The sequence below is a fragment of the Agelaius phoeniceus genome, chromosome 4 (genome assembly GCF_051311805.1).
Source record: "Agelaius phoeniceus isolate bAgePho1 chromosome 4, bAgePho1.hap1, whole genome shotgun sequence".
NCBI lineage: Eukaryota > Metazoa > Chordata > Aves > Passeriformes > Icteridae > Agelaius > Agelaius phoeniceus.
Genome location: NC_135268.1, coordinates 33,326,254 through 33,398,342, shown reverse-complemented (window position 1 = coordinate 33,398,342; position 72,089 = coordinate 33,326,254). Strand labels below are relative to the sequence as shown.

At 37.4% G+C, this 72,089-nt stretch overlaps 2 long non-coding RNA genes across 2 annotated transcripts; one reads left to right on the top strand and one right to left on the bottom strand.

The window, feature by feature from the left end:
• Window positions 1-24,456: 24,456 nt before the first annotated feature.
• LOC143693835 (uncharacterized) lies at window positions 24,457-47,067 on the bottom strand. The gene is made up of 3 exons (XR_013181816.1): window positions 46,990-47,067; window positions 39,535-39,604; window positions 24,457-26,675 (listed from the first exon to the last, which is right to left on the bottom strand). It is a non-coding gene; the product is annotated as an uncharacterized LOC143693835 (long non-coding RNA).
• LOC143693834 (uncharacterized) lies at window positions 29,422-35,613 on the top strand. Its single transcript, XR_013181815.1, has 3 exons — window positions 29,422-29,934; window positions 30,012-30,093; window positions 32,571-35,613. It is a non-coding gene; the product is annotated as an uncharacterized LOC143693834 (long non-coding RNA).
• Window positions 47,068-72,089: the final 25,022 nt, after the last annotated feature.

The following is a 72,089-nucleotide window of genomic DNA, read 5'->3' as shown; positions in this document are numbered from 1 at the left end:
GAAAATAATAAAAAACCCCTGACACTGAAAGTCAGAGCTTCTTGGGTCATGGCACACTTACCACATTAGCTTGGTATGTGACAGAAACTCGTCCCTGGTCCCACTTTCTGTCACCACCTAACCCAAGCTGAGGCAGGAGCCAGCACTGGCCTCTTCCAAGTACCAAAGCTATGGCTGGCAGCTAATTCACATTATTTCCAGGCTCCATCAGACCTGGCTTTTGGTGCATGTCTAGCTGGAGGCAGGCAGCTCCCATGGCACACATGCCCAATGCCAACCCCCTGCCTTCTTCTAGCACAGGGTCCTCCAGCAGGAAACTTGTGTTTATGGCAAGAATTTTGGTAGAGAAGGACATGGAGCTGTGACAGCAATGAGTGAATGTTTATTACGAATTTCAGTATTGGACCCTATCTCTAGATTGCACAGCAGAGGAGGGGAAAATAGACACCATTTTCCTTCCTGCACAATGGCACGGTTAGGCACAGAGTCAGAAGGGGCTTAAATGCTCCTGCAGCTGTGGACACTGTTTCTGTCAATGGCTGTAGATCATGTAAGCAAAAGGTAAACCCTAAATTTTCATAAAACAGATCTAAATCTGTTACAGAGATGATAGATGAACTATGTATATATTTACCTCTAACTACTGTGCTTGTATAATATCAACATTCTGGATTTTACACATCAATATTTTTCATTATTTAATGTTAAAAGATTACCTCAAGTTTGGTAGTAAAAGAAAAGCTGGTTGTTATCAGAGACATGCAAGAGATGTACTGAGCATGGAGTCGGATGTGTTTTGAGCCTTAGGGAGAGCACCAACATAAATTACACAAGCAGGGGTTAGGATGAGGAGGACAGGAGCACACAAGTTAAGTGAATTGCAAATATGTGACCAATCTTAAACCAGCAACATTTCACCCTGAGCTGAAATAATCATGTGAAATTTTAGTACCATGTTTTCTCATACTAAAAAGGTGATGCTTTGTGTAAGCAGCTGTGAATGTCTGAAATCCCTTCTAAGCCATGAGAAATAATTAGATCAGTTGACTCAGATACAACAGTGCTATTATTCACTGACTGGGCTTACTTGTGACACTGGAAAGGTCTGAATTTTTATAGGTTTATGAGGCTGAAAATGAGACTGTCTTAGAAGATGCCACAGCCCTGAAAATGACAAGTAATGGGTCAGAATCTGCTGATAAAATGTAATCTGAGGATTTGATGATCAACTAGCGCCCACATCCTATTCCTTTACGATTTTTTTCCTGCCTGCTTCCATCTGGCCTGAATGCAGCTCAGCAGGGAGCCCTAAATCCTGCTGGTTTTGTGTTTATAGCAGCATAACCCTTGATTCAGAGCCTTTGATAGCTCCCCTCTGGCTGCCACACACCACACATGTGCAGGAGATACACACCAGCTGTGAAGTCAAGCTGGCAGGGACTAAAGGCTAATGAGACTTTGTGTAGCTCCCAGTTCTCTCATCAGAGAAGTGCTCCAGCAGCTCCTGCCAGGTTCAGCTGTGTCTTGCTGTGAAACAACCCTTTTATGCACTCCCCTTCCCCTCCAGTGTCCTCTGCCTCCTTTCCTGTGCCCAGCTAGTCCAGACAAGTGGCTGAAGGGTTTGGTGCACTTGAATAGGGTGGGCTTTTTGGGAAAAACTGTGGTGTGGATGTGGCCTCTGCTTCAAGAAGCCTGTAAATCACTGGTGTTGGGAAAACAGAAGGGCATACAAGATCATTTTAGATACAACTGGTTTCTATCTTTTCCCCTAAGTATCAAGTACAGGCAAGTAAACTTACAGGATTGCATTAGGTGGATATATTTTAAGGTAGTTTTAAAGGGAACATATTTAAAATAATTTAAATTTAAATTAAATTTTAATTAAAATTTAATAAAAATTCTTTTACCATTCTGAAAATGGTAGCAACTACCTCTAATTGCTTAGGATGCTTGGTTGAAAAACATAACTATCTTCTAAAGAAGTTTGTAAAGAATTATCATGATAGGACTGAGTTTGGCAGACATATACTATATTTCTATATAATCTCAGCTCAGAAATCTATTTCACATTTTGCATGTGTTGTTTATGGCTGATAGATATTTTTTCACTTTCTCTGATATGAATTATCTCCCTTATATTGAATAAATGGGCTTTGTGGTAAATCTGATATGTAGCATTGTAGCAACTTCACATTTATCTAATGAAAGCATTTTTTTGTGATTCATTGCAAGGTGCTCTGAGAAACTGGAATAAAAAGCTTTTCTTGTCTGTAAGGACAATTGTATAATTATAGATGTATAAATTTCAACCCATAGATGTAGGTGGTTGCTGGTGATACCTGCCTGTTCATCATGTGTTTTGTACCCATGCAATGCAAATGAGAGCTGAGGACTAAAGAACAGAAAATAATGAAGTGTCTGTTGCACATGCCAAAGAAAACTACAGGAACACCAGTAACAGCAGGATGAGGTGGAAGAGGCAGAAGTGACATACAAGAGCCAAGTGTTGTCACTGTTATCAGTTGCTTTGATTAAAGACCTCTTTGTCAAGGCCAATCATTTACTGGATGTTCAAACAAGTGGCTGGCAGAGAATGCTTCAGGAGAACAGCAGCAATGAGGTTTTGAAGATAAATGTCCATTTTACCTATCCTTCCACAGCTGCTGGAAAATGAATGTCAGTGCTAATGAAGAAAAGGTCTCTTGGGATAACAGGAAGCTGCAGAGTTAGAAATGTGGGGTTTGTTTACTCTCTGTAGAGAAAAGATCTCAATGCTTTTTCTGTCACTGCAGTTTTTAAGATACTTGGATTTATAAGTCCCTAAGTTCTGAATACCACATACCTCAAATAACTCCCAATCATTATGAGAAAAATTGTCACAAAGAAAAGAGCTGGAATGTATTTGCTCATGATTTATTTCACTATATGCTCAAGACCTCAGTCTAATTCAATTTTTTTTACTAGGTAGGTTTTCATAACCTCCTGCAATGGTTCTTACAGAGTTTAGTCCATTGTCTTAGAAGTGAAATGACTGATGGAAATGTATCATAAAAAAGTCACTTAAAGCAACAATGACAAGCTCAAGAAAGCAATAATTATCACTTATCAACATTGAATGAAGATTAAAAAGATAACTTCAAAATAGAAATTACTTAATGAATTATATTCTTGGTGTAAGACTGGATGTTTGGGAAATATTTTTCATGTTTGTTTTTGGTTTTTTTTTTTTTTGATTAGCTGTGGATACAAACTTTTTTTAAAAAAGGAGGAGCCTAAAATAAACTTCAAAAAATAGAGGGGCCTAAATTAGCATCCTAAATGGTTTTCAGACACCTAGCTCCATGGCTTCTGTCTCCTTTTACCAAAGGATTCTACAGCTCCCACTGACCCTCTTTGATTTGTTCCCTGGAATTTAAAAGTTTCTCTATTTTTCAATGCTTCAAAAATATGACTTCTTAAATTAGAATACTAAATATAGAGTTATGAGTTCAGTCATAATTGGACATTAAATGCTAACAAAAGAGGAAGGCTGGCTCAACTTCATATCCACACCCAGAAGAAAACATTATATACTAATTATTACAGAGCATTTGAAACTATATTGAGAGGAATTTATAATTTTTTTATATCAAGTGTTCATATACTCTTAATCCTTTACAACTATGAAGACACAGGATTTCCTAGTAAATGTTGGAAATGTGCAGAAGTCATAAGGAATCTTCATAACTTCAGAACTTTTTCAAAAGTATGGTGAAAAAGTCATGGTATCAAGTGAACTTTTCCAGAATTAAAATGTCTTCTGCTCAAACTATGAACTGGGTGGCTGCACAGAAAACATAAAACCTTTGTTAGTTGCTGTAATTAAAATAGCTGGAGTATTACAATTGAAGCATTTGTGTTTAGCAGTCTTTTTCAAAGCTGTTAACTAAAAGCTCGCTACAGTCTTCTGGCATACACAGAAATGAGACTATTATGTCAGTATGTCAACTTCCCTTGCAATTCTAGATCCTTCCATGGAAAATGCTAGTACTTGCTGAATTCCTCAGCTAATTACAAATAAGAATTCTACTTTCTAAATACTTATTTTTAATTTTGCTGCTGTAAACAAAGGTAGTCTTTTCAAGTGTTATGTTCTACAGAAGACGTTTTGAAATGTAACTCTATTGAACTGCATTAAAAACTTGCATTTGATTAAGAAAAATTATAAAGTGAGATCAATTGAAGGATCTGCTGTGGGACTGGGAGGTAGATGCTGGAGATGGGGTTCTGTCTGCCAGACTGCTCTGGGTACAGTGGGAACAGCCCTAGGCAGAGAAGTACTAGGACAAAGTGAGAAGAACCACCTATAACCTTAAAATCTATAACCACCTGTGGAGAAAGCTCAGTTTCCCCCCATTTCCTCAGTTTGACAGGGTTTTCCAAAACATTAGGGCATTTAGTACCCCTTGCCTTTGTTATGAGATGACATTTCTCCCCCATCCAGTTCTTCTTATAACTGAACAAAGTAGCTACTTCCCCTGCTCTGCTCCTATGAATAGCAAGTTATTTTTGTTAGCCTGAGCTAACAAAAGTGGAAATAGCATATAATGTTAGTAAATATTTTTAGAGCAGGTCAAGTGAGGATCCAGTGACTTTATAAACATTTTTTAGTGGTTTCTTGTCTAGATCCACTTCTTGCAGTATGTTTCCTATTTTTCTTACTTTCTAAAACCCACTTAGACGTTCTGTTATCTTCCTGATGTAACCTCCAGGTAATCTGCAAGAGGAACAGCAAAATAATGGCATTTTTGAGGAATGACTTAAGAGTACCAATTTCAAATTGAAAAAAAAAAATCTTTTGTTTCCTAGGTTTTGACCATAACAAAGAATTCAGTGTGTGAGATAAAAATGTATAATAATGCTCTCAGAGGGCAACTGAATGTCATCCTTCATTGGCCTTTATCAGGCTTTATCATTGCACTGGTTGCAGCATGTGAAAGGAATGAAGTGCACAAAGCACACTTCAGAGTATCAATTTTATCTATGAGAAAATGAAGATTGAGAGAGGAGTAGCAATTTGCCTAGTAAGTTAAATCTAAATTGAATTGGGTAAGGCAATTTGACATCTGTTCAAGTGAGCCTGGAAGTGAACAAGCCGACCATTTCTCATCCTTCTCTCTCCCCATCATGCAAGTACAGTACTCAGCTGCAGATAACTGGCTAAATAAAGCACTTTTTTTTTTTGTTTTTATGCATTTCATTTGCTACATGTGCTACCTTGCTAAATTTAGCATAATGATTTTGAAGATCACTTCGACCTAACCAAGGAGTATCTAGACTTCCCTAACAACCAGAACACATACTAAGGTTGGATTACTTTCTTTTTTTTCTTTTTTTCTTTTTTTTTTGGCCTAAATTTTGCTTAAATTTCCACAATTAAAGATAGACCAAGTCAGGAAAAACCCAGAAAATTCAAGGCATTGAATTATTATCTCTGACATAAAAATTAGAAATAATTTTGTTGAATTGGTTGTAGTTATGTCATTTACATAATGTCTCAGATTCTGTAGAAGTGGAAAATTTGGAATAGGATTTGTCAGCATATATGTCTTCTCATGAAGGTTTAAAACTCACCTCTTTGACAGGGGTAAATATAAGGAGTGGGCCTTTTTCCCTGATAGTCACATAAGAATGTGCCAAAATAGAAGGATAGAAAAGACAATTCCTGTGTAGGGAAAAATAAACACCAGAAAAATAATTTGAGCAAATTAATATTAATGTCATTTTCAGATCTGTGTTGCATGAAAATGAAATTTTTAAAACATCTATCAAAGGTTCACCTTGAAAATACAGATCAGAGATAAATATTATTACTCTGCTCTGTTCTCCTTTCATTGCCACTTTTCTTGTGAATGAGCCCATCAGATTGTCTCCTTGGTTTTGATTTTTTTATTAGTTTAATATTTGCTTGAATAGGTGCTCAGTTCTCTGATCTGTTTTTATTGGACTCACAAGAAAGCTTCAGAGCTCCTGCCAGAAGATGATTACATGGAGAAATGGAAACATGTTTCTGCTTTATTTGTGCTCCCTCCATTTGATTATCTGGGACCCTGTATCTAAAGAATAAGTGATATAGAGTGGTATAATGCCATTTAAAATAAAAAATGGTGGCCAGTATTCATATTCACTATTGGAAGTATGAAACTGTTTCATTGTGGGCTGAAAAAAAATCCCTTATCTACTACCCTTAACTGTACCATTATGGGCCACAGTGCATCTTGCTATTAAAACCGTGTGGTTCAGTCACAGCCATGAAAAGTTTGTAGTAGAATCCCTTTTGCTCTTGTTGCCTCTGTCATTTCTTAGCTATTCACCTTCCACACCAGTGACTTGTCCCTGCTCCATAATGCTCCTGTTCTTCTCATCCAGGAAAGCTGCTGAGCATGGGAGATTCTTTTGAGATGGTCTCTGTACAGCTGCAGACCCCCTATGAGAGCTGGAAGGATTCCTCCTGTATTAAACTCCCTGGAGTTCAGGTCTCATGCAGCATAGGACTCTGGTCTAGTCACTGCTGTGTGTCACCATCCTCACCACAAGATTAAGGCTTTTGTGACTTCAGCTTTCAGCTTATTTTTCAACTTTTATTAAGGTTTGGTAGCCATTTCTTGCCCTCTATATTTCTACCTTCAAATTGCTGATTTAAGGAAAAACATAGAAATCTACAGCATTTGAAAATAACTGCTATGTGTGCTGCTAATCATACCAGGGTCAGACTGGGGTAAGTACTCAGTATATTGAATAATTCTGGAAAGGTGTCAAAAATATCATATAAAATATCTGCACATCTCTGACCCTGACACTGTTATTGCAGATAAAGTTTTGGGACTGAAAATTCATTACAGCCATGCTGAATAATCTTGCTAGAGGGCTGCCTTAGGCCAGTTCCTTCTTGATCTTTTCTGATGTGTATATTAACAGAACTTTCTATTTTCTACACTGTCAGGGATTATTTGTAAGACTTTTGCAGGTTCAAACCTACAGGTACAAACTTAATTCCTCCACTCAGGGTTGAGTCAATCATACAAATGCAAGGCTTGTCATCAGAGCAAACATAAGACAGAAAAGTTTTATTAGTTTCCTGATCTAACACATTTAAGTTCCAGTTGGTGAATAAGTTCAGCTTTGAGTGATGTTCCTGAAGTGTATCTCTATATGAAGATGCCAAATTGGGAGCCTCTGAGATATTTAGCTAGTTTAGCAACCATTTCATAAATGTCAAAGGGGGAAGGCAGCAACCCAGTCAGCAGGGCAGAGAGCCAAGAAGGCAGAACAGAAAACAATGCAAAACTTGTGACTTGTAACTTGTAACCCCTGAGTACCCTCTCCAGATAGACATTTTCCCCTTTCAAATGTCTGCATCAAATCTAGGAATTCTTTTGGTGTTTTGTGTTCTACCAAAATGTATAATGGCTTGTGGTGTTGACAACTCCAGTCAAAGCTGCATTTAAAAGAAAAATATGACAACTCTTCATGCACAGGTCACATTCTGTGTGTAAAGTATGGAGCATTAAGTAAAGTTCAAAATACAAATGTGTTTCACAAGTCAAACTTCTCCTCTGTGTGGCTGGACACATCTGTTATGAATAAGAAGCTTCATAAATTATTGAAGATGGGAAAAAACCCCTGAGCATTCTCAGTTCTCTCAGAAAATGCATTTAGTCTCTTTGCATTCAGTTAATGATATAAATTTTCAAAATTCTATGTCTTTATTGCTTCACTGATACATACAAAAAGGTACAGTGTTATGTGGTGTTTATGGCTGTCAAATATCTGTAACTCTTGACATTTGAAATTGATAGAAAAATTTGAACAAGAGGGAGTGATAATAATGAGACAAAATACTACAGAATTGACATAGGGGAGTGTTTCTGGCTGTCAATTTCTTATGCCTTTTATTTTTAAGAAGTGGAAAAAAAATTTGCCAACAAAAAGCCTGTCAACAGAAGGAGTTGGATAAGTCAGACAAATGGTGAGGGCCACAGAGGATACACAAAATTTCCTCTTCTTGCTTTTGCTTTGAGCTATTCTGCAGAAGGTGGCCTGGCCTGTGAAAAAGCTCTGGCCTTTCTGCAGGGCATTGGGCAGTATATCCATTCAGGCTGCTGACAGCACTTCTGGGGCTTCACAAGTCATGTGTCCATTTGGTGAAAACAAGCTTATCTAAAAATGGGAATTTTGTCTTCCTGCTTTTTCATTAATTCATTCAATAAGTGTTAGAGAAATCATCCATCTCTTTCTAAAAGAAATGCATTTCATTCACTCGTCCCATAATTGGGCAGAAAATAAAGCCATGATATTTTTGGTTATGACATGCTGTAGAATTAAAAAAACAATAACTCTACCTTGTAAGAGCCTGTTTATCCTGATATATTATGGATGTTCTAAAATATTACTGCAATAAAAATCCTGGATGGGATTCCTTGCTGAAACTGGTCTCTAAACATGAATTGATCATTTCTTTTTGTATGTAGCTCATTTAAAGAAACAGCGGACAAAGAGGGAAATATTTGGAAAAGTTCATTACACCAAATAGTGGCCTAAGAGATACTGGTACATTTTATTATAACAATTCTGTGCATACATCCCACAGATTAGGCTTCAGAAGTTGCTAGCAATCATGTTTTTTTAGGCATTGAAACATCAAGGTAGAGACATTACCTGGATGCATTTCTCCAGGCTCAACTGTTCATATGCTGTGCAGGACTCCAGTCTCATAAGACCTAAAAGTCTTATTGGTCCCATCAGTGCTGTCAAGAGATTTGGAAAAACAAAGTCTCAGAGCTTGGTGACAGTGGAAGTTCTCTAGCTGCTGACAGTAAACTGTCAACACTGAACACCATTCAAAAGATGTAAAGATTGGAAAATACTTTACAACAGCTTCAAAAGAAAACTTTTTTGGGCATTCTTTTTATAGACACGTGAAAATACAGAAAATTGCAAGGTGGCCTCTAAAGAAATAATCAAAGCATACCAGTGTTGTCTACAGGTAATATAAAGGAAATTTTGCAGTACATGTTTTTGTTTCCCAAAATTCCTTAAATGACTTGATACATCTTGTTTCAGACTGAGACTTATGTATGCCAATAATGTGCAAGTTTACCTCAGTTGAAGAAACAAAAATTGGCAGCTAAAGGTGTTTTGCTCTGTAGCCACAGGTGCCTCTAATCAAAGATATATCAAAATGTTTTTCAGCTTCCTGAGTGCACAAAAGAGAATGGAAACATCTATTATTCTGAAGACAGCAGTGAAGGTACGGTAGCAGCATTTGATAAATTTAGGAAGAGAACTACAACTCATTGTTTGAATTTTCAAGTGGATTGACACCAATTATTTTACAAAGCAATGGAAAATTAAAATGACTGCCTGTCCCTAATAATGAGCTGAATTTTGAATTTCCCATGTTGAGTAATACAACAATAAGATATTAAGGATTATGAACTAAATTTTCCACCTCAAAGAGATACAGAATGCTGGCACTGTGATTGTATTAAATTTGAACTCAGATACTGAGTATTTGTAGACTTTTTCCCATTACAGATTTTTACATCAAAAATCATTCTTGTGAAAACTGTACTTAGAAAGAGCCAACTGATTTTTGACATTTTGATCATGATAGAAAAAAGAGTTTCTAGATCTTGAACATAAGAATACAGAGATTACTATTAACTTTAGTAAAATACAAGCCATGTGGTTTCCATTATTAGAGTGAAAGAGCCATTAATCTTAAATTTATGTTCTGCAGTGTTTGCAAAATAGATAAGAAGGGAGCTTTATCATATCTCTTCATAGGAATTTGGTGAGGTTACATTCCTCAGCAGTGTCTGGGAACTGGCAGAAATCAGGCACGTGGTCAGTGTCAGGTCTGATGTTAATCAGGACTTTGATCAAAGTGCTGTTACTGCAGAGCAGAACTCTGTCAGTTCTAGACCAGTAGGACTGCTTGGAAAGTGAGCAGGAAGCAACTGTCACAAAACCAATAATTAATCACAACTTGCAAGGATTTTTTTTTTTTTTTGAGGCATATCCAAACAGTTAGTAAATTAATTTGGACCACTTATTGTTGGTAACTACTGCCCTAATTATGAGCACCACTGCAGCATTTCCTAGCTGTGTGTGGCTGGCAAGGTGAGGAAGAGGAAGGAGGCATGGTCCCGTACAAACATCCATACAAAAATCAGAGCCACACATGCACACACATTTGGCTTTTCCATTTCATTACTACTGTTCCATGATCACTGGTCATTTAAGAGACACTGGGAAAACACTATGAAAGCAGTTCAGTCTATAGAAATAGATACCTGTGAAAGACAATATAGAAATTTAATATGAAATTGAACATCCACATAACAGAACTGCTTAAGAGTTTACCTGTTTTGGGAAGAAGAATTTTTAAAAAGGTAAGTTTTCTTTAGGAAAAGTACACAGACAAACAAAAGGTGTATTTTTATCTCTTTGTTATTTATAGCCACTCTCGTCAGGAGTATTCAAAATAATACAAATGTTCTTTTCCCTTCAACTAGCACATAAGAGCTTCAAGAAATTTCCTCCATTTACCATTGTCAGGCTCAGTGGGAGTCTGAGTTGCTGAGCAACCATTTTTCTCATTTGATGTAATTTATCTTTTGACTAATAGAAAGCACTACTGATGGATTGACCAGAGAAGAAAAAGCAAAAGAACAGAAACTACTAGATACTGAATTGAGCATCTGTAACATGAACCAATTCTGACATATAAGTAATGAAATTAATAAGTAAAAATAACCCCATCTTATGAATTTTATCTTTAAAGCTTACCTGCATTTGAAAACAGTGCCTTGTGCCTTGTCAGGTCAGAACACTGCCTGGCAAACAAACAATAATGAGGAAAATCATATAGGCATTTACATATGTTGAACTTGCATACAAGTTGTTAGTAAATGTTGAATATTATTGATATTTACAAATTATATTACAAATGCCTTTAGAGGCCTCTTCAACACCTGCTAAGGCACCCTTGAGGAGAGGAATGGGGAAAACTGTAATGCTGTGTGATCACTGCTATGGATGAATTCCAGGTATTTACAGGGGCAAGGTGAGCATTTGGCCAGAGAAATTAGCTGTTGTGCTCCTCCTGACTGCTCTGCTTTCTTGAAGCAAAGGGAAATCATGAGGCTGGAGGATCCTGGATTTTGCAGTGTTTGCATTTTGATAGATAACCTTCTCATCCAAGGAATTCACAAAAGCAATGACTTCGCAAAAAGGGAACAACTATTTTGATAGAGTGCTGCTCTGGGAAAAACTATACCAAGAATGAAATACTAAAAATGAATGGATTAAGATTGCTTTTTTTTTTTTTATAAATCCAGCATATGTGCCCTGTTGAGCTGAATCCAGAGCTGAATCCAGAATCTGAACCCTGCCTCCCAGAGACACATAAATTTATACAGCTGCCAACAGTTTGCTATATTTCTGTCAGCCAGTTCCCAGGGTGTGGCACAGCCTTGATACAGAGCACAGAGTTCGTATCTGAGCTCTGGGGGCTGATGTAACCCCTTTGGGCATGCAAAAGGGAGAGAAGATTTAGTTTTGCAAGATCCCAAGACTATCTATGTTTAGTTGCTGATTCATGGTTGTTGTCACACAATCATTGACTGTGAGTGATGACTGGGAAGGCAAATTTGGAAATAAAAATTTACTTGTGGAAACACAGAATCGGCTTCTAAAGAAGGTATTCTGGTGTGGTGGTGGCAATTTAATCTTCCATTGTACTCAGTGGTGGCCAGAATGACAAGACACAAACTGTCACATATGGAAGGCAATTTACAAACTAATTGTGGTAATTCCTAGATTGGTGTAGTGGCTTGATAAATGCTTCTGTCCTTTACTGTTCATACTGTGTGTGTATGTACAGAAATTGTTAATAGTTGCTGATCAGCCATCTGAAATGTTCTGGATTTGTAATAGGGTTGTCATTCAATCTAAATTAGTTTAATTTGTATTTCTGGTGGCAATCCATCAATTTGCATTAATTTCCTCTGAGGGCAAGGGAATTTTCAATCAGTTTCAGTTTTTAAAAATTTTCTTCTTGCTAGCACATACAAGAACTTCAGGTGGTTTGGTTTTGTTTCTTTTTTAAAATACAAACCATTTTGGATAAAAATTTTGCATGTAGAGAATTTTGGTTTCTGGTGAGTGTAAATTACCAGAATAAGAGACCCATCTCTTAGTAAGCAGGACTGTTCTATGAACTCTGTTATCTAGGATTTTTTACTGTGAACAGAGACTGAGACTAAGAAATCATCAAATATTTTTTTCTCTGAAAAATGGATTAAGATATTTGATTATTTTGTTATCCATATTTATCTGATGAATTTGGCTATTAAAAGCCAGGCTTCAGGACAGACATGAATGTTGCTGAAAAAGATGAAAAATATTTTTTCATATGTGTGTTGCACGATATCTTTAGCAGTTGTTACTTGGATAACTTGTGCTAAGTCACTTGGATAACTTGTGCTTTATTTATTATCACCGAGGATTTAATTTTGAAACTGTTGTATGGAATTTGAGCAGCATGGATTCAATTTTAATTTTTACTTGCCAAGGTAGTAAGCAGGAATAGAAATCAGCTTGTCATATAAAACCAGAAACTGTGGGCAAATCCACTTAGTCAAGAAATAGTAATTATTAAGAAAGCAAAGACTTTACTCCTGTCACCTGGGGTGACACTTAGAGAGCCATTTTTTTTCGTGGAGTTCAGTCTGTGGGCTAAAGCGGAAAAATGCTGAACTTCTCTAATAACTAAAAATATCATGTGCTTAACATATACAAAAATACCATGACACTGAAGAGAATGCTCAGCTTAAGGATAAGGAAACCATATTCATCATCCATATCCCTCCTAAGGAAGCTCTGCTATAATTGCAGTTCACAGTAGAGTCAAGACCAAAATAGTACCAACAATGGAAGTGGACGCCAGTGTCACTTTTTCCCTTGAGCACACAAAGGATCTGAATGCCACATAAAGCAGGGCACTGAAAATGTAAACTACAACCATGGGATTTTGTGAGCTTTCATCTATTCTTGTTCTGCTCTTGGCAAAGCTTTAAAGAAAGGTTAACTTATATCTGCATTTATCTGTGGGTAAATAGGAAAAATGTGCAGTGATGTTGATAGCATAATTTGGAATTAATTAAAGTGCATCTTATCAGTAAAATACCCTTGTTTTTTGCTGTTTTGGAGTGGCAAAGGTACAGGGACTTCCTGCTGGTGCTTTAATATTTTCCAATAGCCAGGATGAAGTCCTGTTTGAAAAGGGTTAAACACTGGTAAAGTGTTGTACGTGCACATTTCTATCATCATGCATTGCGGTATCTATTCCCTGTACAGAATCCAGAGATAAGGAAGTGAAGCTTTAAAGGAATATGTGATGTGATCCACAGGAATTTAATGGTCAAAAGAACTTCTCAGATCATCCTTTCTTGGGGCAGCAAAATTGCAAACAGCCCCAGAGAGTTCTCAAACATATTGTTAGGAGCTCCTTCACTGGGTGTGTTCTTACAGCTGCCCTGGGAGCAAATTGTAGCCTACAATTCACCAAACTATTCTCTTTATTCTCCAAATGTTACTGTGCTAAAAATTATTGGTACCCCATTGATGCCAGGGAATGAACCTGAAGTTTCAAGGGCACTTGAAAGAGTATTTTCTTTCTGTTGTAGGCTCTCAGGTCTTGGAAAAAAGGGATAATACTGAAGAGACATGAGGAACTGAGTGTTATGGAAGTTATCTGTGAGCCAGTTCAGGTCTTCATTCATCCTTTGGCCTTATCTCAAATATACTTTGTTGTCAGCAAGAGAGCAGAAGGATACTGAGAATAGGAATATCCCACTTAGATGGAAATTTGTTCTGTGTGTGGTTCCCACTAAGCAAACACCAATGGGCTGGAGAAAGCACAAGTGCATTGCTGAGAATTAATCTGAATTAGGTCACAAAAAAGAATTTTTAACATTTAAAGCTGAACTGATATTTTATGCTGAATGATGAAAGTTGGAGAACTATAAAGGAGCTTGTGTTTTACTAAAAACTGTGCTGCCCAAGAAAACAATAGATTGTCAAAATGCTCATGTAGATTTAAACCATGCTTTTACTGGATAGTATCAAACAATAAAAAGGTCTCCAAGCAGAAATCACACTTTTGATAATAAATGTAACTTCCCCAGAAAGATTCATTTAATGATATTAATAACTGAAACCCCCTTCTAATTATAAAATACCCCTCTAATAAGACAGTTACTTTGAAAATCAGAAAGATGGACATCTGATATAAATTTTCTCACGTACATTTTAAAAGCTGTTGTGAAAGCAGAGAGTGCTAAAGGAGAAATCTCTTTAAAATTCTTTCTAAAGAATAATATTTCCATTTAAATAAAAAGGAAAAAGGCTTTGTTTTGAATTTTGAATATGTTCCTTGTTCACACTGAAAAGTTTGGCTCTGGCCAGCATGAGAATCACCTACAGAAATGCTTGCTTAAAAATGCTGCTACCAATATCAAAATATTTCAAAAGGAATACATTTTATTAACTATATCAAATTCATGTAAAGTTTGGCTTTTCATTAATCTGTAGAGCAGAAAACATTGTAGTTAATAAGCTTCAGCTTGTGTCATTCTCTATTATCCAATAAGAGTAGACAGTAGCTTTAAACCGGTAGAAAATAAATATATAACTAGGCAATGCATTTCTTAGCTGTTTGAGGCCTTCTTGCACATTTCCATGACACAATGTCTGCAAGTACAATGGCATAATGCCCACTGGGGAAAAGATTGGAATGCTATTTGTTCCCAAAACTGCATTTCCTTGTAAGGGAAAAAGCTCTAGCTTGGCAAACAGTTTCCAACCTTTCACTGCATTTTCAGATAAAATCAGGGTTGTCTTAATTTTTTTTTTTTTTTTTTTTGATGTCAGAGGATTAGGGAAGGAGAAGTAAATGTCATTCTGTGTCTGGTAATACTGAACACCAAGGAGATTCTTCCTTTCACAAATCTGAAAAAGTTCATGCCTAATGGTTAATAAACAAGCCATGTCAAGAGTTATTTCTTAATTTATATAAATAGTTACATATTTAAAGCTAACAATTACTTCAAGGCCTCCTAATAAAATGCTTCCTGAAGCTGCATGAGTACGGTGTAAGGCAGATTTTCAATGATAAGAGAAAGCATAGAGTCTGCTGCTGGGTGCTGCTCTATAAATGTTTACAGGATAATAAACACCAGGCTTAATTGCATCGTCTGACAAAATATTTATTAAATTCACTGCAGCTGACTGGTATTGCTTCCAGCAATTCCAGAAATGGCCTTGTAGGAAAGAGCTGAAAAATTTTATACTACATTGATTGATACTGCCTCTGAATTTAGATCCCAAGTAACTGTTGAAGCATTTGTTAAATGCATGACATTATACTCCTTGCAGGAGCTATGCCCAAGGCCTAGGAGAAAGCCAGAACATAACTTGAAGCATCATCTAGTTTGTTGGTAGGTTAGGATTTTCAGTGATGTTACTTGAGCAAAAAAGAATTTAGCTAGACTTCTTTTAAAACAGCCTTCCCCTTTTCATAACTCCTCTTTTTATGGCAAAGGAAAGATTTTAGAGATGGATAAAATTCCAGTGAAGAGGAAAGAAAAATGATGGAAAATGGTTCATGTTTTAAGAGAAGCAGCAGATCAAACAAACAGAGGCAGAGGGAGATTAACCCAAGGTAGCAGTGCTAAGAAGCAAACTGAAAACAAATAAAAAAAATGTGATTGGAAGGCTGGAAAATAAATTTAGGAGAAAGGGTTCTGACCATTAATTAAAGTCTCAGCTGTCTCTACATGGACTGTGATATTCCTGTGAGGCAAGAAAATAACCCATTGGGCTCACACCTCACCTCCTGCCTCAAGTGTTACTCTTGCTGTACACTCTTACCTCCTGTGCAGGCATGCAATATCTTCACACTTTGTAAGTCAGCTAAATTGTGTCCATTTTGGCATGAAGAGAAGACATGAGACAAATGACTGAGATGAAATAAGAATCAGCCAGACACAGAAGCCCGTAAAAAGCTGGTACTTCCTTAGATTTACATGCCATCATTGTCAAATCTGGCCTGAGTCCTCTCCTGGGTACATCTTGGGCAGTGTAGTGCTGCTGTAGGCTGCAGAGGGTGTGTGTTCTACATCTAAAGTCACTCTGTAAAGATTTGAAAGATTTCTGTGGAAATCAGTTTGCATGATCTTCAGTGTTGCTTCAGCATCTGCTAGCATGCTACCACACAGAATGCATCCTTGTGAAGCAAATAGAAAGGTCTCAAATTCACAGAATTCACAGAATTCTCAAACATCTCAAGGTCTTCAAATGCTCAGTCCTATGCCTTACATGTCCTTAGTTTACAGCCACATGATGTAAAAATAGCCCTTGAAAAGTTTGCCTAATGAATCGGTTCAGTGAACGAACACCTTACAAAGGGGCATACAAAACTTTTATTATCTGTTTTTTCATAATAAAGGAAAAACAAATCTTTAGGAAACATCTGGCTTCCCAGAATCTGTAGGAAGTCTATGGTTAACTCCCTCTACAGCAGCATAAGAGGTATTTGTTAGCTTGAATAGCAGTATTTTAATAAAGTAGTAGACACCATCCTGCTCAGGGAAATTGCATTGGCAGATAAGACACTCATGAAAAATGGACATGTTTACTCAGTGGGCCTAAAGCTGCTGCAGATGGGAAAATAGGGTGTTACAAAAGTGTGATGACACTGAGTTAAATAAGTGACCTGATACTGAGTACAGTACAGCTAAACTCCAACACACCATGTAGCCCAAGCTACCTCCTCTGTTTACAGCTGAGCCTTTGCATAGACAACGTCCAAACTCAGCCATACGTAATTATATACAATTAAATCATAATTAAGTACAGGTAGCATTGGGGAGAAGGGGTGGGAGGCTGAAGAAGGCCATTTTCTGATTTTCATCCAGAAAGCAACACCCACAAAACTCTGACTTTAAATTTTATTTCAGCAGCTTGCAACAAACGCCGACTCTTTGGCAGGACAGTCTTTTTTAACAGCTGAACCAAAGAAGAAGTTCCAAAAGGCATTTCACTTCTGGAAAGCTACCTACAGCTGTTCGGTTCCAGCCCGACTTCAGAAAGAAAGTGGTTTTAAGATGTTTGCTGCCATCTAGTGCCTTTATTTCTGTTTCCAACCCCTGGAAAAATGGCTGTCATCGTTTACATAAAACTTTAGAGGATAAAGTGGGTATCAATACACTATTCTTTGGCTGCCACTGCAGAGAAACACAAACTAAGTGTTGATTTCCGTAATTCAGGGCTTGCTTGGTGTAGAATCAGGATGGAAGGTCGTTTGAAGTGGTAACAGCAAGGCCCTGTTAATGAGTCTTGGTTTATTTCAGTACAGTAACAAGAAATATAATTTTATGTACACTGGAAAGGGATATTAGAACTTATGGTTCAATTTCAAGTTTTAATATAGTTATGGGAAAAAAAACCTCCTATAAACAAACACTTAAAACAACTGCCTATCAGCTGAATTGAAATGAGAGTGTCTTGCCACAAAATATTGTTTCAATGTCATTCCCTATTATTGTTATTTTGGTCATAAACAGTTTTTCCTGTGTTCCCCTGGTTCAGTATTTGGCAGCTACAAAGTCTTTTCTGAACATGTGTCAAATGTAGCACATTTCTGGAGAGTGAAAACACTCAAGTGTGTGGAAGAGAACACTTTCAAACTCTGGATATATATTTGTCTTGGGTCCCTACTTCAGAGGATGCAGTTGAGACATTTAGTGAAATGACACAAACCCATTGGTTTTGTTAGGTGAAAGAAGTATATCTGGCCTTATTTTTAGGAGTATTAGGCTGTCTTTGCATATATGAGTCCAGTGAATATTATTTTACAGTTACTGCAACAGTAAAAATCCAGTAACAGCTGTCCAGTTACACCGTAAGATCAGAATCTATAATAATTTATAATTCAAATTTTTTTTAAAGTAAATTAGAATTCCTAAATACTTTCAAAGTCTTGAAGTTTTTTATTTAAAAGTCTTGCTATGGCAACTCTCAAATCTAATCTGAAAACACTTCAGACATTGTAAATTTAGCAATACATGTTATCACTATTAACAGTGCAAAGCTGTAAAATACTTGGCCTAGGAATCTTTCTGTAAGTATTTTTAGTATCTAATAGAATGATTGATAATACAAGGCAGGGAGGTTTTCTGAGGAATAACTGAAATAATCTCTGCTTATATTGGCTGTTTATGAAGTGAGCACAAGAATCTGTGTCTAACGTGGTGCCCAAGTATGTGTGTAATTACAATAAACATAAGAAATCAAGACTTCACAGATCAGTCTGGGACATAAAGTACTTGAAAGGATGGTATTCAAGAAGAGTGTTTGCAAGAGGAAAATAACTATCCCCAAGTGTCTATTTGTGACACAGGAGGGTGTACATGAACCCTGGAGGGCTATGGTTAATAGGTACTACTACTTCAGCATAGTTCTTCCACTGAGACCAGTCATGAAACAACTTTTCTGTGATGGGGTCATGAAATGAGTCATGAAACAAGTTTTCTTTGATGGGGTAATAAGGTGAGCAGCCACAGTATTTTATACAGAAGAGCCATGAAAACAATTCTGTTGACCGTATTAGACTCATATTGCTGGGGTAAACTGGGTAATAAAAGCAATCTTGCTGAATAGGAGTCATTTGTCCTCACTCAGATGATCGCTGTTACATTGCATTATTAATGCAATTAGTGTCTGTTATTACTTAGTGCATGTTAATCTGGATTTACAATTAGAGATTAATTGGTCATATTATGGATTTCTATTTTTGTAAGTCAAAGCTGTTCTAGAGTAATGACACATGCAGAAATACAAATCACATTAATTGGCATTCATTTGCCAGTGATAAGGGTTTTTTAACTGGTAGTCCTGTGTACTTCCACTAATCAGCTAACTGATCAGATAATAATTTATGCACAAATTTTATGGTTTGGTTAAGGTCATTAACTATTGAGAGCAATATTCACAAATGTAGTTGTAGGCTAATTTCCCTTCAAGAAGCCTTTCTGAAGCTTGCACGTGCTTCCTGTATGCTTCTGAAGCTTTATTGCCCATAGCTTTGGGAAATGTTTTAGCTTCTCAATTTAACTTCAAAATTTTGAGAGAATACCCTTGCACTGAGCCAGCCCTGGTAGCCCATGGATTTTGTCTTAACACAATGTGCCACTGACAGAATGAGTATACCCTTTATTTGTGCTCCTATTCAAGCTCATTTGAAACATTTGGAACAATATTACATTTTTGGGTCAGCCTTTCCTACTTAGATCTGTACAACTTCTATTTGTGCGTTGGCAACAGTTTTGAAGGAGGGCCTGGAGTGCTATATATGTCTAAACTTATCCTTGCAGATTTGGATTAGAGAAGGCTTTGCTTTAAGCTGGTCAGGAACCTTGCTGCTTCACAGAGTATGTGCAGATGAAGGCATGTGAATGATAACAGAACTTCAAAACCGTAGCCAGAGCAGATCCTGGCAGCTTCTGTCAAGTCTGTCAAGATTAGGCATCGCTGTACACAGAGTCATCATGGTGAGGACACACCTTTAGAGAGAGGGTAATATTTTAGGGAAAGTAAGCAGATCCAGATGGTCCTGTTAGAGGTCAGATTCTACAGCTTTTCTTGATGTATAAACAAGAAAAATATGAAGCACAAGTTTTGAGAGTCTTTCTAGTGTAACTACTATCTAAATACTGTATATTCTGATTCTTTAGCATCTGCTCCCAATCAGTTATAAACACCAACATGGCCCTTTTTGTTAGGATCTCTGTTAGTGTGTTTAGAAAATCTGAAAAAAGGCCTGTGAAAACACAAGTACTTCTTCCTAGGACAAGATTCACACTTAAAGGCTGGGAAAAAAGGTCTCCCAGTTCCAAAACCTACCACTATTTGTTAACAATACCCAACTTCATATTTTTGCTTTCAATTTCTGTGGTAGATCATTGCAGGGAGAAAAGTAATTTTCAAATCTTTCTCTGAAATGCTATGCTCTTACATTAGTTGGTCATAATACTACAAAATTGCCAATCCAAAAGTAGAGGGACAATGAAGATCATAATGTGCAAGTGCAAGGTCTTTGAGGGGCTCCTTTATCCTTTCTATCTTTCCCATGAGAACAAGTTCTTATTTCCATGTCTAACCTCCTCCTTCTGTTTTTGTGTATACCTCTTTCTCTGTACACAACCCACCCCCAGCCCTTTTTCCTTATTTGATTGATCTCATTTACCAGATTGCTGCATATTTGAGCCACGAGTGTTTGAATTAACCAGAGGTTTGTCAGCTTTGCAGTGGTCAGGCAGGTACTTCCCTGTATAGAATAGAGTGAAAAAATGTGGGAGGGACATTTCTCTCTCTGTACTATTTATACAACTCTTAGTTCCCCTGGCAACTTCTCCAAAAAAAATGCCTTCTTGCCTGAAAAATGCATAGATGAGAGAATGCTGGGATGATTCTCCCCATTAAAAACAAATTATCAGAATATATATAAAAAAAAAATATATATATATATATATATATTTGTTATCAGTTCTTACTGTGATTTGTTGGAAGCCTGAAACCAAATTGCTTTAGTCTGATGAAAATACCACCCTAAATTTTTTGACTCTAACCAGGTGTTTGTTTTAGGCTATTCTGGATATGCAGATTTTCTCATCTATTTTTAGGAAAGCTCTTGGTGTAGTTTCTTAAACCTCTGCACTAGAGATATACAATGGTAAAAATGTAATTCACACAGGAAAAAAAAAACAACTTCGAGTCACTTTATGCCTTAAACCAGGCTATATCATTAAAATAACCTGCAACACTCAGTGTTTGGGAAAACTTTACTGCTTCAAAAATGATTCTTGAACAACAGCCAGTAAGCACCTGCCAGTGCTTTTGTTGAGAGGAGCATTCTAACCCATTTAAGAATAGGACTCACTGAGGTGAAAATCATTCACCTCAAGCATCTTGTTTATTGTTAAAAGTGTTTCAAGCAGCAAAAGAGGTACCCTGGAGACGAAAATCCCTGCCAAGCTGGGGGTCACAGCCCTGCAGCAGCCATAAGCCCCGGTTCAGAGACAGTCCCAGCTGTGGCTGGTGCAGGTGGATCCCCAGACCCATCCTCTGGGGCAGGTTTCGAGGCAGGAGCAGCTTTCTGTCAGTAGTTCTGGCTGGATCAGGGTGACAGAGGGCACTGGAAGAGGCAGCTAGGTATAGCTACTGCCTTTACAATTTGGAAACCAAACAAAAGAGGCATCTGAAATACCGTGAAGCGTCCAGCCTTACAATTGGATATAAAATGGTGTCTGTATTTTGGGTTCCTGATAATGGAAGCCAAAATGTTTTCTCTGAGCACTGGAGGGCACTGCAGCACTGAGCAAGAAATGTGCTTCTAAACGACGTTCCAGAAAATAATGACTGTTTGCAGAAATGAGGAGGGGCTGGGGGGATCTGAAGGCAGCACAGCACCAATCATTCATTACCAATCTGGCACGCTCAGTTTCCTTTCAGCTGAAAGTGTTACAACTTTATATAGCCCTGCAAAGGGCTGGGCAAACCTCTACAACGGCAGCCTCTGGACACTCAGCTATGTGCCCAATGTTCCCTTTTTATGTATGCCCGTTTTCCCTCAGTACTTGAATTGATTTTTAAAATGTATTGCAGAACATTTGAGACGTTAGTGAACAAAATACACAGTTAACTCTGCCCACCCAAAATATAGAGCCGGGTGGACAAGAGCAGGGTTCTCAGTTTTGCACTTTCCGTGTATTAATCAATCTATCCACAATATAAACTTCAATTAGGTCATTATTTGATTAGCTTGGAAATGTTTTCCTAAAATCGAGTATCAGGTGCCACACTACATTTTTATTACTTCTCCAGACAATCTTTTAGCTCTTTATGAGCAGCTCCACCTCTGTGCATTTAGGGGAAGGAGAGAATCTCTTTAGGAGGTGATGGTTCTTTCCTATTTAAGAAAGCCAACAAAGAAACAGAAAACAAAAAATATTCTCTGTAGTAGGAAAAGGGTTGCTTAAGGGCATATTTCAGATTTTAAAGAGAAATTCTTCCCCTGAATCTCAAAAGCTCAAATTAGATGCACAGTGCACAGGTGTGATGAATTCAGTCAGAGCATGTATCAAAATGCAGTTCCTTACTCCTCCCACTCTCAGCATTACACTCCTTCTCAGCTCCAGTTGACAATTATCTCTTCCATTCCATCATTTTGATATATTGACATTCTGTAACTGGGTCTGTAAGTCTTGGTAGCATCTTAATTATCTCACATTACAGTTCTGTCCTTTTATCCTCCATTTTGCTGGAAGACCTCCTGATCCTTTTGCTTGCCAGTTCCTGTGTCTCACCTTCCTTTCCTAATCCTTCAGGGACATCTCCAGCCACTGTGTTTGGTTTAATCTTTGATCACCTCCCCTCTCTTACACATGCTTTCCTCTTTGCCATAGGTTTCCTCAAGGTCAGAACCTTCTTCCTGTTGGTTTGGGAGATGCCTGGCTGCAGTCCCTTCCTTAATAACTCAGCTGAGCTCTCTCATCAGTTCATAAGGAAGGGAAGGTTGGCAGCAAGAGAAGTAATCATTGTGAGGGGAGCTAGGCTGTGGTGCAAAACAGGCAGATAGATCTCCCAGGGTTTCTGTGAAATTGCTCCCAAACTCCAATTTCATCCCAAGTAGCAAGATCAGGTTTTAATTCCCAGGCTGCAACAACCTCAGGGCATGCACATCACAGATTCCTGGCTCTCTGTCTCAGGGTGGCAAGCAATGATTTTACTGAGAAGAATGTATTGCCACCTTGTGAGGATAAAAGCATGGCAAATACAATTACTCAGAGCAGACAGTGTTGGATTCCAGAGCCTGGAATTAGATACCAGGAAATGCAGTTGTCTTACAAGCCTGTGATCTTTACTCCTGTCCATGCTGGCCTATGTACCAAGTTAAGAAAGCAGAGTTAGGTGTGCTTTAAGCTGGTGACAAAGACCAAACCAAGCTCTTTTTCTGGCTATAAATCCTCTTCTGTGCTAAGTTTCAGCAATATAAGCTGGTTAGGGACACATGAACATGAAAAGAAAGTGAAATGGCTATTTTGATTCAGTTATATTTATACCAATGTGAATTAAAAATTTGCATTTTAAGCTGCGTAAAGTTATTTATCAGTATAAACAAAGCTTTCAAAAATATCAGCAGGAATTCTCTCTTTGAACCTAATCCTAACAGAGTTTAGTATCTCTGTTTCTTATAGTTGCTTAATTTTATGGTAGAATTAGGTAATTTTGCAGCCCATAGTAATAAAAAAATGCATCCAAGCTTATAAATCAAAGTTAAAACAGATTTCTTGCTGTCTGCTAATGTCTGTGCTAATCAGGGATGAGAGAAGAGAAACAGGAGGAAAAGCCAGAGCTGTTTTTGTGCTTGGCATCACCAATTCTGCCTTGTGATAACATTATGCTGGAACCATTCATTCACTCATTGCCCAGTCAAACTTGTTTAGATTAAAAAGGTCACTTAAAAGTGCAGAATAAAGATTTCCTTATTCTGAAGTGAAGAGATGTAGCAGCTGGAAGATAGAAAGTTCTGCTCACACAAAATACAGCTTCTTAGAAGATGGCAAGTCTGTACATTGTACTACAAACTGCAGAATTTATTCTGACATACTTTTGATATAAAATTAAGCAGCTTTTCATGCTAAAACTTGTTTAACTGTTCTGTTAAAAAGGACCTATGCCACCTTCTTTGTAGTAGGGAGAATAACCTAATGCTGCAAAGGATGGAAAAAGCAGGAGATCTGTCCTTCAGGATGGTGCTGCTCCTCACATGCATGTAAGCATGACAGGAGAGGGAGAAGGCTGTGCCTTGCATCCACCCCTGAAATAGGCTGTGGTAAATGCAATTTGACAGTGCAAGTTTCCCCTTTAGTGCAAGGTAGACCTAAGGATTATAGATGGTGCTATGGATTGTTTTTTTTGTAGGTAGCTGCTCAATTTTTATGACATGGGCTCATTTCCTGCCTGGGAGAATGTCATGTCTGTACCACGAGGCAGCTCTCCCTCAGATGCCTAAGGTAGCTCCAAATTGTCTGGTTGTCTGTGCAGGTGAGCACAAATGCTCAGACACAGTGTTTGCCTTCTCTTTAGTCTCCTTCAGGTTGATCAATCTTTTCAGTCTGATTATTGTACCTGTTTCTGGAGATAGTTTATTTGCTACTAAGCCAAACACTTCTTTTTCACTTTGTCAATACAGACTCCTTTTGAAGGATGTGAAAAATGTTTCCAAAATAATGTACAAATGTCCATGAAATATTTGTAATTGTTTTTGGCTCATGGTGTTAAAGCCGCAGAGAGCGTAAGAAGCTGATTTGATTATGCCCAGTGTTATTCAGCAAGGGAAGTGCATTCACTCAATGTTGCTAGGCTACCAGCCTTATTTACAGATAGTCAGAACCTTCCAGGGCAGAGAGAGCTGAAAAGCTTCAAGAGCAGATGTAAGAAGAGGAAATAATAAATGGCACTGATGATGCATTAGAATTCATTTTAATGTGTGTTTTACTGTGGGGGCCCAGTGAGGGAACATGCAAGGAGCAAACACCTCAGCACTTAACTAACCCATCACACTGCAAGCAGGGAGAGCAGGAGGGAAAGAAATCACTGGCACTGCACAGTAGTTAAGTTGCTTGTCAAATTTAAGATAGGTTTTTGATTTTGGAAGGCGGCAGTTGAAAAGTAGGTTTTTGATTTTGGAAGGCGGCAGTTGAAAAGTAAGCCACCAAGAATGTATATAAGAACAGGAAAATGCACTTACAGAGTAGGCTATAAATTCACTGTTAATACACACCCAATTCATCTAGCCTAATGAAATTTGGTCTTAGTTGCACTTGGTTTTCACTGTTTCAGCTAGACACAGATCTGTCCTGGGGCACCCCTTGTTTAGCAATGTGGCTACCCAAAAAAAGAAGCCTTGCCTCCAACAAGCCTCACACAGCTCATTTTGGAGGCTTGACAAGCGATGGCAGTGCTACAAATACAAAGTAAACCTGCTCTATCAGCACCTTACAGCGTTTTATCTCATGTCCCCAGGGTCCTTCACCAGCTTTGCCTCTGCCTCTGTAGGAGCAGGGATCCAGTGAGCTCCCTCACCCACAGCCCTGTCCCACAGGTCTGGATATGGCAGCAGAGCCATGGGTTGCAGCACAATCCACTGACAGCCTCAGGGGAGAGAAGGAGTGGGGCCTGCCCAGGCTCCAGCTGGGAGCTGCAGAAGATGCACCAGAGACAGGTCCACAAGGTCCCAGCAGCACATGCCTGCAGCCCAGACTGGAGGCAGAGCTGGAGCAAGAACACAGGCCCCATGGCTTAGGGCATAGAAAGCAGTCTCATTTATGGAATATGGCCCCATCAAATATGGGGCAGAAAATTGATTTTTCACAAAATAGGTCAAGTCCTGTCCTGTGAAAAACAAGTATCTGCATCTCCACAAGATATTACACAAATGGGACAGCTTCTGCCTCAGATCTAATGGATGTGGAAACATGATTCTCTTGAAATTGCTGCTGGGAGGTATGTAAAGGTACATATGTTTGCACATCGGCCACCTTAATGAAAAAATCCTGCAGATATACAAGAATGGCTTCTTCCAGTTGGAGGAAGAGGGAAGAAAATTTACAGTAGTGAAATGCTGCAGCTGGGGTGCTAACCATAGTGCTCCTGTAAGCCTGGTGACCAAAACTTGCTGAACACCGTGAGTCATATGAGGCTGTACCTGCCCTGCCCTGGCTGGCTGGGCTCGCCCATGTCACTGTGAATCAGTGCTGGAGAGGGAGAGCAGCACTGCTGAGAAAAGGAGCACATTAAAAAACAAAGAGAGAAACGGGTAAAATGTGTTTACAGCCTGCTCTGTTGGTTTGCAGCTGGCATGCACTAACATCCATCACTTAAATGTTTAAGGCTCTATTACTCAAGCAGAGGAATGGCAGTAGCTGCAGGCACAGAAGCAAATTTTACTCCATTAACCCTCAAATACCACCTGGAGTAACTTCTCATCTTCTCGGGAGTTCCTTTATTTTATCCTGCTATAACAGAGGACAGAGATTTACTCATCTAATTCAGACACAGTGGGTAAGAGGAAAAGAGGCAAAATATGTAGGTAATATCTAATGCAGGGAACCTGTTAATGCCTTCCAGCTCACAAGGAAGGAGCAGTCAGGCTGTGCATCCTTGAGAGGCTCCCACAAACACCCAGCAGCCTCTGAATTGTAGCTGGCCATGGCCCATTACCCAGTTCTGAGCTCAGCAGCCTGACCCTTCTTGGCTTCTGGCTCTGGAGATATGGAGCTTCTCTCAGCCCATGGTGCTCAGGTAATTGCTGGCATCCACCTTCTGTGCCAGGGGAGGGGTCCAGTAGTGTGTCTGCTGGTGTATCTCCCCATGCTGCCCTCCAGCTACAGTGGGCACAGCTGCTGTCTCAGGTCACCTTCTGCAAGGAGATGCACAGACACCATCACCTGAGCCAGCTGGGGCGGGACTGAAGGGCTGCTCTGTGGGATTCACATTCTCTGAACCTGAGAGAAGCAGTGAGAGAAGCAGAGAAAAGAATGATCAGAACAGTTCTTATCTCATTTGCTGCTCCTGTGTTGTGCCAAAGTAGAATGCAATATGGAGATTGTTTACCCAAAGTGATGGTGTTTTGTTTCCTTGGCCCATCAGGGCCAAGTGTGTGTCCAGACTGTTGACAGTCATGAGATTTTGTTGAGTGCTTGTGCAGTTTCAGTTTAGATGTAGTGTAATATAGTATAGAATAATATAGAATAATAAAGTCATTAATTAACCTTCTGATATCATGGAGTCAGATGCATCATTCTTCCCTGATTTGGGGGTCCTTAATTATCCAATACTGCTCCTCCACCACAGGCTCCTCACCCTGCTCTGCTTAAACCCTGTCAGAGCAGCTTAGGTGGCTCCAGAGAGGGTCAGTTTGCTCTACACTGTGAGTTATTCTATGGGGCCTCATCCCTTCTGTGCACAGCAGTGGAAAGCTGGTGCCTGCAAGCTGAGGAGCACTGGAAGGTGCTGGGGCCTTCCAGACTCACCCAGATTAAAGATTCTTAAAGATTCTTTTTCCACTAATCCCTTCAAACACCTTTGGTGCTTGAAGAGTTTGGATTAGTGATTTTTGGAGATGATTTTCATCTTATCTGTCTTAACACAGGCCTTGATTCCTCTGGTTGTTTTTGCTGCAGTGACTAATAGCACCTCCTGGCAATGAACAGGGATGTTTCCATAGATACACATTCTCCTCACCCATTCCCTCTTATGTAGGTCTGATGCCTGATAGTGGGGGGAAATCCCCTGGGGGAAACCTACATGGAATCATATATATATATATATACATTGCATTTATTATGGTATTAAAATATAGTCTGTGATGAAATATTTAGGAAGAAAATTAATGTATCAGCTGTTAAGTATGGTTGAATGTCCCCAAAGAATCTCAGCTTCCAGGATGAGTGAGTCCTTGAGAATTTTTTAATCTTTTTTTGCATGTTAACATATAAATGAATATTTAGCTATGATAGAAACGTTACAAAAGAGGAGAATTTTAAAGTTTATTTAGAAGAATTGAGTTATAAATTTTCTGTTGATCTCAGCATGATTGCATGATTAGAAATTTATTACTTTCTAAGCCACTTATTACAGAAAATATAGAAATTTTACATCATAAATTCTTTTATTTAATTCTTTTAAAAAGTAACTTCTCACTTGCTTTAAGATGAATATCATTTTCTTAAGTTGCAAAATAGCAAAAAAACCTAAAATCTCCTCTCCTGCTACTGAAATTAAAGTTTCTTTTGTTTGTAGTTGAACTTTTAAGAGAGGGTCTGTTTTCTTGATTAAGTAGAGTAAAATAATCAATGTAATCAGGTTTTGATCAAACACAAAACAATTAATAGGCTAATACACATGGAGGGAAACATTTAGCCTGGATAAAGAAGGAAAATTCCTTTAGTTGTGAGTGAATGTGTGCTGGAAATTTTTTGACACCCTGAAACATTTAGTCATTATAGTCTCAGACCCTTATAGTCTCAGACCCTCTGTTCTCTGCAATCCACATTCTTGTTGCATCCACTGGTCATCCTACAACACACCCTATTTTCGGACTGAAAATATCAGTAGATCACTGTGAAAAGATAATGAGCTTTGGTGCACTAAACTCAACATGCATTTCCTAGGTGTCCTTTCAGTAACTAAAAGTGTTGAAGAAGTGGAAGAAGACAACTTTGGCTATTCCTATGGACTTCTTGAAGCAAGAGAAAACAAATCCTATTTGTAGCAGATGTTCAATGCAGTTTGAAATAATTTCAGACTGTCAGCTTTCGGGTAGTTCCCATGTGAACTTACAATTTCTGATGTTTCAGTTTCTAACAAAGTTTTACCAGATTGTTTTGTTTTGTTTCCCTAGGCCTAGCACAGATAAACAGATGAATTGGACTGAGAGAAGAAATGGAGGACCTGCAGAGACCCTAGAATCCAGAGAAGATTCCATGGTTATTTTAGTGAAAGCTTTTATTCCTAGTTTGTGTAATTTTTTTTTGCTGGCTGCATCTGGATTAATTTTCTAGGAAAGAGATTCCTTTTCCCACTCAGTCCATTTTGTTTAAAAAATTTTTTTTTTTTTTTTGCTTTGTGCTATTTTGGAAAAGTAATAAGATGCAAGTAGGCTACCCTTATCTGAAGTGGCTTTATAAGTAGGACAAAGTCTGAATCTCTTAGCAAAAACTTGGACAAAAGTAAAGATCCTAATTTTTTTTTATTTTTATTTTTAAGTTTAACAGCTATTGGTATTATGTAACAACAAAATACATGGCTAAATTTAAACACAACTTCAAACAAAAAAGGCAACATTGATTCTTTTGTACCTCACCTGATTTTAAAATAAACAATTGTGAGGTTCAATTCTTTCTTTTCTTGGCTTTTTTTTCCCTGCTGTTTTTCTGAACTTAGCTTTGCAATGTGCTTACAAATATTGTAATAGACTTTGGCATTACAACAACAGAAATGTCCTATTAAAAGCAGACTGTTTTATGGTGTCAATTCCACTCTGCCCCTGTTCAATAAGAGCAAGTGCACAGATCAGATGAGTGGTTATATAGGTACACAAGGGTGAGGACAGCAATCAGTTAATTGAATTTTTAACTCCAGAGGATGCTTGGGCCGTAGTTTCTGGATGCAGTCAACCTCATCAGGTTAGGTACCTTGCCTGTCCTCCCTAGACAGTTCTCCTGCTCAGTCTGATGTCTCACTAGAGATACCAACCTTTTCTGTAAGAGAGAAACCCTCCTATTTTCGGTATGCTGATGTTGTTGCTCTAGGCTACCACAGAGTAGAGCTCTGGGCTGTAGCTTGTCCCATTTTTTTCCACTGCCTTGTGCTAGTGATTCACAACATCTTTGCTGTCAAAAAGCCACAGTTTTTAGTGGGAAAGCATGAGACACAACCGGGTCGAGAGGAGGAGAGGTGATTTAAACAAAGGACTGTGACATATCTCCATCTGTGCAGTTCAGCTGTCACATGTGGCCTCCTGGATGGGAACTAAAAGTGTGCTAATAGGCTGCAACATTCCTAAAGTGTATAAACACTTTAGAAATGTGCTTCTTTTGATGTATGACTTGCAAAATATTGTAAACGCCACAATATGACAAAGAGAACTTCTACACAAAGTATTGACGGGACATGGAGAGAAACTTAAAGGAAAAAAAGGAGGAGGCAGATTTGTCAGCCATTGAAGTAGCAGATGACTGGGAAGCATAGAAAATCAAAAAGGTAAATTAATTCTTGTAAGTATTGTCTAGTATTTAATTTGATTGTCTTATTTTTCTGTTTTGCAATCTTGTCCTCAGGAACCCTGTACTTTGCTGAAGGAAGGAACATTTAAGCCTGTCAGGTTTCAGATGCAGCCAAATGAAAATGGATCTACTAGAGGTATGTACTACCTCAGGGCTTCAAAGTCAAGCAAAAGTGTTCTGTTTTGGGAATTTGGGAACTGCTGCACATATCCTGCCTTGCCCAAAGGACAAGTTTTGTACCATTAGATGTTATTGTAAACTTTCTCTGGTGGACATGAAACAGAACTGTTTTCTGTAGGAACGCAGCAAATGGAAATTGCTGTACAATAAATGTTTTTCAAAACAAGTTAAACATTTCTCTGGCTAACCACAACCTGTATGGTTTGGTATGGTAAGGGGTTAAAGTAGTGCAACCTTGTGTATTTCCACAGTGTATTGTCAGCAGAGCTAAAATGAACTCTCTCGTGTGCTAGGCGTAAAACAGACTCCACTCTGTGAAGTGAGCTGAAACATCATATTTAACCATGCTCCTACAAGAGCTTTACATGAGGACTGCCAAAACATGTGGGGGTCCCTAGAATATGACATACTTTCTTTTGAGGCACAATGATGAATTGAACTATTTCATAGAAACGCAGAATCGGTAAGGCTGGAAAAGACCTCCAAGGTCATTCAGTCCAACTTTTGACTCAACACCATAATTTCAGCTAAATCAGGGCATTAAGTGCCATGTCTAATTGTTTCCTGAATGCTTCCAGGGATGATGACTCCACCATCTGCCTGTAGAGCCCATTCCAATACCTAACCAATCCTTTAGTGAAGAATTTCTTCCTATTGTACAATCTAAACTTCCTCTGGTGCCCAACGTAAACCTCCTCTGTTGCACCTTGAGTCTGTCCTCTCATCCTATCACTCGTTGCCTGAGAGAAGAGGCTGAGCCACACCTGGCTATGACCTCATTTCAGGCAGTTGTGGATTGATAAGGTCCCCCCCTAAGCCTCCTTTTCTCCAGGTTTCAGCTGCTTCTCAAAAGATTTACTGTCTAGACGGTTCACCAGCCCCACTGCCTCTCTCTGGACATGCTCCAGCACCTCAATGTCCTTCCTGAAGTGCGGGGCCTAGGACTAGCCACAGTACTTGATGCATAGCAAAATATATTAAAGATTAGGAGAGAAAAAATATAATTGTTTCAGAAAATATATAAACATAGCTTTATCTGTTTAATTTTTCAAGAGACATTATATTTTTTGATGTTTGCTTAGCCATTAAAACAGTACTAAGAAGTGCTTGGGATATAGCACACTGCTCATTCTTAGGAAGAGGAAGCTGCAGCTGATTTGGCAGCTGATTGGTGTCTGAATCTGAGATGTTAAGTTGCTGCTAATGTGGCACACAATCTATCTTGTGCATGCACCACCAGCAGTAGAGCTGCAGGCAGGATGGGCTTCAAAAGACTATTCAAATGGCTCATGTTTTTCAAGTAGAATTTTTGACAGCTATTAAGGCAGCTAAACTGCATTTTTAGAAGAGATTACATTTCTTTTAGATTTTATTTATCTGTTTTCTTATGCAAGTAAACAAGTATTGTGTTGCCAGGATTGCTTAACCACTCCTCTGATGATAGAATGACTTACGAAAATCCATGATTCAGGCAAGATCTTGCAAAGGTTTGTGGCATCTCATGCTTACTAAAAAGGAAAGACTGATATATTTTTCAGCACTGTTGACACTTGTACAAAAATAAGGTTTTGTGCCCTGCTACTGAAACGCCCTGTAATGGCCACATTAAAGTCGTTGCAATGATGACTCTGCTCTAGAACTGTGAACAGGGAAATTGCTTATCTGAGGCCATGGATTTTTGCTTCAGCCTATTCCAGGGAAAAAAATAAAATGAAAAAGTCCTTAAACTGATGAAGCTCACTCTGATGTAGAAAGTGATATATGTAAGTTAACTACTAATTATTCATTCTAAAAAGGCTCTATACATGGGCATAGGGAATAATAGCGAATTATCCTAATCAGAAATTGGATAGACTGCAATTTGTACAGCATAACACAGAATGCAGACTGAAAAAATTTGGGCAGCCTGGCAACACTTCTTTGCACTCCTTATGTTTCATAAATTATTGAATCATACAGCAGCAACTTACTGGGCTGAATTTGCCAGAATTTTATCTATTAAAATATCTTCCCCAATCTAGTTCAAGAGAATGAAGCAGCATTCTAATAATTGCATAACCTTTAAAACAGACTAGTCATTTAAAACCAATTAGTATTAGTGGGGTTCTCCTCCATATCAGGTCTTTTTTTAATTTTTAAAAAATTATAAGGAAGTAAAAGTTGGTAATAAGTAAGTTTTTTTCTGACAAAAGGAAAACTTTAAGGCCGCTACTATATTTTCAACTATATTATGTATATTCAGAGAAACATAGAGAAAAAATACACTGAAAACAGACCAAAATTCTTTGTGTAACAATGAAAACAGTATAGAATAAAGTTAGAATATGCAACAAACCAGCAGGAAAATGACAATGTGGTTTATTTCTGCAGAGCACAGTGACAGCTACAAGAAGCCCTTCTTGCTGATCCTGATCTTTGCTTCTCTCTCTACAGCCATCCTTTCACTTTGAATTCTGAAAACCAGAAACCTTCTCCCACATTATCTGTGGCATAATGGTAAGCAAGGGAGAGCTGTCCTCTTAGCTTACAAACATCCCTGAAGGAATGCAGCTACCATCTGATGCTCAGCAACACTTAAACTTCTCCAGTCCACAGCACAGAAGGAAATTGTCAGTAGCTGCCAGAAAAAGATCAGGTTTGTTTCTCTGCAGCATGACCTGGCTGCAATTGTGAAGTTTGACCAATATGAAAAAATATGGAGTTCTTCCTGACATCAAGTCTGTTTTTGCACACTTTCTCAATTGAGCAAAGTGTGCAAAAATAGACTTGATATCAGGTTATGTCCAGAGATATCTATTATTTTATTTTCTATCCTCTAATGACATATTTTTGATCAGGAATTTACACAGCTTCTAGGATCCTTTTCCCAACTCGTTTTTCTGTATTTTGTCTTTAACTGACATTACCTCACTAAAGCTTTAGAAGCTCTATCAAAAGACACTTGCACAAATTGCTGCTGCCTGTGATGGCATGGAAGTCTTGTGCTGTAGTGGGTTGCCTGCCTGGGTCATGCAGGATGATGTGCAATTACCTAAATGCTCTTTACCTTTCTCTCAAAAAGTAGGGCTTAATCAAAAGTAATAGTGGGCTGTCAGTGGTCAATAAGTTGTGCTTTGAGCTGGCCTGGTTTTCTTCTGAGTCAAGCTATGTTCATGAAACACTGAGTTTTGCTTCATTTCATCTGTGATTTAAAATCTTTGGAGGATTGAAAAGAGGTAGTTTAAAGAAAATCAGCAAAAATGGTTTCAATGAAATACCATGACCTATGAAGTGCATGTTGAATAAGATGAATTAATTTTTTTTCCCTGGCCTTAAATGATGTTGTGAAACTATGAGGCAAATAGCATAAGCAGTCTGACATTGCTGTGTGCATCATGATAATTGTTGGAGCTGTTTCCCCATGTGACAGCCTTTATACTTACTAACTAAAACCAGTTAACCCAAATCTAGCTTCTATTAAAAATTCACTATACAGATCTTCTAGGTTGACACTTACTGAGAAGAGCTTTAAAATAATTTTTCTATGTAAAATTATTTGATACTTATGCCAAAATATTGACATAGTATCTAAGCTTTAGACAACTGTTTAAAAGTTACCTTATCAAAGGCTAAGCTAGCAACACGCAAAGGATTTATTTTATTTTTCAATATGTTTCTATTCTTTGCATCTCACTTGATGGCTCTGCTCAGCAAGAATTTTGTTTCATGAGATGGGTGGAGATGATCACAAGCTAACTTGGGGTTGGTTGTGAGGCCAAAATGTGCTTGTGAGCAAATACAGTGCAGTGCCTCCAACTCGTGCCTCTGCCAAAGGAGGTGCACTCGAGTGACAGTGCACAGTCAGGTCAGTTTTGTAACAGCCTCTGCACCCACCTGAGCTAAAAACCAGGGGCTGTGACCCTCACATGGGTTTTTCCACTCTCTTTGACCCTTGAATGGGGCAAATTTCCACAGCAGCTTTCAAACTAAAGAATCTTACCAGACTGTGTAAAAGGGTATTGTTTATTCTGGCTAAAAAGGAAATTTTAATGTGAGGTTCTGGAGGACTAACACAAGCTGAGCATTTTCATACAACTAGAAAATTATACAAGTGAAGTCCTCTCTTCCCTTCAGGATACCATAGATTACTACCATTTCTGTATCAGAAATGCAAGTGATAAGTCGTACTTTAAAAATATGTTCAAGCTTTCTGCAAACTCCACTGGATGATTTTGCAGGCAACATTTTAAATAATGGAAGCTAAGGGTTTGGTTGGAAAAAGTTTCTGTTTCATATTTTACTTTGTACTCAGGAGCAATGATACTTAACTAGAGTCAAGTAGGTCTTTACCTCAGCATGTGTTGCAAAATTTTGAGTTTTCTCAAAAGCCTCACCTCCTGAAACTGTAATTGCACAAGAACCTCAGTTTTCTAGGTCAGTGTTGGAAAGAGAAAAGAGAAAAAATAATGTGAACATATCCCTGGAGGCAATGTCCCATTACTTTCAAACCAGCACATTATCATTGCCTGTATAATTTTTTTTAATAATTCACTTTGTTAACTTTTAATCATTAAACTGTTTGGAAGTCCCATGAGCAGAAGAGTATTATATGTGTCATATTAAAGTGTGAATGCCTTTTAATGGTTAGATCAATTTTCCAACCTCAGTGTATTCAGCTGAAGCCAACTACAGCTAGAACAGAATATATCATCACTGAAATAACCAGCAATGAAATAATCCAAATAGTTTATGATTTCAGCCAATCTGGAACTGAAATTCAGGCAGTTGTTGAAAAATCTAGTCAGCCCCTTCCAAAAGTTGTTGAAAAACCTATCAGCCCCTTCCAAAAGACAATTTTTTCCAGTTGGGAAAAAGTCTTCATAAAGGCTGATATGTCTGGGAAGAGCACACGGAACCAGTTGATGTCCCAGTCTATTTAAAGCTTTTAGCAACTGGGAACTTCTGCAAGCTTCTACTTGGGAGCAGTTGCAACTATAGTTTCCAGAACACTATTATGTTTGAGAAGCTTGTCTCAGGGTGATCCTATTAGTTGTAGGTCTTGAAAGTTTAGAAAAGTGTTAAAGAGCTTTTAACACTTATTTCCATGACAACATGTAGCAGCTGCATTTCAAGCAGATCAATGCAATCCCTTTTGTGTTATCAGGTAGAAGTGTATAAAACATGCCTTAATTAAGCCACGTGCTAAACTAAGTTAAGCTGCCTTTAAACAGGTTCCAGCTTGCAATGCCACCACCACAGGCCTGGTGGCTGAAGTGAGAGCTAACCACTAGGAAATGGACAGAAACATGACAATCACATGCACTTCCTGTAGCTTGGGTGTCAGAAGCCAAACATGCAAGGGAGGAGTCTCTGTCCACTTAGATCTGTACCCTAAACCCTCCCCATATTGTAGCCAAGATACAGGACACTGAAATTATGTGGTCCCATAGTGTCTGCTATGATGGGAGCAGCTTTCCTTGGGATGCAGAGAAGTTTTGCATCCTCTTTATGCACCAGACCAAATTCCAGAGGATGAAAGTGGGCAGTGGAGTACAGATAATGTGTCATAAAATCGTCTCTATTCTGCTCAGAGCACTTCTATCCTTTTGCTGATTTCTCAAGAATTAATTAATAGTACCAGCTTCTAAGCTAAATGGCTGCTCTTTCTTTATGTTTGTATCAAAAATTTTTGCTCATCTCAGCAGTTAAATATGGTACATTGTTTTGGACTATCAGTATTTATATATACTTATATATAGAATATATAGTATATATACTATATATACTGTATTATAATATATAGTATTTTTTATATACTACCAGTAATTATATACCAGTAAATACCAGCATTGCTTTCATAATATGAAGATAATTTTACATATCTATGTGCAATAGCATCAAACAAGCTCTGTATTTGTTGTTCTTTTTAAAAAATACTGTGCTGAACAGTTAAAATATGTTGTGTTTAATTTGGAATACTATTTTTCTCATAATGGTGGACTGAGGTCCATCTAATCTAATTTTGCCATCATTTATAGTATATTTCAGTGGAATGAAAATGACAACCTTCACTCTCATTTTTTTTTCTGAAGATCTTTCTTTCTTTGTAGTGTTTTTGTCTCCTATTTTTTTTTTTTTGCGTTTGATGATTTGTATTTAATAGGGCATTTTACTTTTGCATTTTCCATCCTGGTATAAATACTGTTGATTAATGCTGGAACACTGCCAGACAAGCTTGCAGGAGAAGGGCTGTGCAATTCTTAAATGTTGTACATAAATATTCCTGACATGGAGCCCACTCCTCCTCAGCACCACTTCCACTGGAGCTGCTGATCAAGAGAAGCACTGGCCATCTGTGATGAGAATGTCAGAAGTGTATTGCTATGTTTTCCAAGAAATATAATTATCCTTTTAAAAAATAAGGTCTGATACAGCTTGGGAATTTTTTAAGAAGGAACTGCACAACACAGTGTGATATTTTTGCAGTGTACAGCACTTATGGCCTTGATTCCCTGTGACTGTTAAAAGGGCGATAATTGCTGAATGCCTTCTGTTACTTCCTCTCCTCTCATTAGCTTGGTTTGACTTAAAGACAGTCCCAGTGGCATCTTGGCTGAAAATCATGTAAAATATGGTAAGTGGGTGTTCTGAATTAAATGGTTTTGTTTTCCTAAAGATCATTAAAGTATCTGCTAGCACATTCTAGGCTTACCTAACCCCAGTGAAAGAACTGACATACTTTTGTAACATTTGGTTGAAACCACATTTACTTAGGTCAAAGATCAGGTGACACAGGAAGCTATGGAAAGTATTAAATTAATAAATCCATCTGCCTTTTAATTCTTTTGTGACTGTTATTTTATAAGCCAATCTTGGAAATGTGCTTCAATTTGAGTAAAGTCAGTCTGTATCAGGAACATAACCTGATGCATTTGTGTGAGTCCTTGTATGGACAGTGTGACTCTGAATTAAAACATTTCCATGGATTTCCCATTCTCTTCAGCTCATTTCACAAAACCATAGATGTTCCCAGAAAAAAAAATAACACAATCTAAGTAAGAAACTAATATGTCTGGCTAAATATTGTATATCAAACCTCCAGGTTTTTCATTCTTGCCATCAGATGCCTGCAGAGTCTTAATCAATTTTCCTGAGTGGGAAGTAAAAAAAACCCAGTTAAAATATGAATTTCCAATAATGATTTTTAGCAATACAGCCCTAGCCTGTGGTTTCCCTTGTGAAAACAGCATAGCTGATAAAAATCACGGCAAGTTTGGTGAAAAACCAAAGGTAGACAATGTATTCTATTGCTGTTTTCTGTGAAAAACCCTTCAGCAACCTTACCCCTTCCTCAAACTCTCTACTGCTGTTTTACTTTGCTCCACTTTTAGGGACAGGCTTAATTGACCATGATTTTCACTCAGGCACAGTGAGGCATGAAGGAATAACCTGGCAAGAATCGCACAGGTGAGGTCTCAGGTGCCTTTGAGGTGCTTTCTGTCCTCTGCATGAACAGTAGAAACCTCTGTATCAGCAACAATAGGTCAGATGTTGAAGAGCAGCTGGCAATTGTTCAAACATAATCCATACCTAAGATAAAATAATGATAGTCCAAGATTGCAAAATTACTGAAGAAACAGCAGTGAATTAACAAAAATTGCTTTACAGCAACACATGTTTACCACCAGTTAGTCTAGCATAGGTCCAAAATCAAGAGACATTGGAACTTTGTATTTGAATCACATTTTGGGGCAGTGCCTTACGAGAGTTCCTCACTAGAATGTGTTTGCAGTTGTTTAAAGTACTATTAAATTAAAGCAACATTTACTAGACCTGAATTCTGATCCATTCCAAGTTATCCTTTCTATGCCAGACATTTTGTAGGGGTAATATTCTAACACAGTTCCTACAGGATTCCTATGTGTGCAAGAAAAATTATCAACGGAAAAAGAAATGGACTTTTAAGAGTGCAAACTGGAATGGCATGAATTATCTCTGAAATGTGCTGAGCACCCCAAAACAACCTTGAAAGAAAAAGTACTGAAGCTGAAGTGGTTTCAGGTGGTTGCAATATCAACTCTTCTCAAGCATGATTTGAATTACACTCAAGGGAAAATTTTAATTATGCTCTTCAGGCATTTTGCCCCATGACATCAATTAATATTGACAGAAGACGTGTGCATGCATGCCTATCATGGACCTCATCCTGTCACTTCATGCCACCTCTAAGAACTGGTGTCTGCTGGAAACAGAGCCTTCTGGCTCATTCTGTTAGTGGAAAAGGTTTTATTGTTACTACATTGAAAGAGTCCTTGTAATGTTTTTGTCTGTAATCACAAGGCAGCAAATGCTGTTCAAATGATACAGAACAGCCAAGTGCTCAAACTTTATTTCTTTTTATATGGACAAGTGGACATAGTTTAGCTGTTAATACCAGTTAGCATAGCGCAAGGACATTCCAGTGTAAGAGATAAAAAAACCCTGTGGTTTAATTGGAAACACAAAAATAATCCATAAATATGTCTAATCCTTTCTGAAAAGTATGATTGCCATGCCCCAAGTAGGAATTTTCACAAGCTGCACTGGAAACAGATTTGGTTTTTGCAGCACTGAAAGTAGTTGGATGAAGTGACAGTTGCAGGACATGACACTGAATCAACCTCATCTTTAGGTGAGGGCTGGAAACATACTTTTTTGGGGTGAAAAATTGAGGAAATTTTCAAATGAAAGTGAGTTTGGGAACTCTGCCCTGTGACACTGGACAACACCTGCCTGCCTTAGGAAGGTGAGAAGGCAATGGGGAAAGAACTTGCTCTTTGACTCTTTAAAGAGGGAGGAATTATTGTCACCTAGATTTCTGTTTGGAGCCTTTAAGAATTTCTAGTAAAAATGTGTGAAAATCTGTATTAATAAAAGACATCAAATAAAACCATTACTCTGACCAGCATATAGAGAAAAGTAGTCCTTCTCATTCAGAAGCTGTATTTGCCAGACAAGTAGCTCCTTGAGCATGATACTTAAATATTCTTATAGCATGTACTCCATTCTCCTAAAATGAGTGGCTGTATTTGATTCAAGCTTTTGTATCCTTATCTTCCTGGACTAAGTCAGATGTAACCTACTAGACTCTGTTTTTAGGTTATTTAATATAATTGAAGGATGGGTGACTATGTGTGTGACACATAATCGGTGCCTAATAAATCGGCAGCCTGTTTTTACTGGCCAGATTCCCAGGGTGCAGATCAGTGACATGCATTTCACTGCCTTTAAAGTCTATTTAGGATCAAATAAAATTCATCCTTGCATAAAGGTCCTGTGCAGATGCTTTTGTGACAGCGATGGCTCTTTAGATCCCAGAGCAGTAGCAAAAGGACAGGCAAACCAGCTCTGTGTTTAACATCCTTCACCTTCTGCTCACCTGCTGGTCCAGGCTGAGTGCTTGGCTCTAGTCAGCTGCTTGGAAAAGGAACTTCAGGGTGCTCATTCTTCTGCAAAAGAAAAAAACATCTGAAAGTATGCACTGGATGGATCATGAGAAACAGTGATTGGGGCTTCTCATTGAGTTTTCCTCACAAATTTTCAGAATCTGTACTTTGAGGTAAATCAGCCTTGAGTCACTGTGTGTGGCTGTCAATGTAAGAGGAGAAATACATGACAAAAAGGTACATGCATTTTAAAAGAATGCTTGAGATTTAGCTTTACTGTGCATACTGCCCAGTTATAGAAGCCTTCTCAGTTTTTATCAGCATTTATGGAATGTTCCTCTTCCAAACCAAGGTTTTTAAAATTGATAAATAAAGGGCCTTAGCCCTCAGGATTTCAAAGCTCCACTTCCTTCCTACACTTGTGAGTAACTGTGATGTGTGAATTCCATAGTATCAAGTATCCCCGCTGTTGTAGCAATGTGTCTTACACTGCTAACAATTTACACATGAGTATCTCCTTTGCATATTTGGAAAATAACTTTGAAATGCCTCCATAAAACATTAAGAAACCCTTGCTTTCTCTTAAATAAAGCCACATGTAGTGACATTTTTTTATTTCTGCTAGAAGTAAAATTTTTAAGCTTTTTAAAATCTTTTTCTGTATAAAAATGTCACTAAAGTAGCCAAAGAGTGTATGTTAAAAGTTTAAGAAGGGAAATTTGTATTGCACATAGTCCATTAGAAAATCTTTCCTCTTAGACAGATGAAGAAGATTTAGGATTTTTTCTTCTTGTATTAATTCAGAGAGTAATAGTGGACCAGAATGGATATTTATATAACGTGCAGATAAATATTGCAGCTTTCAAAAACAGATTTGCCAAAGTATTTGTCAAAGTATTTGTCAAAGTATTTGTCAAAGTATTTGAAAGCCTTGTTGAGTTCAGTTTTCCAGTATGCTTAGAAAGAGAAGTGAAAATCTGTGAAAGCAGATATTATTCCCATCTCTGCCTCAACCTAAATTTTCTGGGGACTAACCTGGTCACTTTTTCCTTTTCCACTGCATGTTCCAGACTTCATATATGCATATTCGGCACTGCTTGCCTATGGGAAAGTCACTGGTGAAAAATATGACACCAGCTTGATGGTGAGCCCTCTGAACTGCTGAAGTCAGCATTTGATATCCTTTGTAATATGACAAAATTGCTATTAAGCAGAAGTTGAAAAAGCTGCAATGGTGGCTAAGAATGCAAAAGGATGACCTGAGGAGATGTAGGATGCTCAGTGTGATATCAAGGTCAAGCAAAACAATCAGAAATGCTGCTGTGGGATGTGAAGATTATTAGCTGGAGAACATAAGTGCAATTAATGTCAGTCAATGTGATTGTTTCTTTTAATTGAAAACCACTCATGTCAAATAAACCAGTCTATCAAATAATCATGATTCCACAAGGAGACAGAAAAACTGCTTTAGTCTAATAGTCTTTGTGCTGTGTGTTGTAACTGCAAGAAAGTGAATCTCAGTTTGTGAGGTCATTTAAAAGTATTAACAGCTCAGCTTTACAGTGATCTATTATCCCATGTGGTGATTAGCTTGCAGGTAGCTCCTGCATTAGTGCTGCAGCCAACAAACGTCAATGTCACTTTCTGAATACTTTGTTTTTCAAATATAAAGTTCTCTCTTTGTCATCTCTTGGCAGCTAACTTGCACACAGTACAAGTACACAGAGATCTACTGAACTCGTGTGGTCTCTTGTCTTTGCACCCTCTGCAAAAACTCTGCTTCCACTACTGATATAATCACCCCATTATTCCATTGCTCCAGAACACCAGCAGCAATTTCCCTCCCACCTGTGAGGCCAAACAGAACTGTTGTGCTTCTGGTAACACTGAAATGGCTATTTTGTAATTTCAGGTAAACAATTGAGAGAACTCTGCAATGTTCCAGCAAGTCAGGATGCATCTACACCGGTGTACAAAAAGAGGAGAGAAGGGAATCTCCTAATCTCTCCTATTTCTTTTTTCCACTTTGTGGAATGATTTTGGAGTATATGAGAAAGATTAATTCCTGTTGAATAGAAACTGCAAGGATGCACTCTGACCACCAACATGCTTTAAGTTCAGGGTTATAGTTGCAGAGTTGATGTCAGATTGCCAGCACCAGCTACTTTGTGCTGCAGACCTACCACACTGATGCAGTCATGTCTTACAGATTTCTCAAAATCATGTGTCACATTATCAGAAATGAGTTCATACCTAAATTTTCATGGCTGCATTTTTATATCTTATCTCACATTACAGTGTAAGATTTATGTGGTTGCTTCGATGGAGCAAAATTAATTTAGCTGATAAGGAAAATGGGTATGAAGGTATTACATTATCTGAAAAGGACAGTTAGATTAATAGATTGATTAATAAGAGACCATACTGAAGATAACAAATTAACCAGTAATAGTCAAGAAAGCTGAGTGACCTTGTTGGCAGCTAAGGGCCCATCTCAGAAAATGAGACCTATGAACAATTCATGAGTATTTATATCTGTTTGTTCAAGTAGGTGGTCTTTGAATGGACAAGAGGGAAAAAACCAGTTACATAAAATTCCTGTAATAATGGTGAGTACATATCCCTAACTATGTGTAAGTAACTCTGGATGTCAATCTGAGAGTATTTATTAGAAAGGAAACTCTGCATAACAGAATATGTCCATCAAAAATACTTTTACAACTGGTTTAGATTTTGAGCCAGGGTCTCATCTTGAATCTCTCAGAAAGTTGAAGTCCTTTGGGGATGTCTGGAGTAACATATCTTTTTCTCAGATCAATTATGATTTTGAATTTGAGGGGTACTGGTAGATTTTTTAAAAACTATTTAGCAATTTTTCTTCTTTCTCTGCTCATTTTTGTGCTTATGCCAAGAAAAATAGTGTACGAATTTAAGATTTTGAAGAATTTGGCACAGAGTCTTCAGTGGCAGAGCGTCTTAGCTCATTTTATTAAAGCAATATTTGCATCAGCTGTAGGCCTGCCCAATCATCTTAGCTATGAAATCCATAAGGACCTTCTGCCTTGTCATGATGCCAGAGATTTTCCTGACTATTGAGAGCCCACATTTTCCTGAACTTCTGACTATCAGCTCTCACATCATCTTGTGCAGTTTCAGCAGAGACTTAACTCTGTAACTTTTTGGAATCCTGTTCAAATAATATATTTTTTCAATCTACTTCTAACATAGAAATGGCTTTGTTGAATTAGATCAGTGACTTCAAGTCTAGAAGAATTAAATTAGATTTAAAATAAAATGGTGTTTACAATATATGTTTGCATAGTAGAATAAAAATACTGCAAGAAGTTAAAAAAAAGTCAACATCATTCTTGACAGAGATTTCTTCCAGCTGCCCTAGAATCCCAGCTAGGATTTGTGAGGCTGCCTAATGGCTTCTGTGACTTTGTTCCAAATATTGCTCCTGACCAGAGTTCTGACATATCAGGGTAGGAGCAGGGAACTGTAACCGTTTGCACCTTGGTGTTGTTTTATCCCCTTTCCTTCAATGGGTAAAAACTGAATAGTTTTTCAGTTTCAGCTTTCTTTCCTTCTTACTGGCCCTGTACAGTGGATGGTGGAATAAGTTTTCAGAGGAGTGTTTCTACTGTAGAGTCCTTTTGAACATTTTATTTAAACATTCTATGATATTTGCATAAAATTTATGAGTGACAGAAAAGAACAGTTTTGGGGGTTCAAACACACTATGTTAGAAACAAGTAACTGGGTTTGCCAGATCAGTTTTTTGTTTACATGTTCTGGCTGATTGCATAAGTGCTTTTCTGTGGTAGTAGATGGGTTTCTATGGATCTTAAGTACATCTCCCTTTAGATGTATTTAAGCTATTAAATAGACAATCTTAGTCATCAACACTAAAACTGTTTCTTCACAGAAATTTTATTTCCATATATATTTTGATTTTTTTTTTACTCAAAAAGAAAGAGTCAAAACCCACCATGTTTTAATCAAATGAAACTTGATGAGCTTTCACCCTATCTAGAAATATTTGATTTTATTTGCCTACAATAATTTTTTTGAAACATCCAATGAACACAAAAATTCTATTGCTTACATGAGTCTTGTGTACAGTATGCTAGACAGGTAAATTGACTTTATTTGAAACACTTTCATCTTGAGGATTTTCCAGGACTAGAAGCTGTGTTTTGAGTAGACAGCTATTGCCTCATGGAATTTAATCTCAATGGCAATCCTGGAATCAAAATTCTGTATGTGGGTGTGTGGCTTTTGTTCATAGGTTTTTGTTTAGTTCAGATACAACACAATAAAATAACACTAAAATTATAAAAGGTTTTCTGTCAGTGCTACAAAGCATTTTATTGTTTCTAAAGATCATGAAACATTGCTATTATCAGCTTTCAAAATCTGAAGGGTATACAGGTCTTCAAAGGATTTCTGATCTACACAGTTATCTCTGTAACACACATGACTGCAGAAAGCCATGGTGGTGCTGCATCATGTAAGCATCTTCTTGCAAATTTCTGTCTTTACATTTGTACTTGTGGTTTTCATTTCTCCTGTCCTCCTTCCCCAATCAGCATATAAAAACTGAAACAATTTAGTAAAAGCTAAATGATCAGAAGAAAAGTGAGCTTAAAGCTCCATTAACCAAGGTAGTACAAGTACAAAGGCATAATAAACAGGCTAGCTAATTAAAGGATCTTTTCAGAAAAGAACTAAAGAAAAATTTCTTGCATGAAGTCATAAATTTAATTCTCCTCTTTCCAGAAGGTTGAGTTTTGTGTTCAAGAATTTCACATTAGAAATCTGTGTGTGTGACTCTCAGCACATTTTCTGTTTAATTGTGTCCTATAGCATATTTTGTGTCCTTTGGGGTACAACCTCATTTTCAGTAAAGTTAAAAAAGCCCCTAAAATTTAAGCTTAGGGCCTTCTTCAGAGTTACTTCTGGTCTCCTGGTTGTTACATGTAGAGTTGGGTTAACCTTATCCCTAGCCTCTGGAGATTACATTATCAAGGGCAAAAGTGCTATTGCCTATGGGGAAAATCATTCCCTTTTAATTGTCCAGATGTCAACTGGAACAGACAGGTATTGTATAACAGTAACTATTCTTGTTTCTTTCTCTTGATGGTACTCTTTACCTGACACCATGTGTTATGTAACTAGCAATACATTTACATAAAGTGATTTATACTTCATAAAAAATACCCTCCCAAAGCATCAGATGCTCTAGACAAATAAAATACAAGTAACCAGAATGGGACTCTGGCATCCACCCAATAACATTACCATAGCAGCAAGGGCATACAATAAAAATGTAATAGTCACAGTTAGTAAGTAGGTATTGTAAGTGAAGGGGAACAGATGCGGTATGGAAAAGGTCTGCTAGTGGTTTGTGTACAATGAGTGATCAACCCTAGAGATTTAGGTCAGCTAAAACATTTCCCTTCAGGGATCTGAATTCCATAGCTGCCTAAGACAGATATGGTAGGTACTCTGAGGAGTAGCTGATCCTTTATTTCCACCAGAAATGGAAAAGGGAAGTCACAACAGAGGCTTAAAAAATAGTTTGCATTACCAGATGTTAAAAAATTGTTCAGTCTCTAGGAACTAACAGAGAATCTCATTTTCAATGGACCCTTGGAAAAGTTCTCCATTGCAAGTTAATAGAAGACATTAGAACACTAAAGAAACAATTTAGTCATTGTGTATTCTAACTAACAATTTGACTAGTGCTGAATGGAGTACGTAATTGTAGCAGATGTTATCTTGCATCCTGTCAAATCAAACCTTCCTGATATGTTACAAATATGAAACACTGATTCATATTACCTTAATATGGCAGTGAAAGACTTGGGATATGCTGGGGAGGGCAACCAACTTTTAATGAATTTCAGTTTCCTTGTGTTGAATCTGACAATTTAAAAGGCTCTCTGGAATACAGAAACGCCTCTGCTGGACCTTGAAGTGGTCAGATCATTAATTCTGGATCTCACTTTGAGCTTTGACAGATTTCACACAACTGATAGAATGATCTATCTCACTGTATTGGCAAGTAGCTCTGGCCAGAATCAGCAAAGCTAAAACATTACTTTTTTTGCATGTGGCATTAAATTCCCTGGCAGAAACTTAAGGAGACAAGTCTTGGGGGTTTTGCTCCCAATAAATAATGGTATCAGCTGCTTGGCTGTTGAATTTCCATGCTAAAAGCCAATTCTATATTTATTCTTCAGTTTTGTGGAGTTAGAAGCAGAACTTGGTGCAGAGACAGCACAATTTCAGATTGGCACATTGCCTGCTTTACTGAGGGAGTCAGTGATCTGCCAATGCAGCAGATTTCTGGGGTCTACTGGGTGGTTAAGGCTTTGGGTTGCCCCTCATCCCATTTCTTAGCATGCCACCCTCAGTCAGGACCAGAGGAGGCAATGCCTTGTGTTATGTAGCAGGGTAGAGCTCTCCTCTGTCACTGATAAATCCTGGTGACCAGTACAATGGTTGTCTTCAGGCCCTCCGAGGGGCTTGGTTCAAACCTGTTTGAGGCAAACTGAAGATTGTACTTGACTTTTAAATTGTGCTCATTGAGAGGCTCTTACACTTCTGCTAGTTTTACTTCCTACTCCTGTAGTCAACACAATGAAAACCTCAGTAAAGCAAACTACATTTAAAAGTATGCATTTCTTTTGTCACACAAGATAATAATGTTTACAACTGCAGATTCCCCCCCCAGTAAATGCAGCTCAGCAAGCTCAGTCCTGGATATTAGAACCTCTTGGCATTTTTCCATGTTGCACATTATCACTTGTCACAAAAATGCTGCAAGTGAAATGATGCCCTTTTGTTAGGGCCACAATGCAATTACCTTAGTGTATTTGGCATTGACATACTTAAGGAGATTAAACACCTCCACTGATCTAGGATAGGGAATGGTACAGCAGCTCATTCAGGCTTAATTGTGTTGGTTTTGCCAAGGCTGTAGAGTATAAAACTTTTCACCAACATGAACTGACATAATTCACAATGCACAGCAGGACCAGTTTTAACACACTGGCAGAGATGGTTACTTTGAGAGCAGAGCTGTGTTTTAGAGTCTGCTCTTGCATCTGTTAGATCATATTTATGTGGAAATGAATTTTGAAAGCATATACATCTCTGTCCTTATGACATCTGCTGAGCCTCTTTGCCCTTTATCTTTGCCAAATCTGTTGGTTCATGTAGCTCCTTTCAAAGGGTCAGTGGGACATCTCAGCTGCATAAAGTGTCAAGAACCCCATCACACTCTAACAAGCATTGCATGTAATTCACAGTGCAGAGCTTAGGTACAAATTAGAAAACTTCTTTTTAAAATTCAAATGCTGTTATACAAAAGAATTCATCAAAGTTAATGTCAAGAGCAAGATTTTGCTATTTCCCCCACAATGAGCTGAGCAGTTCACCTTTTCCACTCTCAGGAAGAGGACAGCTTGTTCCTGCTCCTCACAGCCCCAGGCCACAGTCTGGCTCCAGGTTTGTCTGGGGATTCAGAGAGGGAGAAAAAGATGTTAGGCAGGTTTCTTCCTTCAGCTGCTGTCTGCAATCAACACCAGGCTTCTGCCAATGTTCCTGTTATCCTGTTCCCAATGTTCCTTTTACCTCACAAGAGATGCTAGTTGGCTTAGGATGGGGAAATAGAGGTCAAGCACAGTCAGACTGATTGTGTGGGAATGTTTGGGTTTTATCTTGTTTTATCTTTAGTTTATTCAACACTATTTTTATAATAGTGCCAGCAATTATTCTGCCTTTGTATATTTTTGACTGCTCCATCCAGTCTGAATTTGAGTGGTGGAATGGAGCTTTAACTTTGGAGGAAACTGAATTCTTTAGGAGATTACCCTCTCCACTGGGGGAAAATATTTCTTGCAAGATGGATGGAATATTAGTGTGACCGTGAAAAAAAAATTGAAGGAATAGCATAACATCTGTTTATAATTTAACATGTGTCAATGGCTGCAGGAGGCCTCCTTACCCTTATGTGATCTCTCTCTAGCTGTAATTACAGCTGTGATTGTTCTCTGCTGAGTTACCTAGAAGGTCTTTATTGTATGACTTTCTCTAACTTGGTTATTAAACTTCTGATAGTGCAGCTAGTGATAAGTGCCCATGATTGTAGGGGATGCAGCAAGTGATGTTAGTTGCCTGAGGTTCAAACATGAAGAGAGGCCGAAACTACAAAAATCCAGAGGAATTAGAACCAGCAGATAAATTTTGTCGTGGAACAAAAGACTTGCTGACTGTCTGAACAAAAAAATTTCTGAATTCTTTCAAAGATCATATGTTGGCAAAGGATTCTTTAAAATAGTCTGAATATGAAAAATAAAAAAGCCAAGCACATTTTCTTTCTGTCAGATATGACTCTCATTACAAATTACTCTATTATTTTAATCCAGGGTAGGTGATATGATGTACAGTCAAGGAGGTGATAGCTATAACAAGACAATACTACATTAATTAATAATGGGACTTGGTAGAATTTTTGAAGAAGAAACACACTTGACTGTTCATGTTACTGTTAAGTGAATTAACTATGATTAACACTATACAGGCACTCTGAAGAAAAGGGCATGCTTATACCCTCCAGGATATTTGAAGTAGCAACCTTAGTATACACTGTACAATTTTTTTTTCAAGGACATGAGAATGAATTAAACCTAGCTTTAAAAACAAAACATAAAAATACATGACTAATACATTGTACTCATAGAGACTAGTGAAAAGATAAAATCAAGTCCATTGGAAGTAGATTTTAAATGAATATAAAAATGACTTTAAATACTATTTTCCATGGCTGGAAGAAGTCTAACCAAAATGGCAGTAGGTGAGCTACCATTTGAGACATTTGAGACTATCCCCAAAGATTTTGACAGCCATGTCTCTTTCTTATTTAACTTTATTTGAACACCTGAATTCTCCTTTGCTGGAATGCTTTGCTAGTGATGTAGAAGAAAAACCTCAGTATTAGCTGACTTTCTGAAGAAAATTTTCAAGAAATCCAGTTTTAATGAAAGAAGAACACCTTAGATTCAGAGAACTGTTTTTTTCATTCTAACTCTGATTTTTTTTCTTCTGAAAGAAATAATCCTGTCAGGACAATTTTAGAGGGCTGATATACTTAAATTATCTCATTGAGTTAGGTAACAGACAGACAGAAGCCTATATATGTTGTATATATGTTGTACCTGTGCTTCCATTTTTCTGAAAGCAATATGAATCAATTTAAATTAATTTGTATTTGTACATCCTAATGCTGAAATGTGGAAGACAATGAAATGTCCATCATGCATTCTGACTTAGGGTATGTCCAAGTGAAACTCTCAAGAGCAGAGCATTTTCCTTGCTCTACTCCCATTGGAACAATTATAAATATTGCAAGAGAACACAAATCTGACAAAACTTAGAGATATCCCCTTTGTGCTCTTTTAGCCCAGGTTTTGACTAACTCATTATGTGCAGCTTCATATTTGCTAAAAGAGATATCTACATTGCTTGGAACCAGTGACCATTTAAGAACTCCCAGGTATATCCTGCTTCAACTTGTATCAACTCCACTTTATTAAATTTCTTGCATTTGTTTCGAAACATGATTGAGACAGCATTGAGAAAACAAAGACTATTTGCAGTATTTTTAATCCTTTTAACAACATTTATTTACTTCCCTGAGGCTGGGAATCTAATCTGAAGAAACTAAACAGGTAACCATATATCAGAATGCTGTGTCATGGGTAGCATCCCTGGTGGCTTAAGTATCCAAAGCATTATTGCTATGTTGCCTCAAATTGAAACCCAGTGTAATTTATCATACATTAGTTATCATGTCTGTGCTAACTCATTCTGCATTAATTTATGTGCCTTGAGGCAGCACCACACTGTGTAAAGCACAGTTGTGAAGGAGAGAGATCAACCTAAAAATTCCATGTTGAATTATCAAAAGTGAATATGGAAAAAAGCTTTAGCATAGTGTAATTTCTGGTACAGAATAGCTCTTTTGTTTGTGTTTTGGACAAAACAGGTTCAGACACTTTATAAAGCTGGAGTAAGAAAACATGATATAAAAATAACACCTGTGAATCTCCTATTTGAATGTACTTTCTCAAAATGGTGTCATGAGAAAATTCAGCCTGCAATATATAAGAAAAAAGTCCACACTGAAAATACATAATTACTTTTGCAAATATTAATTGAGGTGTCAAACCACAATCTGACAATACCAACATGAAAGCAGAGGTAACCAAAGCCTTCAGAGCTCAGACTGCTGTGCAATTTCCCATAATGAGTGGCAGAGATGGAGCAGCAGTAGAGTAACATGTCATTCAGTGTTTCCTTTGTGGTTGTGCACAAAACCTAATGTCAATAACCCTTCAAAGGAATTATCTTACAATATACAACTAAATTGCGTTGTATTCATTAAAGGATAAATTCACTAAAAGAAGTAGGTGGTAAAGAGCAGCTCAAATATGAAAGGAAGTATTATTTTTATACAAACTTGTCCTTAAATGAAGTAATGGCATAATTTTTCTTCTGCTAGGTTTTGTGAAAATTTTGCTAAAGACTTGACTGGCTAAAACAAGGTCTGTTATTAGTCATGTATAGCTGGAAAATGAGAAAATAGGGCACTGGAAGACATATTCTAATGAATCTAAAACCGTGTAAGTTCTCAAACACACCCACCCCATTTTTATTTTTTATTCAATGTTACTCTTTCCACAGAAGAGTTTGCAAAATTAAGTACCCAGATGTTTCCTGGCCCCTGAAGATTGAGGTCTTGCACCTCTCTTGGAGTTTGCTCTTTCTGCAATGTAAAGCGAAGCCATTGAATTTGAGAGGTGTTGGTGAGGAGGTAAAAGGTATTCTGCATCACTCCTGTGCAGGTAAGCTCTGGCAGAGACAAGGGTAGAATAAGGATGGGAAAGGAGGGTAGTAACAGCTTTAAAAGACTGAAGATACTAAGGGAATAAATGTCAGTGACTGTAAATGTTTAATCTGGAGCTTGCACTTCAGAAACATCAAGAGATATCTCTTTCTTCCTTTCCCCATCTGATTTTATAATAAAGATTATTTCTACTTTTGTGGGCTGATAAACTTTGAAGCTTGACAAATAATTTATACATGGAAAGAGAAACAGTTGGTTTTGGTTGGTTGGTTCTTTTGGTTTTGTTTTTGTTTTCATTTTTTTGTGAGCCCATGTTCCTCTCTGGTGTTTTCTCTGCAAACTGGAAAGAATTTCAGCATAGTCTATATATCTCACCCACTAATTTTTCCTTGTGCTTCAAGCTTGCTTTGTCTAGCTTTCCTTTGTATTTAATGAGTTAAATTCAGTATTCTCATAGCTATTACATATATTAAACTCCTTGGACAGTGGTATTGCAATGGGCTGACCCTGGCTGGATACCAGACACCCACCAAAGCCACTCTATCACCCCCCTCCTCAGCTGGACAGGGGAGAGGTCACTTACCAAATACTGTCATTGACAAAAATCAAATTGCTGATATTAATTTAATTTATCACTAAAAAAATCAGAGAATGATAATGAGAGCCTTAAAAACACCTTCCTCCCACCCCTCCCTCCTTCTCAGCTCCAGAACCTGGAGCACTGCCTCTCCCTCTTTCTTCACTGACCTTGGTGTCTGCAGAGTTGCTCCTCTCCCATATTCTCACACTTCTCTAGCTGCAGTTACATCTGGTTTTTACCTTTTTAAATATGTTATCACAGACATATAACTACCATTTCTAACTGGCCCAGCCTTGGGCAGTGGCAGGTCTGTCCTGGAGCCACCAGGGATTGGCTCTGTTGGACATGGGGGAAGCTTCTGGGAGCTTCTTACTGAAGCCACCTCTGTGGCGCCCCTGCTACAAAAACCAGGCCATGCAAACCCAGTATTCTTTTCAGAGGTGGACAATACTGAGTTAAAATGGACTGCATTTTTGTGCATTGAAACATATGCAGATGGCAAAGGCAGAGAAACTTTAAGGCCAAAGGCTACAACTTTACATGCCAGGCACTGGTGTCTTGTCTTTGGCTTCCCAAACTTTTTTGTCCTTGAACAGAGTAAATTCTCTTCACTTGCTCATAGGATTGAGTTGAATTTTATCAGTCTCTTTCCTACCTCAAACTTTGCTGACAAAGAAAAATGTAAACCTGAGGTTATGTAAGCAAAATATTTGATGGTTATGCATTCTCATTTCCTAGCTCTGTTAAACCTTTAAATATATAAATTACATCTAACTGTACCACCTCCATGATACTTTGCAGAAGACCAGTTGCTTTCATCAGATCTCCTCCATTTTGTCTCTAATGGAGAGGAAAAAGTGTCAGGCAGCCCTCAAAATGCAGATTGGTGTTCATATTCTGATAAACAGGGGCAGAATGAAGGACATGCATAGTCACTGTCAGCCAGTAACAGGATAGAATATCTCTTTTATTCTTGAGCTTGTCCTCTTTGTTTTTTCCATGAATTTTCATTACTATCAATGCCATCAAGATTCCCACTGGCAGCTGACTAGTTTTTTCAAGGCAGACTTTCTTGCGAATCCGGTTCTTCTAACAATGGATTTGTTAATAAACAAGTGCTTATTTTTTGATAAAACTCTGAATGCTAACATATCAAATTCAATAAAAGGAAACAGCAATTTCAAAATTATTTTCACCTTTTATTTTCTCCTTTCTGAACCACATCTAAAAACTTTACCAAGCTAGTTTTGTGTAACTCCTCCCAGGCTGCAAAATTTCCAAACCTTGATTTCTTCGGGGGAAAGAGGCCTCTTAATTTCACGGAGTTTTTTTGGTACTTTGGCAAGTCTTGAGTCTACATTCACACAGAATCCTATAGACCAGCAGCTCTGCAACCTTTCCTACCACATCCTGCAGATGATTATGAAGCATGAAGGAAACTGAGAATGCCTGATTTAAGATATTAGCATCCTTTGGAGGATATTAGGAATGCTGGGAAGGAGGGGAGTAGAAATCATTAAGAAGAAACATTATGTTAGCACCAGTGACACAGAAGTCAAGTGGCCCCAGAGAATCACTCTGTTGTACAGTATAGGTACAGATGAAGCTGCAGGCACATTGCACAGTTCCAAAGATTTCTGCACTAAGTTCAGCTGATGTTGCAGGTTTCTAATGTAGTTAAAAGCTGTTCCTGCTTACTTCACTAGTTCTGGCCCACATACTGTTTGCAAGCTGAAAAATCTCTAATGTCCTGCTATTTAAAAAAAAAAATTAGTCTGCTCAATAAACAAGTGAAACTACTATTGGAAATACTTTTCTAGATTGATCCCAAGTCTCACTGCACTTATTGCTGACTCAGAGTGAGTAACAGCAATGATGGCCTCCTGTCCTTGAAAAAGAAACTTGACAGTTCCACGATTTTGTCAAATTTACTTTTCCATGCCCACACAGTAAACTACAAAAGTGAGACTTAGGACCAAACTCCTCTGGTGTCCAGCTTAAGTCTGCACAGGGTTGCTTTTTTTCCCTCCTTCTGGAAATGATTCTTCATAAACCAACTGCAAACTGCTGCTAGGTCCATATGTGATAATGTGCACAGCAGAAAACCATCAAATACTTGTATCAAAGGAGGTAATAAGAACAAGCTGAGTAATTGGACTGGCCTGAGTAGAAAGGATCTAGCAAAAATTTGAAATGCCATTTCAGTTTGCTGTATCTCTCTATCATGTTCACCAGCATTCCTTCTGCAATTGGATTTTATTCAGTGAAATTGCTGGGGGCATCCAGATGTAATAGCAAGTTAAGCATTTGTGACAGTGTTAGAGGATGTGATAATGGTAACAATAATCTATAAATGGAAAGATGTAGTCAGTTGCAGCAATCTAAAGATGTGGGCATAAGAAAAATTCAGAGCTAAAGAATTGTTTTTTCTATTGGAAACCTTCTGCTGCTTTTTTTTTTTTTTCTTTTTGCTTAGCTTGAGCAAATAGCACAGATACCGTTTGACTGTATGTCCTTGTAAAAGATAAATGAGAAAATTTTGAAGATATAAATTAAAACTACTGATTTCATCATACAACTAATGGATTTATAGAGAAATCATATATAGGCTGGGTAGAGATTATTCTCAAATTTAGCAGAAATTGACTGTTTATTGAACCAATGAGAAAGATTCATTTCTTCTCTGTTATCATATGTTAATCTCCTTTTACTATTTTACTAAATGGAATTTTAATAATCTTATCTGGACTATTAAATTCCCATTATTATTTTTTTTGAGAAAAAATGAAAACTAAAGAAATACAGAAAAGACAGGGCATGAAAAGAGAAAAGAACAGTATTAAATAGCTGGGAAACAAAAGTGGAAAGGCACTGATAGCAATCAAGAAACATAAGCAATAAGCAAATCTAATTTCAGAGAGAATAATCATATTGCTGAAATCTCCCAATTAGGAATGCACGAGGCTGACATCCAAGTAGCTTAAAGAAATAATCTGAAACTGAGAAGCTGCTGTTTAATACATTTAACAGTAAGATGATTTTCTCAGATGTTCAGTATAAACTGCATTCCCATCTGCTCACATAACTATTGGAAAGTGCTGCACGTCTATAATTCCAACCAGCTTTTAAACGTAGAATTTCCACTGACAGGAAGGACAGGAAAACCACCCCTAGAAGAGTTTGTCACCTGCTGGTGGGTACAGCCCAGGCAGCTCCTGGCTGCCAGTGCCACCCTTTGCCCTCTGCAGGGCCCTGGGCAATCCCAGACCAGCTGCTCAAAGGAATCTCTGGAGCTGCCTCACCACCGAGGCTGGGCTTCTTCTGTCTGCCCCAATGGAGTGGCAAACAGCAACCCTCTCCTTCACAGGCCTGTAGAAGGGACTAGCAGCTAAAACTGGACATTGCTCAAAACCACCAAATTCTTAGAGCTGATGTCTTGTATGAGCTGATCACTGTTTTATTCCTTCATGTACGAATTCACCGCCAGCTCACAGATTTGTGTTGTGTTAGGCAAAATGGAAAACATCTGCCCCTCGTGCAGTCACCCAGAAAATAAGAGTCAAAAGACATTTAGCTCTGCTACCTTTCTCATTGCCAGCCATAAGTTTTTTTTTTAAGCTGCATCCAGCTTAATGTTGTACAGCTTCAGATTGTTTTTTCCCCCATCCTTTCTAGGGATATATGAAGCACAGGAAAAGACTTTTCAAATCTGTGGTCTCCATAACAAAAGCAGCAGTAGAATTTTCTTAAAGAAAGAGAAAGGAATGTCTGAAATTACATCTGTCCTCATGTATCATGAGTAAGATTGAAAAAACTGAGAAACAGGAATAAGGAGGCAAAATGCTGGAGGGAATGATGCTCTGAAAGATACAAGCTCTGAAAGAAATTAAATTCATAGGCACCAGGAAGGAGGACAAGACTGGGACTAATAATTGTTAAAGTTGGTAATTATCAGAGGGGAAAAGAAGGCATAGAAGAAAGGAGAGAAGACAATACAGCAAGACAGTAACAGTGTTTTAAAGAAACTAATTGAAAACAGAGCAACTTGGATGCCATTGCACAAAGAAAGAGACCTGAAGCACGACATTCAGATTTTATCTAAAATCCCTCTTTTCATGCTTCTTTTCCAAAATAGTTATTCAGGAAGTGAATTCATAATGTACATAATTTCTCCTTTTTTTTTTTTGTGTAGAATATTGTTTGTAGAAATCTTTGGAGACATCACATCTATGGAAATTTGTTTGCTTATTTATAGACAAGATAGAAGAGGAAACTCAAAATTAATTTGATTGATCTTATATACTAAGTCAGTTCTTTTTCATAGTAAAAAAATGAAATAGCGATAGGGATGTTGGGAACCTCCAGGAACTACCCCAGTACAAATCTTGTAAATATTGAAATATCGATATGTATTATAACTTAACAAAAGACTAAAGAGAACCTCACTGCACTTTCAAGCTTTAAGTGCATCAGGTACATCCTTTCTAAACTTGTTTAATCCAAAGACCTTTTCTATTACCTCTTTAGAGACTGGACAACTGGATCAAAGTATCAAAGTTTCTTCCTGATTTTTTTTTCAGGTTGCTGGATGCCCCTTTAGCTCTCTCCTGTACTCATAGGACCATCCCAATTCTTGATTAAACATGAACTGAGTTTTTCTGAAGATTAAAGAGAAGGTAGTCATTCAATATGCCTGTAGCAAAAGGCATATAGATTTCATTCTTATTTAAAATACGCAGGCATGTGCATGACTGCTTAGCATGAAATGTAAAGTACGTGTATCAGTGGGGAGTAGTGTGTAAATTTAGGTTCTTAAAAAAATGTTTATTTTTTTGAAAGATGTTTAGTTTAGGTCAGAACTTTGATAGTTTAGTATTACTGTTTATGAAATTTCAGTTAGAAAACATGCATTCTGCTGCAATGCTAAGAGCTTTAGGGAATAATTTGTATTGGTTCTTCTGTATCTGTTTATTCAGATTTTGCTTCTGAAGGAACCAGCAAGACAAAATAATGTGTTTCTTCATGAAAGCAGAAAACAGTGAATTTTCATCGTTAAAAATACATCTACAACCTACTTTTCCTTTTAGGGGTAAAAATTATAATCTTTTATCTTTATATCTTTATGAACTTTGCTTCTTTCTTTCTCTGTTCAGTCAAGTTCCATTTGTTAAATTTGATAAACTACAAGATTCTACAAGATACTGAATCAGGCTTAGATTTTAATTATCAAACCCATTTTAACTACTGTTTTATTTTCTGTGGGGGGGAAAAAAATAGTGGTGTTCCAAATTGCCATAACAACAGGCTGCACTCCTTAAAACAAGATAAGCTGTGTGTCAAAGTAAAACTGTTGCCATGGTAACCAGCTGAATATTTAAAGTGCAGCATCCTGGTTTAATCAGTCAAATTGTCCCTTTTCCAGAAATCAACTACATCAACATTCTTCCAGCAGAAACAGTGAAAAAAGGAAAAAAACATAGAAGTTAATAAAAAATAATTTCTGCCCTGTATGTTTCCTATCTGAGTGATTTTGTTTCAGGAGAGTCTCTTAAATTGCTTCTTTCTAACAAGATTGCAAACATTGGATCCTGTCTTTTTACCCTAGAATTCTCAGAAATTCCTCTCATCTTTTCAAGACATGCTTTCCCTTAACAGGTTAGTAAGATATTAGCATGTAAAAATGTAGTTGCACATTCATAAAACCTCCCAGTGACAATAATACATATTTATAACCTCTCTGTTTATACAGAAGACTTTAAAAATGGCAGTCGAACTTAATCCATTAAATCATTATCTGCCCTTTTTATGAACTTTATGATTAGATGTTCAAAGTTAAATGCTAGTTCATCCTTTAAAAATTACTTATTTTTCTGATTTTTATAATTATTTTTTATGTAAAGAAAATTTTTATGCACTGAAAGTGAGATTGTTTTCCTTTGGACCTGTTAAGAAAAATATTTCAATTATGAAACTGTTTTTAGCTCAAGAAACAGAGTTTTGCAGCATACATATCTGCTGTACCATACTTAGTTGTGTTATGCCATCTCAGATTCCTGTATTTTTGGACTTGAAAGTCAATGAAGTGTCAAGAAAGTGATGTTTATGCCTTAGAAGAATGCAGGAAAGCAAAAAATGTAGCACTTAAAAGGCTACACATATAACCCACAATCACTATATTGCTCTTTTGAGACACTGGTTGGTATGACAGAGGGTGAATAGAGTCCATCACCAACACACAGCTGTTGTACAAATCCCAGCTCACCTCCCAAGGTCTCTAGGAAGTGCTCTTGCTCTGTGCTTCCTAATAAGGATTTTGAGGCAGAAAGCCTGACTCTGAGTCTCAGTGGTATAGTTGCTTTTCCTATTTCTTTTTTAGCCTGGAGAACACAGTGGTTGCATAGGGAAAAAGACAGATTCTGCAGATTTGGAATGGTTTCCTTCTTCTCATGAATGGTCAGTCAGTGCTGCATTAGGAATTGTAGAAAAACTCTTAGAAATAAAATGGCCTCTTAAGAAATGTATTCATACTTTTCTTAGACTATGTACAATATCACAGGTGTCCTAATGCTTTTTCATGAAGAGTTTAAAAAAGAATCTATGGAATTTCAAGCCTTACATTCCTTTCTGCAGGCCCCACAGAGAAAATATATACTGTTTCTATTATGTTATTTTTCTTTCTGCTATAAATATATAAATATTTATATTTAAATATATACTGTTTCTATTATGTTCTTTTTCTTTCTTTTCTTTTCTATTAAGCCTTACTGTAAAAGCAGGACTCCAGTGAGGATTTACCATTTCCTGATGCAGTATCTCTATGCAAGGTAGCATGTATCCTGGTGAGTAAAGGAGGAAACCTTCTTAAAAAAAAAGATGCTGAAAAGTTATTAATTTCTAACACAGAACAATATTTAATTCAGAAAATATTTAATATGATTATAGAAAAGGTTTAATTGTACTTCATACTTACATATATTATTGCTACTGTTAGAAAAGTTTGAAGGTGACATCACAGCTGAGACTTTCAGAAATTAAATGTAAATATCTGCTCTGTTTTCTAAGTGGCTGTCAAAACATTTTTTCCTGCTTACAGTGATAAGTCTCCATTTCTTCGAGTGCTACAGAGACATTGTTTTGTTATTGATATGTGAGGGAAACTGCCAGATCTAGGTGGCCAGTATAAATTCATTATATCAGAGTTAATTGTCAGTTGATAAACCCTAAGATTATTCAGGCTTCAAATATCTTGAAGTGACTTGGTCTGGAATCCTTTTCCTCCTGCCACAAAGAGCATTCTTTGATTCTTTCGAGTGACCATCAGCTCTAGAGTTTGAATGATGCCACACCACACATGTCAGGGTCTGTGGGTAGGCCTTAGTGAATGAGAAACTGGACAAAAAAAAGTACCATTTTTTTGATAAGGGCAAGATGGCTACAGCAGCCTGTTAACTGAAGTAGTCATCACAGAGTGAAAATAGCTGCTCTCAAGGATCCTGGTCCCAAGTACTACTTCTCCACTGCAGGAAGCAGATGGTTTCTGAAAGCAGACTTGGAGGATATTTTTGTACAGCAGTGGAGATACAAGTGCAGCTTATGGAGACAAGGAAGGAATCTGCAGTACCAGGGAGCTCAGCGCAGGCTGCAGCCTGGGGGAGGGAGGGAACGCAGGTATTTTATCTGCTGCTCTGACTCAGATAATTTGCCTGAAGCTGAGTGTTGCCACATGCTATCCTTGTGTTACCCCTGCAGCAGAAATCTGAAACTAGTTTAGAAGAATCAGAACAGTGAACTTCCTTTAGTTGTGTAAATACAATGGCAAGATGGAAAACAAACCTACCTACAATTGTTGTAATGTGTGAGAACATAAACAGAGAGAAGGACCAAGACCAACACTGCAGCATTTCTTAAGAGTAAATGGTGCTCAGTTGCAACCATTTTTAAACTACAGATAAAAGACAAATCTACTTGTCAGGGATCCCCATAGAAATTGCAAGATTTTGTTTCACTTCCCAAAGGGAAATGAAATCTTGCGAAACAGAAAGACATACAAACACTCTGGAAAGGAGATAGGATCAAATGAAATGCAATTGGAAATAACAAGAACACCCCATAAAATTGGGAAATTTAGTGACTACAAGAAAATGGTCTGGGAGGAAATGAGGTGCAGTGCAAAGGACCAAAACATGCCAAAACTAATCTCAGAGATGTTGCAAAAGCAGGGGAAAAAATCAAGGAAGAAGACACAACTTTGAGAGGAAGATATGAGAGACATGGCATGAATCCTGAAAAAAAAAAATCTTCACAAAAGTGAAAGCCATCAAAAGGCATGGGATGCCATGAAGTGCTGCCTAAAAACATTGACAGGAAGGCAACCTGACAGTAAGATCAGCCACTGCAGCTGGGGAACAGCCACACGTCTCAATCAAGGCACTGAGGCTTTCTCCATGCTGAGCTGCTAGAGCTGCCCCCAGCCTGACAGGAAGATCTAGATGTCAGAACAAAGTGTGTCCTTCAGAGGTGCCCACTGCCCTGCTGAGTGCCTAAGTGGGTATTTTGCCCCAGACATCCATGTGGAGGATGTCAGCTGAGGAAGGACATCTCCTTCAGGGTGCTTGAAGGGCTTCCCACCTCACACCTCGGTGTCCGCAGCGCTGCCATTTGTATCATACCATGTGTCCCTCCTCTCCAGGCCTGGAGCACTGTGGCATCCTGCTGATGGCCATGGGATGATGAGGCACACTGGGGCTGTGTAGGGCCAGGAACTTGCTGCTGTCTGGGTTTGCAGACAGGAAAATTGTAGTAACAATTTAGGGGGGAAGGGCAGAGCCCTGCCCTGTGGCTGGCACCATGGCTGAGGTGCTGGGCAGAGCAGGACAGGCCTCGGCACCTTTGTGCCCTGATCCAAGTCAAAGGGGATCTCCTTGGGTTGTGCTCATCCCCTTGCATTGTTTTGCCCCTGGTTCTTTCCCATCTGCAGGTATTTATGTGTTTATATTGTTCATAGTTTAATGACAAAGATTAAATAACGTAACACTTCAGTCTGACATTTAGTGTAAGCTACTCTTTTTGTATGTGCAGATTGAGATAATATCACTGTACTGACAGCATGGAAATTTTCTCTGCTGCAAACACAAATATGTATTTTATGTCTTCCCAGATTTCTGTTTCAATGAAATAAGCTCTCACTCAGGCAAAAAGGCCTTGGTTATTCACGTTCTCTTCAAGTCTTAATTGGCAGTTCAGCTTTGAAAAAATAATAAGCAAAGAAGTCCAGCCTTCCCAGCCATTTCCTTTGTGCTAAGACAGAAACAGCTGTAAGGGACACTGTTTTTCCTGATCTCTTGAGGTTTTTTTATTGACATTCATCTAGACTGTTTCTCCTAAATTGTCTACTGCTTTAGGACTGGCTTACAGCTAAGCCTGTCAATTTTAGCTGGAGCTTCTTCTCTGTTGGTTTATTGAACAGCAGCCACAGCTGGGTAGGTAGGATCTAACCCTGTTCTTGTCCTGATCTTATGTTCCTTCAGCTACAACTTTCAGTCCAAGCAGAGCCTGACCCAGGACTGTTGCAGTGGGTAATATTCTTGTGGCATATGTAAGAAAGTGTTTTCTGCTGTACTGATGCACAGTTTCATGGTATAGTAGTATTTTCTTTTTTTTATTATTTTTTAACTTCTGTAGTGATGTTCAGATCTCCTTCTACCATATAAGATTTTTTGTTTGCGATATTTCAATCTTTGACTTTAATTTGCTCAGGTATTTGGTCTTTCTAAATGTATCTGTTGCATGTAATGTCTTCATACCAAAAATAATTTTGTACTCTCACACATACCAGTAGCAGTTAGGAATAAAAAGGGAAGTGTCAGTCTCAATATAAATAATTGGTATGGCTTGTACAGATTGCTGCTGCATGGAATCCTTCTCCTCACAAACCTAAAGACATCACTACAGATAAACAAGCATTCTGTGTATCCTGCTTGAGAAGTTGTCCTGCATACAAGGAGCAGCTTGGGTGCTTGTGCCTAGCACATATTAATAGCAAAAATAAAATAGAAATTTACTGTGCACTCCCAAATTCACTTCCAAATCCTCATCTCCTGAAGGCAGACCACACCATTTGTTCTCAGTAAGACACTGTGTTAGCTGGATGAATACATGCCATTAAACCTGGCATGCAATGTTTAACATCACTACAAATTCAGAATAAATTCAGCTACAGTACTTTTCCTCCTCCTTTTTTTTCTCTTTCCCTAGGGCATTAATTAAACACAGCATTCACGAGCATGGCCCCTTTAAGAATGATCATTCTTTACATATTACAGATGTCAAGCTGTGAATACATGGGATAGTTATATTAATTTCTAATCAGTTTTAACAGGCAGTGTTTGGGTTGCATGTAGCCAGCAGTAGATATCTGTAGGATTTTAAATACTTTTATTCATTGGTATGCAAACGCAGAACCAATTAGAATCTTATTGCTAGAGGTATGAATTTTATTTTTTAGAATATATATGAGCAATCATAAAGAACTCATAATTAGGCCATGCTCCTCCTGAAGAGAATTATTTATCATTTATGCTTAAAAAACTCACCTCATATTCATATAGGTGAATATGATGTGAGAAGCTAATATGGTACAAAAATATACATCCAAATGTGCCCAAAAATACAAATGTTGGGAAATTCATCAGAAATATGCAATATCTCTTTCAGAATGTTTCTAGATTACAAATCCCAAAGAAACAAACCCCTTTATTTCTGTAAAAAGAAACTATATATGCAATACAGCTTGAATTTTACATGGAAAGTTTTTATTCTCTAATTGTTTTGTGTGTGCTTGCATCATTATTTCATCTTCATTTGTGCTTGAAAGTATGTTTCTTATTTAGGAAAAACATACTCCTTTATGTTAGCAGATTCTGCTACAATCAGTCCTTGACCTAGATTCTCACATTTCTCAGAAACTATGTTTCTGAAGTTGTTCAGACTACATTTCATAAGACAGTAAGTTCTTGGAATGCAGTATTTAGTCAAAGCTCAGCATGTGAATCAAAATTGGACAAAACTCACATTGTTCTACTTTCAAAAGCCATTTTTAGCATGTTCAGTAATTACTTCACAGCTGGCTTTAATAAAATGTGTCCTGGAAAGAGGCCAGGTTCATGCAATATTTAAATATATGTTTAGCTGGAAAATAAAAAGAATTTTGCAATCTAACTTTTAAACTGGTAGCCATGAGACAGAGCATGATTTTCAGTGCAGAAGGAGAAAGATGAATATAATATACATCCCTTGTTGTAAGCATTGAAATAACATAATGCAGTCTGAGTATTAGGAAAAATAAAATAACTAGCACTGAAATCTCTGAGCTAATTTGTAGTCATAGCTTTTTTTTGAGATCTTCAAAGAATAGATGATACTATTTACAGAGGAAAATGGAAACATTTAATTGTTTACCACCATCAAGTCTAAATAATTAGGGAGAAAGATTACTTAGAATAATATGCTAGTGCAAAGTAATAATTTCTGTTCTTTTGCTGGTGTTATGACCAAATTAGGAATGAGAGAGGTGCATGATCAGGCTCAGAAATGAGGTGTGCACGAGGTTCCATATCACAACAGAAGCTGTTCTTGCAGTATAAATGAGCAAACATCAAAACCAATGGAGACCAAAGTAACCAAAGTAAATATGAAAATCAAAAGGGCGATCAGATAGCAGTCAATAATTAGAGCAAAAGGAAGTAGTTTAGTGTTATCTGTACCTACCATGTCTAGAAGTAAGATTATAGGCTAAAGAAAGAAAGATGACTGAAGAAAAAAACCATCTGGAACATGGACTAAAGTCAGGCAAATTAAGAGTCTAAGAGTCACTTTCAAAATTAAAAGGGCAGAAGACAAGTTATGGGTTCAGAAAAGCTTAAGTCTGTTTCTCAAAATGCTGACAAGTTAACAGGAGCTGAATTAATTATTTTAGTCCAGAGATGTTTATTTTTGTTCAACATCATGTTTAACAGAACAAGTGACGGTGTAAAGCATGAAAGTATCTGTGTTGTGTGGTTCAAGAAGAAGATCTACATTGCATTATGCTGTTAGATAATGTAGCATTTTGAATATACGGGTTCCATTTTGTGCATAATGTGCATATTAATTTCTAATAAATTTTTAACAGGCATTGTTTGGGTTGCATGTAGTGACTTGGGAAGCTGTGTTGGCTCAGAGAAAAACTATGAATATCCTTGGTTTGGAGCCGGGAATTTCATGTCTGAGAGAAGAGTTTTGTTAACATTTGCCATCTGAAGATCGTCTTGGAGAGTTAGCAGTGTTTTGAAAGTTCAGAAAGTATCTGCAGCCAAATATGACTTATTTTTATACGCACTTGGTCTGGCAGATGCCGTGCTCGCACAGAGGAGGACCCGACTGCAGAGAGATCTCTGCCACGTGCCGGATCTACAGATGCATTGGGAACGTCTGCCTGTGTAAACACAGATGCTATTTTGCAAAAGTTTCTAGATAGCAGCTGAATGGTGACTCAGACGTTTTTGTCCCTGCAGAGCTGCACGTGGTGCTGTGTACAGCATCGTGAAAGGCGTTGGAGCAAACGTACTAATGGAGAGCTCTTTACTCTGGAATTTTTGTGCACCCCACATTTTTGCCATAATGCTCTCTGCAATAAGCCAGAATGCTTTTCTGTGTGATGGCATGCATAGTAATTAGAGGAGATAACTGGCATCCTTCTGTTTAAGTGAAATTGTTTTGAAAAGGGGGTTTATTGAATGTGATATTTCAGAGAAATATGACTTTGGTAAAATTTACACAAAGGAATTTTTTAAACTCCTGAACCTTCTGGTAGCTTTATGTGTTTGAAAAAAAGGAAAAAGTGGAAAGAAAAGAAAAAGGGGGAAAAATAAATGCAAATTTGATAGTTCACTTCTTCATAGACATTTTAGCAGACATTTGATACTGTATTAAAAGTTACTTCCTTGCATTAACATGGATCAAAAGCAAAGGGAAAACCTCAAAACTTGCCTCAAAACTGAATATTTATCTTCCAGAAAGCTTTAGTGTTAAGCGTATTTTAAACAGCTGTCTTGTTCTTCTTTCTGTGCAGAGTAAGAGGAACAGATTGCTATCAGGGAATTTAAAGGGATTATAATATTTGGGATCAAATTGCATTTAAAACTACTAAGGAAATGCAGAATATGATCTCTGAAATCAGGATCAGTTCCTGAACTGGAAAAAGAGACTGAGTATGAATTTTATTGCTCACAAACATGAAATTAGGTTTTAATGATAGTAGATATTTACAATATGAGTGGTTGAATATATTAAAATGTTCAACACTGTTTATTGTAACTGTGAAATCAATGTGATGAAGAAATCTATTTTCAAAGTGAAGTCTGCTGGTGGAAACATATGGCAATTAAAAGCTTACAATAAATAATGTCTATGAACTATACTTAATTTTTAAGTCTTCAAAATCAGTAACCATTTATTGATACGTCTGTCAACTGCTTTATTTTAATTGGCAATTTGTTGACAGCATTTAGTTTACAGCATTTTGAAATCCATTTCTGCAACCAGAAAAAGTGATCTGTGATAGGAATTGCATAATTTTGCTGGCACTATAGATATAATATTTCTGGTGTAGTGGGTAGAAACAGAATTAAAAAAAAAAAACTTGATTTGAAAACACAGATAAATATTACAGCAACTTGAAATTTTTGATTGTTAATACTTTGAATTTTTCAATGATAATTTAATTATTTTCACATGTGTTCTATTTCTAGCACAGGAAAAGTGCTTGTTAGTTTTGAGAAAATTATTATATGTCTCTAAAAGGGATGACAGGATATTTCTTTCATGTATATGAACTTTCTCATACACTGATTAAATTTAAATATATAAACATTTTTACAGTAGATAAACACGTATTTAGCTACAGGTCTCCTTAGTGTTAAGTTTTAACACAATGTGGGTTAAAACAAATGAGCTCTTGAGTAAGTTTCACTATAATTTTCTGCTTATTTCAGATCTCTGTTTTTGCCAGCACTGTTTATCTTTCAGTATTCTCTATTAATCTGTCTAAACTTCCTTATTGTGTTGAAGATGTTATACAGTATTTTGAAAGGCACTGCATGCTTTCTTGCATTTAAAGTATGCAGTATCTTCCATTTTCCCAATACTTTCAATCTTTGCCCAGCTGGCTAATAATATTTTACTGACCCAGACAAAGAAAACCTAATAGAAAACTACATTTCCTGATTTGATTTTTGTGAAATCAATTGAGTCAAAGTACAGAAGAATCCATATTCATGGCTTAGTGAGTCTAACTTTTTAATGCTCTGAGTCAGGGTATGGTAAATAGCACTTAGTAATCTTCCTGGTTCAGTCAGGCTTGGTAGGATCTTTTCCCTTTGATGCTCAGAAAAGAATATTATTCCATGTTCAATTAGATCTGTCTCACTTTGGTACACAGAACCTCTGCATTACAGAGGTGCCAGGAGCACAGCTTTAGAAGGTGTAATCAGTAACAGATTCAGATGCAAAAAAAGCTTATTGCATTTGTTTTAGATAGCAACTCATGAGCTTAGGAATGACTAGTCTCCTTGAAAATGTCATAAATCATGGTATTGCTGCTCAGTCCTTCAAAGTAATTACTGTATTATTTCTACCAATTTGTTCAGTGTAGACTCTTGTAGATGACACTTTAAACTGTGATTGAATGAATTGAGTTCTGAAGCCAGAAGCTGACAACAAATCATTCTAATGAGGCTCCTTCTATTTGTCATATAAAATGACTATAAATGAGAAATTACCTCACTTTTATATTTTGTTAAATAGATATTGGTGTTTTAAGTGTTGATCTGACATCATGGGCATGATTTCCCTGCAGAAAGTTTAGGTGTTCAGCTTCTAGCTTTTATCTCTCTCTCTGATATTTCTTAGAATGTCACTCATATCACAGCAAGATTAAAAAGCTTTTCAGTGCATTGCTATGTTTTGCAAATGTTCAGTCCAGCTGTAGCCCATGAGGTCCTTGTGTACTGATGCCAGCTATTAAAGCAATTATTAGCCAAAGAAATACAGGTCTCTGCTGCTGAATGGAGCTTCTGACTCAAAGCACAGTTCTGAGCAAGTGCTGACATTCTTTTCAAGATAGCACCAGCTATTTAAAACTTCTGTAGTCATTTTCCCTGTGTAGTTACATTCTTTAGCTACATTTTAGTAAATGATTATGGCTTTGGGTGATTAGACCACTGAACAATCTTATAATCAATATAGGGAAGCTGAAGAAGATAACAAAGGAAATCCTAATTGGAGGTATACAATAATGACTCAGTCATTTGATTTATAATCATGTAAGAATATTAACCATTTATGAAAAATGAATACTATCTGCTATGCAAAACTGTCCTGACTGACAGCAAATAATATTGTGGTCTTCAGTATTTCCAAGGGTTTTTTTTCTCTTATATACGATTAAATATTTAGCGTAAGTTGTATGTGTGCAGGCTAAGTATCTTAGGTCCTGTCTTCTCCTCTATGGAACTTCTTACTCAAGTACAGACTGAATTTGACCCCCATCTTCAGATAGGTCAAAATTCCAGTCTACTTCATCCCCTTGTTAGGCTTCTAAACAAATGTGTCCTTGCCATCTTATTTCATAAGGAATTCTGCACAAAAATGCTCAGCACTATCTTGATCTCTCTGAAATCATATTTTACTAAGAAGGATTTGTTTAAAAAGTACTTCCTCCTAATGTTATTTTGCATTTTTTAATCAACTTGGTAGAGTTCCAACAATTTTTTTTTAATATTTTTCATAATTGTCTCACAAAAAACTGAAGCTGCTTCTGACATACTACACCAGGTCAGGTGTATATTACTCCCATATAATCCATGCTGTCTTCTAAGTTTTACAGATCCTAACAAGTGTCTGGAGTACCTGTGCAAAATGTAAACCTAGAAAGTAATATAACCACTGTGATTCTGTTCAGAAATGAGAAAATTAAGGAAACTTCAAAATAAACAACCAAATTAATTGATGACCTCATAAATGACATCATAAAAGTTGTCACATGCATATTGGGACATCCAGAAAAAAGCATGCTAAAAAGAGCTTCTAAACATGGATGGTATTTATGAGGTAGATATAAATGACCACTTGAGAGCCATTATATTCTATTATATAAATAAGCATTTAGGGACTTTTGAAAATTTGTAATTATGATAGCACAGAAGCTCTAAATTGGTTTTCCATAAATGTTTTATGAGGCATTCGTTACTTGCACTGTTAAGGTAATGTCTTAATTAAAACGTTTTACCTTTATGTCACTAACAGATTTTAGACACACTGGAAGGATAATTTGTTACAAAGTATCCTCAATTTAGTTTTGGACTGAAATAACACATTACTTAACTGGATATTTAGTGCAAAAAAAGTATTAAAAAAACCTCTAGTTGAACAGATGTTACAACATGAGCATTAAATGTCTAGTGGTTTTCTCTTCTTGTTTCCCTGTCTTGCTAGTGGAATATGTAAACACCTTTTCAAGGAAAAACAGGGGAGAACAGGGATGGGTGTGGGTGAGAAAAGAGACATATTTTACATTTTCACCTATGCCACCTTTACTTCAGGAGGATTTCCTTCATGACGAGAGGTTTGAACTGTGCTGTCTCCTTTGAAAAGACATTCCTGTAATCCACAGCCTGGTCTGTAATGTCTTATATAGATCACCTGTCCTGGACAGTGGCACACCATAGTTTGGTTATGTATGCAGCTATTGATGAAAAGTTAAACTGGGCTTTCTAAATTTTTTAAAAACAAACAAACAAAAAAAAAAAAGCAAAGGTATGTCATATTCACATTCCAACACAGTGTAATTATCACTGAGAAGAAACTGAAATGAGGCCTGAGGGCATGAGATGTGTCATTCTGGGATAGGGAGTAAGGGAATCCTCAGCACAATTACAGAAATGCCTGTACTGTTCAAGAGCCCATTCTGATCTTTCTTAAATCATTTAAGTCTGATTCTATCAGTAAATGTAAAATTAAAGTATTGACCAACTTATTGAAACATATTCTCTATGTTTCATCACTGAACTAATTTTGAGAAGAAAACTCTTTGCCAGATTTCTTAGACTTTATGCAAGAGTCAAGATATCAGTTGCAGTGCCAGCAGGAGATATTTCTATTTCTACAATGTATGGAAATATTTAAGTAGGGATGAGATCTTCTTTTATTGAGATGAGGTATTATTTTTTATTCTAGCACTTCTACATTTAGGACAGATCTGTTATGAAGCAATTATGGTACGAAAAGTTACTTGGAAAGGGTTCACTGTTTCAGCAGAGGGTCAGAGAATTCCAGCAGAAGATATAGACTAAATGACAGACATTCCAAGACATTACTAAATGGAACAACTTATAGAAGTTCACAGAAGTTAAATCTGATTCCATCAGAGAGCTATATAAAATTCTCTGCTGTAGTGGAAGTTTGTGCTTTATCTAAAACCAGAAGATGACCATTCATCATGCTTTATGTGTTTTAGTCATCTGTAAGCCTGACATTTAGATTTGGGTAGTTTCTGAACAAGGTGATTCTTTTTGCCTTCCTGTCAGAATCATAGGTCTTAAAGCATTAGAAAATTATTTTCCTCTTGATCACTACGAGTTTATTTGCAGAATAAGCAATAAATGTCTTCTCTGTCCATCACTTCTTCATGCTCCTACGTGGAGACAGGAAGGAAGCAGGAGGTGTAAAAGAACCAGCAGCTGAAAATCAGACCAGAAATAAATGCAGCACTAGTCTCTGGATTTTATATTTAAACAACTGGGGAAAAAGAAATTAAGAGGGAGAAATAAAAGGACACACACAAAAATGTGGAAAGAAAACAGAGTCTATTAATGAATGCTTCAGACCAGCTCAACAAACTTCTTATCTGTGAAATTGGGGTTAACCAATATGGCTGTCATTTCAATTGCATGGAGTTTGTGCAAAGACATGTATTCACTGACATTCTTTCTGAAATAACAGATGCACAAAGTCTCACATTGATTATGTTCTTTGTAAGTAAGCTGTGATTCCACACCACTGTAATTTTTTTTCTTTTTTTTTTAAGCTAATTGCCTGAGAAAACAAGGCTTCAGCAATGGTATCCCCCCCGTTAGCAAATTTTTAATTTTTATCCACTTTTTTACCTCCAAAGTTGCTTGGTACAGTTAAGGAATTGTAATTCCTACAAGCTTTGAGAAAATAGACAGCAAACCTAAGAAGGTCTGTGCCACAGTAATGGGAGGCAGTAGTATGAGCTCAGGGATGGTTTTGGACAGTAGATAATCCTCACTGGAAAGGCCCACTGTTCTTGGAACCACCTTAAAGATGTTTGCATTATGCTTTTGTCATTATGTTTATGCTTTCAGAAGCTCCACCCTTCTGAATGACAAATCCTCTGATTAAGTCTTATGTCATTGTAAAAGGCAATTGATGTAGCTTTGCAAAGGAGATATTGAAAAACAAGTGAAGTAGGGAATAATAGTACCATGTTCTCCAACAGGAATCACGTGTTTTTGGATAAGGGACATAGGCATATATTTCAGACTAAACATCTAGGACATTGTAGAGTATTTAGGAGAGGATGTTTTTAGCAAATAGCATGTCAAAATGTTAACTCTTCATGTGTTTTATCTTAAATTGCTGTAATTTAATCACACATTTCCCAAGATGCAAAGCTTATCTGTCATTTATTTTACAGCTTACATACTTCTTGAAAATAAGCAGAAAATTGCTAGAATTCTAACGAGTGCCTTGCTACTGTGCATCATGAGAATTGTAAACTGCCCTACATTTAAAATCTGTTCTTTGGCATCACTTAGCCAACACACTTGAGACCCTGTATTGTACTCACTTATCCTAATTTCCTTGAATTAATATATAAGACTGTCATTCACACCCAGGCTTCTCAGAACAAACAGTTTCCAGGAAATGCAACAGAAACCAGTCAACAAAAGCAGATGGGCATCCTGGGAATCTGAAGTGATAAAAATAATAGAACAGAACGCATTAGCAGCACGTATAGCTGGTTTATGCAGCTTTGTGATCTTATTACTATTACTTTCATCTTCTCTCTTCTTTTTCCTCTTCTCTTTAAAATCATACTTGATATAGAATTGGTATATTAAACTATGCCTCCCTGCAGACCATGGAAAATAAAGGAACCTCAAGTGTGTAAAGAGCAAAGGTGGTTTAAAACACTGGAGATAAATCTAAGTAAAAAGTCAGTGGTTTCAAAACACAACAAGAACATCCCCTTCAGCATCTGAAGAACAGAATTAATGACCCAGGATTTCCACATAAGGAGAAACTTAGAGAATGGAGAACAACAGCAATACGATCACACGTGTGCTTGAAGGGATGGGAACACTCAGATTGCAGGGTGTAGCAAAGAGCAAATTTCAGCCACATTTTGCACAGGGCACCCTTTGTACATCATGATCAGCTTTGAACAGAATAATTAAATTCCTTGGGCCAGAGAGAATCCATAGTGAAGGGTTTCAGGCACTCATCTGAGATCAGACCTTGTTACCATGCTATTTTCTGAAAAATCTTCTTTACCCAGGATTTTCTCCTGGGAAGCTGAGAAACCTCAGAGAGGAATGAAAAAAATAATTATCTGATTGCTGCTCCCGTGTTTGCTGCTTTGGAATGTGGCTTGGACATTGTTTACCAACAGGTGAATATTTGACTGGTTCTGTGTGAATTGTTTTTAATTAATGGTCAATCATGGCCAGCTGTGTTGGACTCTGAGTCCGTCACGAGTTTTTATTAATTATTCTTGTGAAGCCTTCTGATGTATCCTTTCTCTTTCTTTTGTAAAGTTTTAGAATAGCATTAATATAATATAATATAATATAATATAATATAATATAATATAATAATAAATCAGCCTTCTGAGAACTTGGAGTCAAATTCACATCTCTCACCTCATCCTGGGGACCTCACAAACACCAAAGACCTCATTTCCAGCAGTCACTTCAGCCAATACTGCAATAATTTGTGTTAGTTATTCCCTGTGCCAGAGGCTGGGAGGGGATCTGTGCTCCAGCATGACCATTCTAGCCATGAGACTGTATGAGTCTGTCTTGTGGATTGGTGTCAGCCAATCCAGGACACTCCTGGCATCATCCAGAATGACTGTGCTAGCCATAAAGCAAAGGAGACTCCTCTTCACATTGAGTTATTCCATCACATTATACCTGATGGGATAGGTGTGCTGAGGACACACTTTGGTGTATCTGGTCTATAGAGGACAAAAACCAACACAGAACTGAGTTATTGAATCCAACTAAAGGGAGGTGAAGAGCCTATCTATTTAAACTTGAGCAATGCTAGGCATTCTTTGTAGCAGAATTCTAGCTACAAAAGAGGCAATTCTGGTGAAAATATATATATATAGCCAGCACTTTCTGCTTACAGTCCTAAAATTAAACTAAATGAAAAGAAGAGATGAGTAAATTTCTGGGTTTATGATTTCCATAGAGGTGCCTATTTTCATTTTAAGCCCTAGAATCCAAGAAAGTAAAAAAAGAAAGCATATTAAATATTTACCACAGTTAAAAAAAATAAAATTACAGGAATTTCTGCATATTCAGCAGATTCTATCCAAAGATAATCTAATTAAGTATTAAATACTAGGTCAATATTAAACATTAAATATTTATAAATATTTAGTATATGAAATATTTAGCATAAGTATTGTAAATAGTAACATTTTAATTTAAAAATTCCTCTGAAACATATTTTATGATTTGAGAAGCAATTTATTTTCTTTTAATGAAAATCATTTTGAACAATTTGAAGTGCTGCTGCTATTATTTTTTTCCTACAATAGATTAGCACAGTATTTGAGATATATTTATAATATCTAATATCTAAGATAGTAGATATAATACATGGCAATCTTGTGATGACAAAGAATACATAGTTTTATTAAAACAGACTAAGGAAGACTCAGGAAAACTTCTGTTGTATAAAATAAGGATAATTTAGAA